This window comes from Poromitra crassiceps (genome assembly GCF_964638095.1).
Source record: "Poromitra crassiceps genome assembly, chromosome: 5".
NCBI lineage: Eukaryota > Metazoa > Chordata > Actinopteri > Beryciformes > Melamphaidae > Poromitra > Poromitra crassiceps.
In genome coordinates this window covers 27,108,209-27,179,093 of record NC_139642.1, presented here as the reverse complement: position 1 = coordinate 27,179,093, position 70,885 = coordinate 27,108,209, and the positions used below count along the sequence as shown (strand labels likewise).

General features: G+C 42.9%; 6 protein-coding genes and 1 long non-coding RNA gene across 8 annotated transcripts in view; 4 read left to right on the top strand and 3 right to left on the bottom strand.

Moving 5' to 3' along the window:
• LOC310777541 (BICD family-like cargo adapter 1) overlaps positions 1-9,322 on the bottom strand; it is a 25,195-nt gene extending 15,873 nt beyond the window's left edge. Inside the window, exons 1-2 of the mRNA XM_083637903.1 lie at positions 9,033-9,322; positions 6,911-7,126 (exon numbers count right to left, since the gene is read on the bottom strand). Of these exons, the coding sequence (XP_083494029.1) occupies positions 6,911-7,126; positions 9,033-9,278 (462 nt within the window). The 5' untranslated portion in view covers positions 9,279-9,322. The remainder of the gene's footprint in view (positions 1-6,910; positions 7,127-9,032) is intronic.
• Positions 9,323-13,907: 4,585 nt separating this feature from the next.
• On the top strand, positions 13,908-16,697 carry LOC310777212 (uncharacterized protein). Its single transcript, XM_083637493.1, has 8 exons — positions 13,908-14,049; positions 14,259-14,365; positions 14,458-14,577; positions 14,771-15,027; positions 15,115-15,195; positions 15,492-15,608; positions 15,974-16,120; positions 16,215-16,697. Exons 1-8 carry the CDS (start codon positions 14,000-14,002, stop codon positions 16,365-16,367), a joined length of 1,032 nt encoding a protein of 343 aa, XP_083493619.1. The 5' UTR covers positions 13,908-13,999; the 3' UTR covers positions 16,368-16,697.
• A 16,591-nt stretch (positions 16,698-33,288) lies between these two features.
• On the top strand, positions 33,289-37,289 carry chchd2 (coiled-coil-helix-coiled-coil-helix domain containing 2). Its single transcript, XM_083637280.1, has 4 exons — positions 33,289-33,425; positions 34,157-34,406; positions 35,963-36,158; positions 36,818-37,289. Exons 1-4 carry the CDS (start codon positions 33,376-33,378, stop codon positions 36,826-36,828), a joined length of 507 nt encoding a protein of 168 aa, XP_083493406.1. The 5' UTR covers positions 33,289-33,375; the 3' UTR covers positions 36,829-37,289.
• A 1,712-nt stretch (positions 37,290-39,001) lies between these two features.
• LOC310776874 (phosphorylase b kinase gamma catalytic chain, skeletal muscle/heart isoform-like) lies at positions 39,002-46,626 on the top strand (the record flags this gene model as incomplete). The annotated part of the gene is made up of 9 exons (XM_083637075.1): positions 39,002-39,084; positions 40,950-41,128; positions 41,341-41,395; positions 41,585-41,650; positions 41,821-41,984; positions 44,283-44,373; positions 44,796-44,949; positions 45,764-45,889; positions 46,360-46,626. 9 exons carry the CDS (start codon positions 39,002-39,004, stop codon positions 46,624-46,626), a joined length of 1,185 nt encoding a protein of 394 aa, XP_083493201.1.
• A 1,480-nt stretch (positions 46,627-48,106) lies between these two features.
• Positions 48,107-50,302, bottom strand: LOC310777167. 2 transcript variants are annotated; one of them, XR_014552730.1, is made up of 5 exons: positions 50,140-50,302; positions 49,587-49,728; positions 48,947-49,104; positions 48,366-48,436; positions 48,107-48,272 (listed from the first exon to the last, which is right to left on the bottom strand). It is a non-coding gene; the product is annotated as an uncharacterized lncRNA (long non-coding RNA). The 2 variants fall into 2 exon arrangements; XR_014552731.1 differs by having other exon boundaries at positions 50,200-50,300.
• A 676-nt stretch (positions 50,303-50,978) lies between these two features.
• Positions 50,979-54,835, top strand: psph (phosphoserine phosphatase). The gene is made up of 6 exons (XM_083637172.1): positions 50,979-51,098; positions 51,717-51,860; positions 52,013-52,147; positions 52,368-52,518; positions 54,003-54,146; positions 54,381-54,835. The coding sequence occupies exons 2-6, from the start codon at positions 51,721-51,723 to the stop codon at positions 54,489-54,491; spliced, it is 681 nt and encodes a 226-aa protein (XP_083493298.1). The 5' UTR covers positions 50,979-51,098; positions 51,717-51,720; the 3' UTR covers positions 54,492-54,835.
• Positions 54,836-54,846: 11 nt separating this feature from the next.
• LOC310776948 (protein NipSnap homolog 2-like) lies at positions 54,847-63,966 on the bottom strand. The gene is made up of 10 exons (XM_083637171.1): positions 63,866-63,966; positions 63,041-63,180; positions 62,911-62,956; positions 61,533-61,627; positions 60,500-60,570; positions 60,211-60,351; positions 58,245-58,276; positions 56,720-56,814; positions 56,491-56,574; positions 54,847-56,248 (listed from the first exon to the last, which is right to left on the bottom strand). Exons 1-10 carry the CDS (start codon positions 63,955-63,957, stop codon positions 56,184-56,186), a joined length of 861 nt encoding a protein of 286 aa, XP_083493297.1. The 5' UTR covers positions 63,958-63,966; the 3' UTR covers positions 54,847-56,183.
• Positions 63,967-70,885: the final 6,919 nt, after the last annotated feature.

Sequence of the window (70,885 nt, the reverse complement as noted above, 5' to 3'; positions counted from 1 at the left end):
TGAATGTGGACATGAGGAGGGCCAGTAGAGGGGCAGAGTCGTGTGTAGGGGAGTGTGTGTGGTGAAATGAGGGGGGCGTGTGTGTGTGTGTGTGTACTAGGCGAGCACCATTGGACAAAAACAAAACACAGCATGTAGTGGGGCCGACGGCGTCGATGACACGCGCTTACATCCATTAACCGCTGAGAAACAACCGTTAATATAATACATCCATGGAATCAACAGTCAGGAGTGGAAGTTAGCATCATGCTGGTTCCCTCGTCTGGAAGCCAATGGGATTTTTAACAAAAGTTGCGATCTTTGTGTTCAGCAAGATAACCTTCACAAATGAACAACCCTTGTGTGGTTTTTGAAGCGTAAATGTGATTTTTTTAAACTGCGATTTTCAGAAAACGCTTCAAAAATCACAAAAATGGTGTTCATTTGTCAATGAACACTTGCTGAACACAAAGATCGCAGGTATAAACTTTTGTTAACCACAGACGTTTTAGGACTCAGTCCTGCGGCACTTTATTTGGTGAGGGTGAAACTCCTCACATGGTCCCGTCCTCCCCGGGCCGTCTCCAGTCAAAACGCTGAGGTACCTGCCGGCTGACTCCCTCAGTTGCGGTGGAGTCCCTCAGGAAGCGCCGCGAGGGTGTGACCAAACGCGACACTCCCGTGGGATTGGATCATGACATCAAAGGAGAGGATGAAAGATTTATATCTGACTGAAGCATATTATTGTCTTTTCCCTTTTTGTCTGTGAGCTGCGTGGCGCTGTTGGGAGGGGGCAAAGGTCACGGGGGCGTCGCCTCCATTTGGGCGTCTCCTTTTACAATAACGGAAATCCAGCATGAGCGATTTGACAGGTGTCACCGTCACGCCGGTCGACTTCATGCTGGGATCCACAGCCATGGAGAGTGATTGTGTAACACTGGGTTAAAAGCAGGCGTTCACAAGTGTAATGTGTTTTTCATCTGTTAACCAGATACAGAAAAGATGAAGTCGCTCAACATTTTGTTTACATACACTTTTCCATCGACAACCATGTAACACTGGCTATGCTACCACACCATTATTCTTTCACTGCTGTATTGTTTTGTTGAAGCACTCTGATTGAATATTGAATGTAGCTAAGCTTGTTGCTGAAGTAAACATGCGTCACAGGGATGAAACGATGATAACGTGATAAAATTCCTTACCGTTTCAAATTTTCATTATCATTAAAACCGTGGTAGCCTACTGTGATTACCGTGATTACAGTGCTTTGAAGAACATGGTAAAGCTGTCCATCATCAACCAAAGTTAGCAACCGTCTCCCAGATGCAGACATGCAGCCTTGGAGAAATGATTTCAGTGAGTGTATCAATCCTTTTTGGGTCTGAGCTTTCAATATAAAACTTGGCGAAATGATTTCTGTGAGTGTGCTTTCATTTCATTTGTGTTACATTTTCAGCACATTTTAACAAACCGTGATAATACTGATAACCATGATAATTTTTTGGTCACTATAACTTGTGATATGAAATTTCTAGTCACAATGACAAATGCTATAAAATGTAAATGACTGATTGCTCACTGGCCAGGTTACAGAGATGGATCCAAATTTCCTCAGCTTACCGTAAACCTCTGACTTCCTTATAGTTGATGATTTCTTAGGACATCTATTACTGTAAATGACCTTGCCCAGTAAATGAACTGTTGCTGTATGATGTGAAAAAAACAAAACCAAATGTTTGGGAAATTTCTAGCTTATCAAATTTACAGCTGTACTCCCTTTAAAGGCAAGCATTCCTTCTCCAATAAGCCTATCTGTTAACTTCTCAATTCCCAGCAAATATTATGTTCAACTGCAAATCCTTTTCCTACAATAGAGTGGAAATGTTCTTCAAAATGTGTTAACCCCAGTTTTTCCTTGCCATCTTAAGAGTGTAAATAAATAAATAAATAATCACATAACCTTCTAGCACCGCATAGTTTTCATGTTTTTCCTCACAATTTAATTGACACATTTTGGACGTGCCAGGAAAGTCCCTCAATAAAGCTGAATGCTGCATCAACACAAAACAAGGTGGTTAATGCACAACGTGAGCTTTCTCACACTGGTTATCAGCCACATTGCTACGATTACATATGTAATGTCATGACAGAATTTAAGAAAACCACCACCAGATGGGTTAAATAAATACGTGGGGCCGGTTGCACAAAGCACCTTCAGTTAAGATTTTCCTTAGAGTCCAAGTTAAGGTGTCTTAAATATTGTGCTTACGTTTTCCTTAAAATGTTTAACTTTAAGGAGAAGATTTAAGGGTGTTTTGTGCAACCGATTTTATTTTATGGACACCGACACCTTAACTCGGACTCTAAGGAAAATCTTAACTTAAGGTGCTTTGTGCAACCGGCCTCACGTTTCCAATATCATCTACTGTTTGAACAACAGTCAGTGCCAACCATAGACTGTATTATATACAGTCAATAGTGCTAACTCGTGTGATTATCTGGTACACGTCAACATTGTTTTTACGCAGCCATTTCCTTTACAGCACCAGGATGGAGAGTTACAACAATATCCGTGGACTCCAGGGAGATGCGTTAACCCAAAAAATCTTTTCTTTTCACATAGGAGCGGTTATCTTGCCATTGCTGGTAAATGTGATGCATTCTTACTCTCAAGTTTCTGTGGTAAACGTAACTAACTCACTCCCCCAGATTCCTGCCTTGCTCTGGTTACACTCTCACACAGTGAGGATCTAGTATGATAAAGCCCTCAGGCCCTGGTTACAGCACAGCTACTTCAACAGGTAACGTTACACAATCCATACAGAATTCATCCACATTGAGACTACGGTATACGACTTTTGAGTATTTCTTCACCATGTGAGAGTTTTTTTTGTGTGTCCTTTGACAGAGACTATACAGACTTGACCCTGCATTAATAACATAACATAATAGTCTTTGACAGAGACTATACAGACTTGACCCTGCATTAATAACATAACATAATAGTCTTTGACAGAGACTATACAGACTTGACCCTGCATTAATAACATAACATAATAGTCTTTGACAGAGACTATACAGACTTGACCCTGCATTAATAACATAACATAATAGACTTTGACAGAGACTATACAGACTTGATCCTGCATCAATAACATGATAACATAATAGTCTTTGACAGAGACTATACAGACTTGACCCTGCATTAATAACATGATAACATAATAGTCTTTGACAGAGACTATACAGACTTGACCCTGCATTAATAACATAACATAATAGTCTTTGACAGAGACTATACAGACTTGACCCTGCATCAATAACGTAACATAATAGTCTTTGACAGAGACTATACAGACTTGACCCTGCATTAATAACATAACATAATAGTCTTTGACAGAGACTATACAGACTTGACCCTGCATTAATAACATAACATAATAGTCTTTGACAGAGACTATACAGACTTGACCCTGCATTAATAACATAACATAATAGCCTTTGACAGAGACTATTACAGACTTTACCCTGCATTAATAACATAACATAATAGTCTTTGGCAGAGACTATTACAGACTTGACCCTGCATTAATAACATAACATAATAGTCTTTGACAGAGGCTATTACAGACTTGACCCTGCATTAATAACACGATAACATAATAGTATCTGACAGAGACTATTACAGACTTGACCCTGCATCAATAACATAACATAATAGTCTTTGACAGAGACTATACAGACTTGACCCTGCATCAATAACATAACATAATAGTCTTTGACAGAGACTATACAGACTTGACCCTGCATTAATAACATAACATAATAGCCTTTGACAGAGACTATTACAGACTTTACCCTGCATTAATAACATAACATAATAGTCTTTGACAGAGGCTATTACAGACTTGACCCTGCATTAATAACATGATAACATAATAGTATTTGACAGAGACTATTACAGACTTGACCCTGCATCAATAACATAACATAATAGTCTTTGACAGAGACTATACAGACTTGACCCTGCATCAACAACATAACATAATAGTCTTTGACAGAGACTATACAGACTTGACCCTGCATCAACAACATAACATAATAGTCTTTGACAGAGACTATACAGACTTGACCCTGCATTAATAACATAACATAATAGTCTTTGACAGAGACTATTTCAGACTTGACCCTGCATTAATAACATGATAACATAATAGTCTTTGACAGAGACTATACAGACTTGACCCTGCATTAATAACATGATAACATAATAGTCTTGTCAAACGGGCCAATTATCACTTCTACCTCACAGACACGAGTCCAACCCACAAAGCCCCTCCAAAAGCTACACTGAAGTCCCAGCAAGACACCCAGCGCAGAATCCACCTAATCACGATCGGGTGGGCACCACACACTCACGCATGCACACACACACACACACGCACACACACACTCTCTCTCTCTCTCACACTGTACCAGGCACACACACAAACACTCTCACCGTACCAGGCAGCAGTGCACACCACTGCCATTCACCATGTCTGGTAGAGAGATGTCGGAGATGGAACCAAGACGCACCCTCTTCATAGCCTTCTTCCCTTTCTCTCTGCTCAACAGACTCTCTCACACTCGGTTCTGATTCTGTTCTGTTCTGTTCTGTTCCTCTGCTCAACACATTCTCTCACACTCTGTTCGGGGACTTTTACTGCTACAGAGAGTGCAGAGTCACCCATGGTTGATGATGCCAGCCGGACAAATAAAACAACTTCTCCACTTCCGCCTCCTTCAAGTTCCCAGAGAGAGACATGTCACCTTTGATCTTAAAGGAACAGTTTACCCAAAAATGAAAATTCTGTCATCATCTACCCACCCTCATGCCGGGTGAAACACAGGTGAGGTTTGTCCATATAACACACAGGTACGTTGGCAGCACAACTCAAGCGAAAGTCACTGGTGGTGACTGGTTTTCTCTCCAGTTGTGCTGGCCACCTCCCTGTGTGTTACTGTATATATGGACAAACGTCTCCAGACAGAATTTTCATTTTTGGGTTAACCGTTCCTTTAAGTTGACGTTTTCCTGAACTTCTGAGGGGACTAACGCATCTCCTTCAGCCTGGACACAGAGGGGGAACAACACCCACAGTTCCTCAGTCTGAGGACCTTCACCTTGTGTCTTTTCTGGTCTCATTTTGAAGTTTCGCGAGCTCAGCTTTGCTGTTCAGCGTGAACATTGACACAAGGGCCTGAGCTACGAATGGTCGCTCATGTGTTACGCCACACGTCATTGGCTGTAAAACAAGCCCCTCCTCTCTGCGGCCTGGAAAACTACTTGTGGGGCCATGGGCTACTCAAGGTTGTCTAGCTCCTCCTGGTTAACTGGTAACTAAAGAGACCATAAATGATGTCACTGCTTTTGACGACACTCTACATTGTTTCCTTGGGATCAATCAATGAAGATCATGAATGAATAATCATTTAATCCGTCTGTATATTAGCGGTGTTTTTGTCCCATCAAGTCTGTGTCATTTCTTAGTACTGTGTTGGAAGTTTATAAAATTGACTAAATATAAACGGTATGCGATGTAATGCAATGTGCCTGCATTTTAAATTATTTGCCAACAAATGAACAAATACATACAGTGCAAAACCTTCTGCATTGAGTGAAAGCAGAACCTATGCCTACCTCCCTCTGTCCTAGATTCAAATTTAAATCAAGTTATGGCACACATTCTCACTCCCTTCTTGTTTGCATAACATTTCCATCCTGTCGCAGTCTAGGTCTGGATCATTTGCCTGAGGCCGACGACAACTCCACACTTTGTTTCCTAACCAACGAGTGACCATGCAACTCCACCCCCAGTCTGTCTGTCACGCTCAGATGTTACATCTCAATCTCAGGTAAACGCCTTTTTATCTACAGTTTATTGCTTGTGTTTGTACACTTAAGTACAGCTTGCTCCAGCCTATAATACACAGCCAGTCTCTCTGGCCTTGCTCGAGAATAGATTAGACTACATGAGACTGATACCTCGGGTAAGAGACATTGTGTTTCACGGTGCGGATTGGGTAACGTCTTATCAAGTTTGACCCAGGCCTTTAGCATTTGAGCCACAGCGTGGTTGTTTGTTTCACCGAGGCTCAGTTACCTGGGATTTCTTTGCATCTCGCTTCAGTCAAGTCCCATCGTCATTTCATTTGATGTGGACAGATTACTGTGCTACTGTCCACATCAAATGAAATGAAGTCATCTGGGCTGCAGTGGCTGCACTGTTTGTATTCCTCAACCAAATGTCACCAAACACCAGTTACAGTACACTATAACACACACACACACACACACACACACACACACACACACACACACACACACACACACACACACACACACACACACACACACACACACACACACACACACACACACACACACACACACACACACACACACAATACAAAACACACAGGTGGATCCGCCCCCCAATTTGCACTTCGATAATTCCCCCTGTCAAGTTGTCCCCCCTCTGCCGATCAGGGGAGAGCTGTAGACTAGCACAAGCTTCCTCCGATACATGTGCAGTCCCCAGGCACTTCTTTTTACCTCAAAGTGAGGAGTTTCACCGGCAGGACGTAGCACTGGGGAGTTCCCCTTCCCCCGAACAAGCACCCCGACCGACCGGAGGAGGCGTTAAGTGCAGCGACCAGGACACATAGCCTTAATCCGGCTTCCCACAGACAGTTACGGCCAATTGTGCCTATATAGATAGGGGCTCGAACCTGTGAGCCTTGTGTTGGGGTATGGCAGGGAATCATACTGGTGGATGGATTTGCTCCAAGTTGGTAGTGAGACTTCCCTTTATCAAATCAAAACCCTCTCTCATATCTGTTTCTATTGCTTTGCCTCCACTGTGGTGTGTGTATGGGGACTCACAGTGCTGAGCTGCTCGCGGAGGCGCTGGCTGTGCTCCCCGTGCTCCAGCTGGGCTCGGCTCTTGTCCCGCTCAGCCTGGCCCAGGGCCTGGGTGAGCCGCTCCACCTGGGCCCTCAGCTCCCTCACATCCCGCTCCAGATCCCCCACCTGGCTCTCCCACTCAGACTGGCAGCCCTCCAGCTTCAGCCGCAGCTCGTGTCGGCCCTGCTCCAGCTCCTGCACAGGGGGGAGAGACTGGGGGTCAATGGGAATCAGTCAATATTATACAGTCTGGTGGTCAGTCATGGAAACGGCTAATTCACCATGCTTATAATGTGGGAACACCGTTTTTGAAGTGCTTCTTCTTCGCTCCAAAATGCTGTGTAAGGTATATCCATTTTGGACAAATTTAGCTACCTGAAAGTCATCAGGCAATAGCATATTATGGAAAAATATAAATGCATCTGTCCACACACAAAAACACACTCTTGTATAAATGAATGTCTTAAGATGACTCATAACTTCAATACTAACCCATAATGCGCTTAACTTTCATGCCAGCAGCCTTTTATAATCATATATCTCTCATTTAGAAACTATTCATTTGTTTATTGTTCCGGGAGGAATGAGTGACACAAACTTTAAGCATGCCCTCATGTGGTGCTGCAGCAGATCCAGGTTGAGGGACAATGGGAATCTCTCAGTGACTGGCAATAGGGTATTTGAGGTTATACACTGAGGTTATACAAGTGTCTCGTGCATGTCTCGTTCTGCTACAGAGAACTCATGTATCAGATTGTATGATTATATTAATAGATACTAAAATAATTAAATAATAGCATTAGCTAATATCTGGTTTACATATCTACACGGCCTATACAGGAAGTTTCTTGATAGTGCTCGCCATGTGTTTAAATCTCTTTGTAAACTAAAGTTGTATCATGAGAGTGCACTCAGACCGGGTTTGACCTGGCTGTGATGCCAAGATTTAAGATGTAGGATCTGACATAGCCTGCAGTGCACATCAGCATTCACCCTGATAACAGAACAGTAATAAGGCCATTGTCATATAGCCACTCAGGTGTGTGATATCTATGCTCAAAATATAGGAAACAGGTTCACAGCACACAGATGTAAATCTCAGTCAGTTTGCCGGCAACTTTATTCCACCTGCCATCTCTTTACTTTATGTCTCTTGCTTCATGGCCGTTAGGTTGGATGTCTCTGTGGCTGTGTGAACATTTATTGCATTTTAGAGACTCACACAATGTGTTTTCACAGGCCTTGGTGTGCAAAGTGGGAGCTGTAAATCTGTGTGCCTTCGTCACACAGTCACGTCAGTTCTCTGCATAATAGCTGTGTAAATCAACTGCTGACGTCCCAATGAGAGGAGAGAGTCACAAGTCTATTATTCTAGCTATTCATGAATTATGACCCAAGGTAGTTACAGTGGAGATGCAGCAATCATGATGTCACATTGAAAATGTATCCCCCCCCCCCAACAAGGGGGTTTGTCTGCGGTAGACTACATCAGTTTAAGTCCCTCCAGTCCAGTGTGATGTGGAGAAAGCTATAGGGATGCGTTTGTAGTTGCTGTACAAAAGGTCTTTTCAGAGAGAAAAGAATGAGTGCATTGTGCACAGGAGAGGAGATACCTGGTCATCAGGAGAGCGTTAATGAAACAGTGACGTCACTTAGTTATACTGACCCTAGAGAGGAAACTTTTAGCCTACTGCCTACTCTTTACATTGTAGAATGTGACAGGGAGACAGACGCTTAGGTGATGATGGTTTAATTATTTAGCATCATTATAAAATATTGTAAATGATCACTTCTCAAAAAGCAGAGTTTACATGCCAATTTTAATAAAAGCAATGCTAGGCAATGCAAGATGCAAAGCAGTTTACAATTGAACTGCCAAATTATCACATAACCAGTGATTCCCCTTGAAGCCTGATTTATACTTGACTGAAACTGATCTGATGTTTGATCGGTCTAAATATTAGCAGGAACTACGCGTCGTCTTAATTATTTTGAAACTGCAACAGATAGCTCCACAATTTCATCAAATATATATTCTTTTTTCGTAGGCTATTTGAGGACGGAGGGAGAAACCATGCACCTTCAAAAAGCGTTCTCTTACCTCCAGCTTGTCCGCGTATTTCTCATGAAGTTTGTCGCTCTGCTCTTTCAACTGACGGTTTTCCAGGAGCAACGCGTTTCCCAGCTGGGCTGCCAAAATAACCTCTTCCTCCTTTTGTTTCAGAGCAGCCAAAAGTTCATTGGGGTCTTGATAATCTGTTATTTCCTCCGCTCCGTAGTCGAAATAGAAGTCGTCCTCCAGATCTATTTTCTTCGACTTAAAGCCCCACTCGTCGAGTCGATCCATAACTTAGTGTCAAACAAACCCCTCGAATAAATAATATTAGTTTAGAGTAAATATTTAGATAAAGGCTGAAATGCTGCCAATCAGTCGGTGAGCTATCATCACGTTACACCTGACCTGAGCTCCTGCTCCCACCTCGCTTCTGTGTGAATGAATGAACCTGTCTGCCTCTCTCTCTCTCCCCCCCCCCCCCTCTCTCTCTCCCTCTCCTCCTCTCTCCCTCTCCTCCTCTCTCTCTCTCTCTCTCTCCCCCCCCCCCTCCTCTCTCTCTGCCACTATAGGCCTACAGTGAAAGTAGGTTGGTCCTTTGTCAGCAGCAGATGATGCCTGTCGGCTGTCGCCCTGGCTGTCGCCCAGGGGAGTTTGCTTCATTAAAACCTGCATGAGGTCGCTGAGCAACAGTTGCCCTGCTCCTGTCTGCGTCTGGTGACTGCTGAGCAAGCCAGGGGACACCACACCTGTGTTAAACAGATGAGCCTGATTGAATCAACTTGTTACTGGTACCCCCAAATATATTTTGGTCACTCAGAATATCACACACACACACACACACACACAAACACACACACACACACACACGCACGCACGCACGCACGCACGCACGCACAGTAGGCCTACTGTACATACATACACATAGGCTACATGCATACGGATACATACATACATATACATAGGCTAGTATAATTTATATATCTGCTTAAGTAGACCTACTGTATAATGTGAAATGTATGTTTCCTGTATAGATCTGTCTCTTCTCTCTCAGTCCCAGTCAATCTCTTTCACACAAGTGCTCAACAAGTGCACCTTGCAGGATCAGGGCCCCCCGAGTCACCAGGGGTGACGTGTCTGGCCGCCTTTGTCTCGGGGCGCTTGCCAGAGGTCAAAGGTCGGGCCCCTCAAGGGTTTCATGGAGCAGGGGGAATAAAGGACGCGGCATCCTGACGCATGGCGAGGCCTTTGTTTTCAGAGGAGCCGGAGCTTGTGTACATATGGCGGTGCGGGGAGCAAGCCAACGTGGCAACACTGTACATCACGGCTCGGCACGCCTCGCCGCCATTGTCTTCTTTGTCCCAGTTCAATTTATAGGCAGCTGATTGAAGCGATGACGCTGAAAGTGATGAGGCGCGTCACGTTCCCCCCTGCTGTGAAGTTCCTCAGGGCCTCATAGAGACAAGTAGAGGAGGGGAGACCATTACTACTGAGGAACGGAGGACTTGGAAACAAAGCTGTGTGTGTGTGTGTGTGTGTGTGTGTGTGTGTGTGTGTGTGTGTGTGTGTGTGTGTGTGTGTGTGTGTGTGTGTGTGTGTGCGCGCGCATGTGTGTGTGTGTGTGCGTGTGTGTGTGTGTGTGTGCGTGCGTGTGTGTGTATGTGTGTGTGTGTGTGTGTGTGCGTGCGTGCATAGGCGGATTATGACATGACGGGCCCCTTGGCCTGGATGCATAAAGGCCCCCCTCACAGTGCACATATGCACAATTAAGGCCAGAATAATAACTAAGACATACACTCACCTGCATCTCAACAGGATTTACAGCACAGCCACCTGAACACTCAAAGCCAACAGCACAATAACACGAAATAAGCTCACTTGTATATAACACAGGATTTACAGTGCAGGTACGCTCAATTAAAGCCAAAAGCACAATAACCCTCTAATTGCCCATAAACTTGTGGAACATTTTGTCAAAAACATAGAGATGGGGGAGCTCTAAATACTGTAACATCCCCACACATCCCCCCACCAGTTGAAAAAACTGGTGCTGGACTAAAAGAGACTCAAAGTAAAGAAAGGAATGTCCGTCCGCATCAGTACATTGAATAACTAAGTAGCCTCTTTAGTGTTTCGTAGCGTACAGTAAAGTGTTCCCGACAAATTTGTTCCTCAGTAGTAAGGCACTAGTGAGAAATACACCAATGAGTGAAAAGTGTGACCACATGCCCTGCTCTCACCTACATAAAGCAATCTTATTTAACTATTCGACTTCCCATGCTGTGTCACACTGTATGACGCAGTCAGACAGTTTCTGGGTTGATTTGTCTTACTGCCTGGTTGTGTGCCAGGGTGAGACCTAGCCAACTGAAACTACGATATGGAGACTCTTGAGACTGTGTGTGTGTGTGTGTGTGTGTGTGTGTGTGTGTGTGTGTGTGTGTATGTCCATGTGCTATTTGTGGGCGCAGGCAGGCAGTGTGTGTCATAATATCCTGAGGATGATGAGAAGCAGATAGAGGAAGGAGAAGAGGCCACAAAGTGTCATAACTCATTTATCAAACAATCTCCTTTCTTTGTTACTTCTTCTCATCCACCGTTCCTCTTTTTAAATTCAACTCTTCTGCTTGAAACTCTCCCCCGTCCGTTCATACTTGCTTTTGCTACCACCCTCTCCTTCCTATACCTCCTCCCACCTTTTCTTTTGCACCAGAGGTTTCAAAAATGTATTAAACATGGGTAATTTACAGCAGGGCGATGTGGGAATTTAGGACTTTAATCATGAGAGAGATAACGAGGAAAAGAGTGGAAGAAAGATACAAAGTATGGAGACAAGATAGGTGGGTTTTTAATCCTCATCTAGACTTGGACAACTATTTTGAATAACATATACTGTAACTTGTGAGGGATCAGTTCGTCCCAGGCCTGGGCAAGAGATGCAGTGGCCCTTTAAAGAGGCTCTGAGCCTGGTAGCCCCATTCGGGAATACACCCCTGTGTGTGTGTGTGTGTGTGTGTGTGTGTGTGTGTGTGTGTGTGTGTGTGTTCAGATGCCAGAAGAAGGGAGATAGGCTAATGTAAATATCTGCCATATGCACAGAAATGTGAATAAATAAAGTGCACTGTGCAGTCAGTAATGAATAAGGTTGTGCATGTGTTTGCATTACTGCAATGTATTTTGTGGTGGAAAAAATACTAGATCCATTTGATCAATCCATTCCCTCCATCTTTATTCAACTCTGTGTTCTTATCCATTTAACACATTAGTTGTCCCTTAAAGCCCCTTAGTGGACATTTAATTATCTGCAGACATCCCATACTAATCAGTCAGGAAACCACAATAGTATACAATGCAAATCTCATAGTGTATATCCACAACATCTTGATTATTTCTTGTTTGTTTTCACTTGAACTGACTACAGCCTACATGGAGGCATAGTCCTGTTAGTGAATGGCAACATGAAGTGCATGACAGGAGCAATAACAGGTCACCAGAACAGTTGCAATTCATCCTGGAAAATACTCAACAAATACATAAAACAACAAAGTCCATAATTTGGCATTTTGTGGATGGTGATTGAAAAGTGTCAAGCAGCACTCGACCATTCAGTTTGGTTAAGAGCTGCTGCTGGGACAGCCATGCCATAAAGTTCATAATGGTCATTTGTGTGTGTGTGTGTGTGTGTGTGTGTGTGTGTGTGTGTGTGTGTGTGTGTGTGTGTGTGTGTGTGTGTGTGTGTGTGTGTGTGTGCACCCGCATGTGTGTGTGTGCACATGTGTGCGCATGCATGTGCGTGTGTGCGTATCATAGTGTTCATTTCATTCAGTCAACACTCAATTCACTGATGTCCTACAAGAGACCAGTTACATCAGGAGGGAAATTCCTCACCTATTAGGATAAAGGTAGGCTATGTATGGAGCTTTTCTTGCGCCACTGTAGTAATTTTGATGCATTTATTTACAAAACAATTTAACCTATAGTGTGCAATTAAATCGACATATACATTAATTAATAAAACAGTTGAATAGCTGGGGATGAAAGATGCAATACTCATAGCACAAAAATACCATATACAGTATCTACAGAGGTTTGATATGGTTGCTGATCAACACCAATAACTAAAGGATTACTTTGCCAGGACAGTGCAGAGATTTCTGGCTTAAAAAAATAAAAATAAAAACTTCTGGACCAGACTCTTGTTTTGGAACAAAAACTCCCCAGCTACTGGAATTTCAAAACACTCCCAATCTCATCTCCTAGGAGATTTCCTATGAAATTGAAATCATTCCTATGAAATTCCTATGTTCCTATCTATGAAATTCCTATGAAATCATTCCTATGATTTTTTTTCCCCCTATGAATATGATTTCCTATGAAAAGGCAACTATGGAGGATCATGTTACATGCGAGCCACTGGTATCGCTAGAAGTTATGTTCTAAAGCCCCCCAAAAAGCAAACAACAAAACAGCATTAACAGCAGTTTTGTGAATGTATTAGTAAAAAAGCAGAGATTAATGTTTTTCTGAATGGATTTTTGTTAATGGTACTCGAGGTCACAGTTAAACCACCTTTCTATTTCCCACTAGGTAGGCCTACATTACTGGATGAAGCAGACTAGCCTGTGACTTGGTGTTACTTCGCCCTCTAATGGTCCCTCTGAGTCAATCTCCATTGGGAAAGAAAAAAATATATTTTATATGATGCCTCATGTGTCTCTTTTACCTGTAGTAGACTTGCACTATTACTAAAGCAACCAGTTGAAAATCAAACATTTTTACTGTATCAATTTAGAAAAAGTTAAAGACTCACATCTTACCGACAGTAAATCACGGTAGTACACACTCCGCTACAGTAGGTAGCGATATTCACATACTACACCGGTTTGCCATCCGCCATAAAACGAGAGAAGAAGACGAACAGTTGTAAACAATCTGCATGCAACTTCCTCTTTGCAGATGAAGTGTGAGGAGTGAAATACTCTTATATATATAGCGGTCGAAATTGTCCTATCATAATGACATTGGAGAGGAGTGCAGGGACAATTTCGGCGATAAAGGCTCTAGGGTAGGTAGCAACACGTTTTTTTTTTTTGCATAATCAGCTAAAGCCAAGAAGCCTAAACGTTAGCTTTGTTGTTAGCTAGCAATTCAAGAGATTTGACTTGTTTATCAAGACAGTTAAAGTACATCATCTATTCCTATATATTATGATGGGTCTGTTTTTTCCTCTCTAAACAGCTTGAGTCAACCTGTCGTCCTCTTTTCTCTCTCTAGATACCCAAACAGATCTTGTGTCAGAGAATGTAAATGCGATGAGCTTCCTTGTCCGCTGCTCACCTGGCTGGCAGCAGAGCTGTGGCACATCTGTCCAGAGCTACTGGGTGAGAGACAGCTGATCAGATTTGCCCCACTATATTTGTTGTGCAATTAAGTCCCCATGGTGTTTGTAATTCATCCTTTTTCTCCATTTCAGACAGGAAAAGTGATATCTTGCTGGTGGGAGAACTGAGACATTTACTTGCAAACATGCTATCCCCCCTCACTGGGCTGACCTCAGATCTGCTGGGGCCGTCACTCCTCAACAAAGTCACTGGTGAGAAATAATACAGGAATAGTGGGTGCCAGCCAGGTCAGGCGGGTGCTGTTGTAGAGCTATGTATTGAAGGTAATAACTATGTAGCATTTTCGTGTAGTGCTATAAATGGCCTTTGTATTATTTCACTGTGCTAGATTCATATTCTGTACATTACATATTTAAATGAATGGTGTATTTTCTTATCTTTTAGAGTTCCTTGTGTCAGAGTTGCAAGCGGCACGCATACTCAAGTATAAGGAATCGCATCCTGAGGATAAGACCATCGGAGGGGAATCTGAAGAAGAGCAAAGAGTGATAGATCATATTCCTGAACACGATGAGTTTTACGAGGAAGAGAGTGAGACGGTGTCTGAAAAGAGGAAGGCGGAGACGCAGGAAGAGTTAACATTAGTGTTTCAAGCCCTTGATATGGATGCTTCCTCTCAATTTCCAGATGTGTTGAATGAGGTGAGGCCGATATGAGAAAGCGCCTTAGTTATGCAAAAATTATGGTTAAAAATGGTGAATAAGTAAAAGACCCGTGTTTTAACGCAGGTGGAATCAAGACTTGCTCTCCTACCATGTGGAAATATGACCGAGCCGCTTCTAAAGACCAGTCTCAACTCAGAGCAGTGGGTATGTTACCATGGGTTACGTCATGTAGTTTGTCCTACATCTAACATGCATATTTCAACGACTTTACTGTGACTTAACTTTATTAGCGAACAACACATTTCAGAAACATGTTGTAAGCTAATAAAGTTAGTCACAGTAAAGTCAATCCAGTGTACAGTAGTTAATTTTGCTCTTCACTCGTCATGTTCCTGCAATCGACCAAAACCTGATTGTTAATACTGGCTGTGTGTGGGGAATGCTCTTCACTATGCGTATTGACCATATTTCACTCTTTTCCCCCCCCATCCATTCCTTAGAGGCAAGTCGAAAAGATGAATGAAGTTCTGGTAAATGATTATCAGTGTCGGCGGCAAATGATGGTGAAACGCTTTCAAGTTACACTCATCTCCTTTGCATGGGGAGAGAAAGAAAAGGTAGGCATGTTAGTGTTAGATCAATGTGTGGTAATTAAAAATTACTCACTTTTGAAACATTCTCAAAGAATCATTAATCTCTCAAAATGACTCACTTTTGAAACATTATTCTCAAAGGATCATTCTTCTCAAAATGATTCACTTTTGAAACATTCTTCTCAAACTGACTCACACAATTCTGCTGTCTAAATCCAAAATTTGCCATATCATCATGGTATGATTCCACTGAAAGCCGATAAACAATAATATTGAGTTATCGCCCAGACTTACAGGAAGTGAACCCACCAGAGACAGGCCTGTGTCCCATTCTAAACGGAGCATTTAGGCCTGCTGTATTTAATGAGACATGTTCATGTTTACCACAGGAGCACAGTGAAGTTTTGGCCTCTGTGCCTCCTCTCGCTTCCCTGACCCGATCCTCCCAAGTGTCGGTGTCACTTCTGCTCGCTGCGAGAGAGGATCTGTCTTACATTCTGCCAGTCAGAGCTGGACCGACCACTCCAGTCTACAAGGTAAAAAAACAAAACAGTCATGAAATGTGTCTTTGTGGAGATGTCTGAAGCTCAGAATGAAGATGGTTGGTTTCTGATTCCCTGGTGTCACCAGGTGTTGATGGGCAGTGTGCCGGACAGAGGAGGACGTCCGGGGGAAATCGAGCCTCCGATGCCGTGCTGGCAAGGTCGAAGAGAGAAGGGGAAACGGTCAGGGCAAGGAGGTGGACACCAGCAGCGACGGAAGAGGAAGGGGAAAAAAGAGTAGAATGTCTTATTCTGGCTTTATTGATTAATCGGGGAATCAATTATATTCTGTTTTGTATTATTTTATTTAAATCCCAATTTGAAATGGGGATGTGGTATGAAATGCCACAGACTGAGGCTATGATTTTTTTTATGTATAATTCTTAGTTAAGAACTAGGTGTATACTTGAATGTGCATTTTTTTTAATAGATGGGACAATAATTTTTTTTGTTAACATGAGGGAACAGATTATAAATTGAAATTATTTAATTTGTGAAGCATATTCTCATTTCTTGATAAAGGAAAGCTAGAGGTTTATTCTCGACTAAATAAAGCTATTAAACATGGACATTGGTATTTATTTGTGCTCTTTATTTTGTCATCAGTAATTAACCAAATCTGCAAATGTTTTTGTGCTATGTGATAATACAGGAAACTTTTTTAACCATTCCATACAGGCAGCAGGCTTCTTTTAGCTAGTGCATCACCTTAACAGTTAGCCCCGCAAAATCCACGCCATAATGTGCATATTAGCCGAACAGAACTTGCCTTTTTACTGTAAATTAATGACGTTAAGGAACATATAGCTGTGGGCTTCAACTTGGATTCACGCGAGATCTCACGCCGCGATGTTTTGATTTCGTCTGTTGCATGCCGGGATTGCCTACCGGAGCGATCGCGGATTGGCTGATGTGTGGGCGTTTGAAATTCTGCCTCTTTGATCTGATTGGCTTGTTCTCTAACGGCAGGGTATATTAGCAGGGTATGTTTTTCTGGAACTCGTAGTCGGAGTCGGATAGTGAAGTAGCTAGCTACATAGCGATTGTACTGCAGTGCTTATCGTGTTTTTAGTTCATCTGCTCGATTTCTACGTTGCATTTCCGAGGGTCGTTGCCATCTTTTTGATTGTGAGAGAGTTTTGTGAGTGCAAACATGCTGTCACGACTGCGCGGTGTGTTAAAACCCAGAGCTTCTGCAGCGGGGAAGGAGAACCTTAGCGTTACCCCGAAAGCAACCAACAGAACCGTGCTGGGAGCCCTGCAGCAGAACAACCAGCACAGCCAACCCCAGACGAACCAGCGCGCCTCCAAAAAGGTTTGTTTGCTAGCATAGCTCTTTGAGTTAGCGTTAGCTTGAAAATGGTTAACTTTATTCAAACAGAACGGGGCAAAAGCTAATGTTGTTATCGAATGCATTAAGATGGGCGGCCACCGGTGGCCATGGTAGCCCACAAGCAGAACCAGGTGAGCGAGGCGGCGTGCAGCGCCAGCGTGTCGGGGGGCGGCTGGAGCTAAGCTCTCCCACCCCTCACACCTAAACCTAACCTCTCCCAGACCCTAAACCTAACCTCTTCCACCCGCCACGCCTAAACCTATGGTCGGCATAGCGGGTGGACACCGTGGCGGTATCTCGGGGCAGAAGCGTCATGCCCCTCGGATTGTTTTGTTTTGCAAAATTCATGGCATGGCGGTCATTATTAGTAGTAGCTAGTTTGTATTAACGCTAGTTGGCTACAATCATGTTGACATGTCCCAGCGAGCACAAAACGTTTTTTCAACGTTGAATTTTAGTTGAGATCTGGGTGATATTGGGTTTGAACGTCTAAGACCTAATTTCACGCTCTTTTCAACAATGTGGTTACAACGTCAACGTGTCAAAAAACACAATTTGGTTAATCATATTGTTAAAACGTTTGTTGTAGCTTGAAATAGAGACAATATTGATAGTGTGTGAATTGGCATTTGTCCAATTTATTGTGTAACTGAGAGTTGAAATCTGGTCTACACGAAAACTACATTTCAACGCATTTTACGTCACATGAAATATCATAAATATGGGACTATAAATATGGGACTATATATAGGCTATGTGGTGCCAGCAAAAAGCTTCCAGGACACATATGGTTAATAGTTTAGCGCAATACTATAAAATAATGAATTTAGTTCCTGCAGCAACTCATGCACAAGTAGCTATACTAGCTGTGACTGACTAGACCAAAGCAAGTCTGCACCAAGTGCAGATGAGGTGGTCTGGGCACGCTATGTTATTGTAACAGACTGTATACGAGGTGTGTACCCCCTGAGTTTCTGGTGTTAAATGAAGTTAACCTCTGAAGCCTACAGACTATAGATGCACACACACACACAACATAATTTTAGTCTGTTACATAATATTATAGTCTTGCACACATCACATAAAATAACCTGTCCTCCCGATCGTTGAGCCTACAATCGTGTAGTCTACAAGTTGTGTGCGAGATAGAGTATATATGTGCCCGGCTCCCCATGTAATACACGAAAAAGTATAACTCATTCTGTAGAGCATTCTGTCGTTCAGACAAATAAATGAAAGCTGCTCATTAAATACCCCTCCTTAAATGTCAAATCTACTGAGGTTATAGGCGGCTATTTCTGCTGAAACGATGTTGACAGTAGGCTAAATTAATGGACATAATAAGAAGCTTTACAACCTGTCAGAGGCCCTCGCTGTCGCTGCTTTTCTCACAATACGCCCACAGCAGCTTCTTCACTGATAAGCGCTCGGCTGCATGTGCAAAGCTGAAGCCAACTTGTGATTCTTATCATCCCAACTTTTCCTCGCTGAGGCTGCTTCTCATGGCTGTTTGGATCTTGTTATGGACCATTGTTACATAAAAAGAACTGGCCGAGGGATGTCTGCGTTGACATTTCGGACGGTGTCTTGTGTCAAGCCAAAGCACTGTCAGCAGTGGGATGCTGCAGGTGCGGCTTTTGCATGGTGCGTTACAGTTAAAGAGCATCTGCTGTATTTTTTCCCCTTTTCACCAAACACTCAACATAACAGCGGGGCGAAAATATATAATATATTTAAGTCTATATTTAAGTTGTAGCTTATAGTAACATCACTGGCTATAGGTCACACAATATTAGGATATTTTATGTAAGGAATTTTTTAGCTCATGCTAGTGAAAACTAATCGCATATATTTTTTTTTGCAGAAACCCTCATCACAGGTTTCCTCGACGCCACCCACCTTCCGGATCCATGTGGACAGGCCTGATGGAGCCTGTGCAACGAAGCAAGTGGCCCCCAAAGCTGAGTCTCCCCTGACCATCGACAATGCTGTGGCCCGGCCCCGACGGTGCATCTTTCTGGAGCTGCAAACTGTGGCTACTCCCTCAAGGTATCATTCTGGAATTGCATTGATCTTGCTTGACACCTCGTTTGTCTGATTTATCAAATGTCTTCAAATGGTGTAAGGTTAGCATTTGAATACAGAGGCAAACTCCCACTATTTCGGACAAGCCTAGTTGGAACAATATTTTGCATTACAATTTAATACTTTAATTTGCCTTTATTCCTGTTGCAGTTCTCCAGACATCATCAGCACACCTCAGCTAGAGATGATGAAGATGGAAAGGCAGATGGTGGAGGCCAAAGGCAGAATAAACGAGCTTCAGAAGGAGCTTGATCTGAAAATGGATACGGTCGTAACCAAGACTGCCATAATCAAACAGAAAGGTAGAGTATGAAAAAGCACACTTATCCCTTAGTTTGTGGTTGGGTAAAGTAACGATGAGGTTCATAACAGAAATTGGTAAAAAACCTCCCTGTATTTTTTAAATACGTAATATTTAATCAATTGAATTAGTTTCCTCAAACTGTTAACTCCACCTACCTTCCCTCCTACTGTACATTTACTTTGTTTCTCATCTCACTCTGTAAACGTCTATCTATCTATCTATTTAACTATCTATTGATCTTCTTTACAGATGACCATATCCTCCAATTAGAGCAAATTGTTGATAAGATGAAGGGACAGCGGGAGGACCGGGAGGAGGTGACCAGTGGAGAAACACTTGAGCTGGAGACCAAGAACAGCAGGTAAGCACCAACATACATGGTGGTACTTGTGGTGTGTCAATATCTCCTTTTTTCTTTTTCTTTTTTCATGAGTGCTGGTTATACGACGAGACTATTTCTCAGATTGTTAGGTTTTCTTTTATATCAGACACAGGTTTTTGTTCCTACCTGACATGTTTCGACGGTAATACTTCCGTCTTCTTCAGAGGTGTCACTAGATGGTGTGTGACGTGTCTTTAACAGCTGATGTTGTTTACAGAGGCGTGATCGTCCTGTCAGATTTGACAGGACGACCACGCCCCCCGCTGTCATTTCGCCGTTTGAGAACGCTGCTCCAGGTGGTGGAAAGCATGTAAGCCCCCTCGTCCCGGTTCATCGTCGTTTGCACCCGGGACGAGGGGGCTTACATGCTTTCCACCACCTGAAGCAGCGTTCTCAAACGGCGAAATGACAGCGGGGGGTCGTGGTCGTCCTGTCAAATCTGACAGGACGATCAGGCCTCTGTAAACAACATCAGCTGTTAAAGACACGTCACACACCATCTAGTGACACCTGAAGAAGACGGAAGTATTACTGTCGAAACATGTCAGGTAGGAACAAAAACCTCAAACTATAGTGAGTATGAAAAAACTACTAACACAAATTGTGGCAAACCATCCAGTTATACGAGGGATCAGCCGAGCAGCATTTTGCATCAAACAAACCGCGTCACTGGGTGGCAACGGCAATGGAACCCTATGCAGCCCAAGTGGCGTGAGGGTTGAGTGTCTGACTCTAGCCGACTAACTCTGTTTACATTTTAAAAACTGCGACAGTTCACACAACTTTAACACAACGTGCATATATTATACATCAAACTCTTGAGCTAATTCTGCTCTCGCTCAGAATGTCAAAATATAAGCGATGTGATGTATAGTTTTTGTTTGTTTGGCACAACTCATACTATTAACTGCCGCCAGGGTTCCGCATTTCTGGGTGGCAAGTGACGTCACGCTGATTTGTCCTATAGAAAGTAAGAACCATACTGCTGCTACTGAGCAAAAGAAGAAGAGAGCTTGGGCTGCAATTTGCAGTGAATTCAATGCCTCAAAGTGATCACAACTTAGAGAGAACTGGGTACAGGCCTTCCTCTTTGAGACAGAGAGGAAAGTCTAGGCTCAAGCAAAGTAATGATCTCCAATGCATTTTCTTTGTACATACGAAAGCGGTCTCGGAAAGTTATTTCATCAAACCGATTCAATGGATTACTCCTATCCACAAGTAATCATCTGGCTGGCCCCTGTAGTGCATATTAGTCTTCATTTAGATATTCCAAATAGTCCATGCTCCCAAACAGTCCATGCTCCCTTTCACAAACAGTACTAAGCAGAAGTTAAACCTGCCGCTTTGGAGGATTAATTTAAGCTTCAATTTAGTCCCAGAGTAGCTTTGATCCACCCTCTTCCAATCGGCTTTGTTTAATCCAGAACAGGCTAAATCTACGACTGTTTTAAGATAAGGCTGTGCAAGTGACTTAGAGTTAAGCCAGCTCAAACAGCATTTTAGTCTGGGACTAGCTTTAAGCCTTGTCTGCGAAACCGCCCCTAAAAGTTTTAGTATTTTAGTCTAGTTTTAGTCAACGGAAACTGTTCACATTTTAGTCTAGTTTTAGTCAATGAAAACTGTTGAATCTGCTGATGTGCTTGCACTAGTAATGGTAATTTGAAGCAGTTTTAGCAACTCTTTCCCAGGGAAAGTAGCTAATGCTGACTCTGCCCACCTGGGCCAGTGTCGGCGTATGCCTCATACACATACCCTTCGCTAAGACTGGGCAGGTTCTGTTGTAACTACTACTGTAAATGTTTTTAAGACAGCTTAATGTCAGCTACATCTATGATGCCGCAGCACAGGAACCTGAACTGCTGCATTGAGGAGGGGAAACAGTCTATAATTAGTGTTAATTTTGTCATCTATTTTTAAATTTAGTCGTAGTCTTAGTCCTGTGTCAAATGTCCTTGTTAGTTTTTATCATATTTAGTCAACCCCATCCTCTTTTTGTTTAGTCAAGTTTTAGTCGACTAAAAGTCTGAACATTTTAGGCTAGTCTTAGTCTTGGGGAAAAAGGTAGTCGACTAACATTTTTCGTCATTTCGTAGACGAAATTAACACTACTCCTCACCTGTCTCTTCTAGGTTACAAACGCGACTGGATGAGGTGATGCAGCAAAACCAAGACCTCAGGAGGGACTCTAAACATCTGGAGCATGAACTGGATGCAAAGACAAAAGAGAATGAAGTTCTCTTTCTCCAGGTAATGAAATAATGACAACTGAAATAATAGTGATCTTGTTAATGGAAAAAGTTCCAGTGAAGAGTTTTCCAGTGAAACAAAGTTATAGCATTCTCCTAAACCAGGCATTCCCCTGGTTTGGAACCCCTGGTTCCCCAGGGAATGCCACGGCCCACTTTGAAATCTGTTGGCAGACCACTCATGGCCCACCTGCAGTACCCCCACGGCCCACTAGTAGGCCGCGGCCTACACTTTAGGAATCTGTTAAACAATTGGACTGAATGGTGACCAACTTTCAAACGTAAAAAAATAAGAGGGGGAAAAAGCCTCCATGCAGCTTGTCTGGTGTAATCCAAGTGTCCAGATTAAGCTCCAACGACATGCCATGATGTCATTTACACCCTGTTTTTAGCTGAAATCTTCACAGTATCTGTGAGCTGAATGTCCCATTTTCACTTTGACTTTAAAGAGTGTGGTGCAGGTAAAACATTTTTCTTTACACTAAGTTAACTTAGGACTCAAGATTCTTATGAAAATACACCCCAAAAAAACAAAAACAAAATTAAAACAAAAAGGTGACATTATAATGCACATGTAAAAAAAAAGCCATCTGTGCAGATAACACCTGTGACGGCACTCGGGCTACTGTACTTACTGTAATAATAATAATATAGAGTCAATGTGTACAGCAGAAAACTTTCCAAAACACCAGACTTACGATAATTATCGTATTTGTACTAGGGCTGTGAATCTTCAGTGGCCTCACGATTCGATTCGATTCGATTACGATTCATCCGTCTTCGATTCGATTCCACGATGCATCTCAATACAGCTCAAAGTATTGCAGCTCCAAGTATCAAATCCTCAATTTTCTATATTATTACTGCACATGGCTACTTTTTCATCAATTAATACAAGCAGTCAGATAAATATCGTCAAGTCCCCTTTTTTTTTTACGTAGAAAGTGCTTTAAAATCTGAATGTCAACAGAAATTTAAACGTAAATATTCATCTGTCAACGATTCGATCCGATTCGATTCACACGTCCGCATCACGATGCATCGATTATACGATTCATTTTGACACCCCTAATTTGTACGATAATTTACCTCCAACATTGATCATTTTGACCATCTGGTACGATAATTCAACACTGCCCATGCATGTCAGCACTGAAGCAGCTGCAGCAGAGAAAACTCTGTGCCGTCATGTTTTCCCCGGAAGGCCACTATTTAGTTTGTTTGTCTGGGCTCTATGGTTAATTAGTTTCAGTAGTCAAACGTAACTAGTAGTAAAACTAGTTCTAGTTAGAAGGTTTTTGTGGATTTTGGTTTGCAGGGACTTTAAACTCACCGCTACAGGGAAAATTTTATCTAAAAACAGGATGTAAATCTTCTCATGTCTTTTCAAGGTTTGAAGTTGGTCACCATTCACTTTGCATGTTTAGGAGAATGCTGCAATTGTGTTTCCCTGGAAACCCGACCCTCCACCAGCAATGGGGGGGGTCGGGCAGTAGATAATGACTGAATTTTCAGTTTGGGGTTAATTTATCCTTTAAGCTGGGCCTATTCTACTTTTTGTTTTTGTTAATTTGCTTAGGATATAAGACAAAATCCCAAGTATTAATGCTTCCTTTTTATTTGTGTCAGATCAAAAGAGTGTCTACACAGCTGGCCACCTCCAAGGCTGAGGTTAAGACGTGGACCAGCACTCTGGAATCTGCTCAGGTGGAATGGAGAAGTCTACAGTATAAACTCGGCCATACTACAACTCAGAAGGTCAGATTAAAGCCTTACATCTGAATTTTGCCCATTAGGACATGATGCAGCATTTGCATGTTTAAAGGGGCCCTATTAATGCTTTTCCATGTTTTGTCATATACCGGTATACTGTTACAATGTTGGATGTATATATTAAAAATGGCCAAAGTTTAAAATAATCAAGTAAACATGATAACGTGAATGTTATCCTCATTAGGAGGGGACAAAACTTGCAGGATTTCGACTGCGCTGAACGAGAGGTTACGAGATTTGAATGGGAACACAGGGTCTATCTAGTGGCTCATTTCCACCACATGGTACCATAAAGTTTAGTACTACTAGTACAGTACTACAAGTAGTAGTACTAGTTTCCACCGCAAATAGTACCCACTCAAATGTGCCCACCCCCCGCAACTGGTTGTCATAGCAATGCCACAATGCTGCATGAAACTGCTGAGCTGCCTCTAAAAGTGTGTGTGTGTGTGTGTGTGTGTGTGTGTGTGTGTGTGTGTGTGTGTGTGTGTGTGTGTGTGTGTGTGTGTGTGTGTGTGTGTGTGTGTGTGTGTGTGTGTGTGTGTGTGTGTAAAATTTACAACAATATATGGCAAGTCAAGACATACAATAAGTAATAGATCTCTGGTAAACTGGGGGAGAGAAGGGATTTTGGATTCTATCGAACGTCACACCCTCTTCCACAGAACCAAGGGATTTCATCCGCCATTCATTTTCCCATCTACATTTCGTAAAATGCTTACAAAAATAATTATACTTGGTCAAACCAAGCAATTCAACTGTATTTCACTCTGACCAAAATGAAACTGTGATTTTTCCTATAATCATACCATCAAAATCTATAACCGTTGCATCCCTACTGTGGACAGATTTTGTGAACGTGATAGTGTCAAAACCGTGCAAGATGCAGTCACAAAACTTTACAGGGGTGTAGTTGAAATCAACATGAAGGTAGAGTTCGAAAATGGGCATTATCCGACCAAGGGGGCTGCCCCCACATTGCCCCCCCCCCCCACACCCTTACACATTCCGTTTTAAGTCGCAGGCGCCGTGGCTGGTGTGATCCTAACGTATGATGGTCTCTACTGAAGTTTACTAATATCATCTAATGTCTTTTTTTCCTCAGGAGCTCCTGGATGAGAAAAATCGGATCCTACAGGGCAGGATTGCCAAGTTGGAAGATGAATTGAGCAGAGTCACAAAGGAGGAGATTGGCGAGAACATGGGCCCCGTAATGGAGGTAAAGTGTATACATATCTGTAATAGGGCAAAATCTAGCCTAAAAAAAAGTTGTTGTCAATGGGCCTTAAGTTTAGTTTTAGCTTTTGGAGAAAATATTTGAAAATGGATTGACTGGTCAAGATATAATTTGTATGAATGAAATTGAAAAAGTATATGAACTATCTTATTTTTCCTTTTACGTAAATCTGATTTTTAACCACTGCACAACTCCTCTTTCCCCAAACTGAACAGATAGAAAAGGACAATGCAATCCTCAGTTTGAGGAAGGAAGTAGAAAAAATCAGTGACTCTCTGAAAAAGGCAGAGGAGCAAGTTGGGTCTCAGGCAGCGATGCTCGTCAGACACCAGCAGGAGAGTGCTGATCAGGAAGAAGATCTGCGGCAACAAGTGGCTGCCTCTCAGGCTAAGGTACAGTGAGTGTGATCTCACACAGTCCCCACTACACTGTTTGCAATTTATCTCTTGTGCATATTTCTAACTTAATTGTTGAATGTCAATAATATAGTTGGATGTTTGGATAGTTGGATGACCAGTCTGTTAGTGTTCACTCGCCATGTGATCTTCCTACATGTGCTGTATTAGCACTAAGCTATGTTGTTTATTCTATATCACAGTACAAGGAGGCAGTGAGTTGCTACAACAGCAACAAACAGCTCCTCCAGCATGAGATCCAAGATCTGAAAATGCGGATGGGAAGCATGTCTGGCTGCCTGAAGAACGCGGAGGAGGCGGGTCTGTCTAAAGACCAGCTGTTGACTCATAATCAGCAGGAGCATGCTCAACAGATAGAGGAGCACAGAGCAAAGGTGAGTGTTATCTCACACAGTACCCACTGCACTGTTTGCAATTTATCTCTTGTGCATATTTCTAACTTGTTGAATGTCAATAATATAGTTGGATGTTTACTGACCAGTCTGTTAGTGTTCATTCTCGCCATGTTATCTTCCTACATGTGCTGTATTAGCACTAAGCTATGTTGTTTATTCTATATCACAGTACAAGGAGGCAGTGAGTTGCTACAACAGCAAGAAACAGCTCCTCCAGCATGAGATCAAAGATCTGAAAATGCGATTGGAAAGCATGTCTGGCTGCCTGAAGAAGGCGGAGGAGGCGGGTCTGGCTAAAGACCAACTGTTGATTGATAATCAGCAGGAGCATGCTCAACAGATAGAGGAGCACAGAGCAAAGGTGAGTGTGATCTCACACAGTACCCACTACACTGTTTGCAATTTATCTCTTGTGCATATTTCTAACTTGTTGAATGTCAATAATATAGTTGGATGTTTACTGACCAGTCTATTAGTGTTCACTTGCCATGTTATCTTCCTACATGTGCTGTATTAGCACTAAGCTATGTTGTTTATTCTATATCACAGTACAAGGAGGCAGTGAGTTGCTACAACAGCAACAAACAGCTCCTCCAGCATGAGATCAAAGATCTGAAAATGCAGATGGAAAGCATGTCTGGCTGCCTGAAGAACGCGGAGGAGGCGGGTCTGTCTAAAGACCAGCTGTTGACTCATAATCAGCAGGAGCATGCTCAACAGATAGAGGAGCACAGAGCAAAGGTGAGTGTGAGCTCACACAGTACCCACTACACTGTTTGCAATTTATCTCTTGTGCATATTTCTAACTTGTTGAATGTCAATAATATAGTTGGATGTTTACTGACCAGTCTGTTAGTGTTCATTCTCGCCATGTTATCTTCCTACATGTGCTGTATTAGCACTAAGCTATGTTGTTTATTCTATATCACAGTACAAGGAGGCAGTGAGTTGCTACAACAGCAAGAAACAGCTCCTCCAGCATGAGATCAAAGATCTGAAAATGCGATTGGAAAGCATGTCTGGCTGCCTGAAGAAGGCGGAGGAGGCGGGTCTGGCTAAAGACCAACTGTTGATTGATAATCAGCAGGAGCATGCTCAACAGATAGAGGAGCACAGAGCAAAGGTGAGTGTGATCTCACACAGTGCCCACTACACTGTTTGCAATTTATCTCTTGTGCATATTTCTAACTTGTTGAATGTCAATAATATAGTTGGATGTTTACTGACCAGTCTGTTAGTGTTCACTTGCCATGTTATCTTCCTACATGTGCTGTATTAGCACTAAGCTATGTTGTTTATTCTATATCACAGTACAAGGAGGCAGTGAGTTGCTACAACAGCAAGAAACAGCTCCTCCAGCATGAGATCAAAGATCTGAAAATGCGATTGGAAAGCATGTCTGGCTGCCTGAAGAAGGCGGAGGAGGCGGGTCTGGCTAAAGGCAAACTGTTGATTGATAATCAGCAGGAGCATGCTCAACAGATAGAGGAGCACAGAGCAAAGGTGAGTGTGATCTCACACAGTGCCCACTACACTGTTTGCAATTTATCTCTTGTGCATATTTCTAACTTGTTGAATGTCAATAATATAGTTGGATGTTTACTGACCAGTCTGTTAGTGTTCACTTGCCATGTGATCTTCCTACATGTGCTGTATTAGCACTAAGCTATGTTGTTTATTCTATATCACAGTACAAGGAGGCAGTGAGTTGCTACAACAGCAACAAACGGCTCCTCCAGCATGAGATCAAAGATCTGAAAATGCGATTGGAAAGCATGTCAGGCTGCCTGAACAAGGCGGAGGAGGCGGGTCTGGCTAAAGACCAAGTGTTGACTCATAATCAGCAGGAGCATGCTCAACAGATAGAGGAGCACAGAGCAAAGGTGAGTGTGATCTCACACAGTACCCACTACACTGTTTGCAATTTATCTTTTGTGCATATTTCTAACTTGTTGAATGTCAATAATATAGTTGGATGTTTACTGACCAGTCTGTTAGTGTTCACTTGCCATGTTATCTTCCTACATGTGCTGTATTAGCACTAAGCTATGTTGTTTATTCTATATCACAGTACAAGGAGGCAGTGAGTTGCTACAACAGCAAGAAACAGCTCCTCCAGCATGAGATCAAAGATCTGAAAATGCGATTGGAAAGCATGTCTGGCTGCCTGAAGAAGGCGGAGGAGGCGGGTCTGGCTAAAGGCAAACTGTTGATTGATAATCAGCAGGAGCATGCTCAACAGATAGAGGAGCACAGAGCAAAGGTGAGTGTGATCTCACACAGTGCCCACTACACTGTTTGCAATTTATCTCTTGTGCATATTTCTAACTTGTTGAATGTCAATAATATAGTTGGATGTTTACTGACCAGTCTGTTAGTGTTCACTTGCCATGTGATCTTCCTACATGTGCTGTATTAGCACTAAGCTATGTTGTTTATTCTATATCACAGTACAAGGAGGCAGTGAGTTGCTACAACAGCAACAAACGGCTCCTCCAGCATGAGATCACTGATCTGAAAATGCGATTGGAAAGCATGTCAGGCTGCCTGAACAAGGCGGAGGAGGCGGGTCTGGCTAAAGACCAAGTGTTGACTCATAATCAGCAGGAGCATGCTCAACAGATAGAGGAGCACAGAGCAAAGGTGAGTGTGATCTCACACAGTACCCACTACACTGTTTGCAATTTATCTTTTGTGCATATTTCTAACTTGTTGAATGTCAATAATATAGTTGGATGTTTACTGACCAGTCTGTTAGTGTTCACTTGCCATGTTATCTTCCTACATGTGCTGTATTAGCACTAAGCTATGTTGTTTATTCTATATCACAGTACAAGGAGGCAGTGAGTTGCTACCACAGCAAGAAACAGCTCCTCCAGCATGAGATCAAAGATCTGAAAATGCGATTGGAAAGCATGTCTGGCTGCCTGAAGAAGGCGGAGGAGGCGGGTCTGGCTAAAGGCAAACTGTTGATTGATAATCAGCAGGAGCATGCTCAACAGATAGAGGAGCACAGAGCAAAGGTGAGTGTGATCTCACACAGTGCCCACTACACTGTTTGCAATTTATCTCTTGTGCATATTTCTAACTTGTTGAATGTCAATAATATAGTTGGATGTTTACTGACCAGTCTGTTAGTGTTCACTTGCCATGTGATCTTCCTACATGTGCTGTATTAGCACTAAGCTATGTTGTTTATTCTATATCACAGTACAAGGAGGCAGTGAGTTGCTACAACAGCAACAAACGGCTCCTCCAGCTAAGCCAGGAGCGGGTGGCTGCACTACAGCGCACCTTCGAAGTTGAGGAACTCGAAGTCGCAAACGTCACGAAAAGGAACAAGCAGCTGGAGGACGATCTATCTGACACAGAAAGTGAGGTGCAATACCTCTTGAGGCGTTTGGAAAAACAGGTTGGTACTGGTACACACACATACTGTACGTTGTCTTGAATACGGCCCTGCATATAATGGCTCTCATGATTGCACTGTGATTCTTTCAGGCTGCACGAGGGGAGACCACAGTGACAGCCCGGGCCTCTGTCTCTTTTGACCCTCAGCGTTCTCAATTCGAGGTCTCATCGGGTGTGAAAATTCAAACCCGACCACGACGCCGACCCCACTAAGTTGAAGCCTGGGCCGGCGAGCGCAGCAAGAGAGACTGCCTCCTCCTGAAACACCACAAGCCAGCTGTCTCACCGAGCCTGAGGCCACGCCCCGCCAACCAGGAAGTATCTTGGGACTATGGAAAGTTGGCCTTTCGCAAAGTTGGATATTTATGACCTTAGGGTCAAACAAATGTTGAGTGAGGATGCAGCCTCCTGGGAAGATGGCTGCCATGTGTTCATGTCGTCTACAGGGGAAACACAAATCTGCCATGCTCTGAGTGACTGTGGCGACCATGTTGTCGCAATGAACAGAAGACGCATCGCCTTCTCTGCGAACAAAATTGGCAGCAGAAGGTCTACTCATCACACACAGGGTATCCAGGTGGATTCAAACAGGTCACAGCTCCCCCTAAAGGACCCAAAAGCTATAGTGAAGTTAGCGGTTTACGGCATGCTGCCCAGGAACCTGCTCAGACGCACCGTGTTGCAGCGGGCTGCACAGACGAGCTACCAGAGGACATCCTGGCCACACCTTATTTATACAACTATCATTACAAGCTGTGTAGCACTCTCCTGAGAAATGAAAGCATTGCTGCTGCTGATAATGATTAACACTATTTGAAAAACTGTCATAAGCATGTTTTATTGAGAACTTCGTTATATCTATTACATGCAACATTTAATATTTTGGATTTGCACCGAGACTCGAGTGACAAAACAGGTGTCAGATCCCTGCGGTATCCGTGCTCTGTAAGTCTTCTAAGAGCTGCTTATAAATAGGAATGTTTTCTGGGACGATACTATTATATAGAATGTGGTCTCTACGGTTGCAGAAGAGCAGGCAGTGGCCAGTGGATGAAAACACATTACAGAGAGGTTTGTTTGTTTTCATGATCCAAGTGCTTTATTTGTTACCCTATGCTTGTTACAAGCAAACTGTAATTTCACAGGAATGGGAGGCTTGACTAAGAAATGTGTTCTCATACCACAACTAATGCTTTAAAACTACTCTGCCCTGTGGCCACACTGGGTACTGCATCGCTGTCTGTCTCCCAACTGCTTGGAGTCGATGCAGGGTGCCAAATCACCTGGCTGTGACGTCTGGATCATGACTAAACACTTCTGCAGAGCCTTATTTGCTGGTGTTAACTCTGTGTTAACTCAAGGATGGAGAAGAGTAAATGAAAATAGTAGACCGAGATTTTAGAGAACAAAATTATTCGTGAGAGATTAAATTTGAGCATCTCATTCTAGGCATATGAGCACTAGTAAAGACTCAATTTACATCCTACGAATCATCAGTGAATAAAAGGGAGCTCGGGCTCTGTTTCTCTGTCTGTCCCACTGATGTCATAAATTCACTCACACACACACAAGGCTATAGTTCAGTGATGTCACTGATGACAGAACTGAAAAGGTACAAGATTTCATTGAAAAATTGTCAGTCAGACAAATGGCCAGACATGTCATGTTTCCAGTGCTACATAAAGGACGAGGATTTTTTTTTATTTGATTTTCCCTGTTCACATGTCATGATTTTTTTTTTTAACTCAAGCCTGTAACATGTATTAATCATTATTTATTTATTTTATGGCCAGGTCTTTTCTGTCTTGTGTGTAGTATATATTGTAAATAAACAAATTAATAACTTGGTGGATACTCCTGTGGATTTCTTAACCCTGCATGGTTCTAGCTGTGAACTTTAACAATGTCTTTTCACTTTGACTGTTTCTCGTGTGCTGGAATTTTATGATTTCTATAGCCTGGCTATGATTTATATGAATCAGACAGACAAAACATCAACAGAGCAATCCTCCACTGACCATGTGGTACCCAGCCCAAAATATCAACCAATCACATCTTTTGCAGGAGCAATGGATTTACAGAGAGACAGTTTTCCTTTATTCTGATTACCATCAAATAAAGCAGCACTATATTGCGCACACACACACACACACACCACATTTAGATGGGGGTCAAATTAACTTGAGTTCAGTTCCATTTAGTTACATATTGTCTATGCACAGATATAGAGAGTGGAATGCAGAAGGAAAAACAATCAAAGAACTTTGAAGACAAGTGTATTGCAAAAGGTTACTCAAATATCCCCAGGTGCATCCATCATATCTGCCACATCTGTCCTCTAGATAACAAATGACATTATAGCACTTTACAGAAAAATAACCAAAAGAGCAGAAATTGAAGACATTTTGCTATAATGCACAGTTCACAGCTCATCATACAAAATACTATTTTGAAAACTTCAGAGCAGGGGCTTGGGGGAAAACCCAATCAGTTTATACAATATAATGAGGGGAACACTTTCTTTGAACCTCCCGAATGTTTCATTGGTTGAGATTACTCGGAAGCATTATTCGTAATGTAATGTAATTAATTAAAAATGATTAAATATATATAGCTATAAAATTTAGCTTGAGTTCAAACGGTATGATCAGAGACAATATTTACACATGTTTAAACTACAGCAAAGAGCACCAGCAGTCAAAGGCAATCATTTGTAGTGACTCGGTGGCAGCGTTATCTCGTATTAAAACTGGAGCAGGGAAAAATCATCAAGATTTTTGTATGAACTGTTTGTTAATTCAAGGTTAGATAGGCAGGGGAAAACTATAAAGTTCATGTGGGTGCCAGCACATAGGAATCTCAGGTAATGAGAAAGCAGACAAGGCAGCAAAGGAGGCGATCAGGAGAGAACAGGTGGACATTGACATCAAACTTTCAAAATCAGAGGGGAAGAGCATAGTATGGAGGGAAATAGTTAAACAGTGGCAACAGCAGTGGGATAGGGCAATAAAAGGGAGACATCTGCATGTTATACAAAATAAAGTGGGAGTGGTGGGGAATAGTGGGGCTAATAGGAGTGAATAGAGAGTCATAAGTAGATTGAGAATTGGTCACAGCAATTTAAATGGAACACTTAGTATAATAGGGAAGCATCCAACTGGGCATTTGTAGTCAGTGTCAGTGTCAAGTAAGGGAGACGGTGGAGCATGTAGGCTACTGATCTCATGCAGGAGATATGAAGCAGAGAGGGTGACAATGATGACTGGACTGCAGAGACTGGGACAAATAGAGGGCAGTGTGAAGGGTATAATGGAATGTGTGGGAGTAGTGGAGGGGAAGAAACTAGTTGTCAGTTTTTTTGAGAGGAACTGGACTGATAAAAAGACTAAAGGATTAGGGGAACATTGGGTGGATTAGTCCAGAAGGAGGCGGTAATGCAACATGTTGGATGCCAACCGCCGTAAAACCAAACCGAAGAAGAAGCAGTCAAAGGCGGTCAAAGGTCAAATTGGTCAAATGACGTTCTGTTCGTGCTCATACCGGAAGTTACCCGTGAAACAAATGATGTAACACAGAAAGTTCCGGATTAACCAAAGGTCGACCGATTACTGTTGCAGTTTTCTTGCGGGACATTATCTTGAGTCTTTTAAAACGTTCACATTTAAAAATGCCAAGGGGAAGCAGAAGCCGTACATCTAGGATGGCCCCTCCAGCCAGGTAATAATGTTTAAAGTCGAAGCTGGGCAGTTGCGTCGTTGAGAGACAATTGACCACTGGGCTCAAAGTTAGCGAACATGCTAACATGCTTTTCGGAGATCACGCAGGACGAATGTGTTGAGCAGCCAATGTCATGTAATGATTAGCGTTAGCTGTATATAGTTAAATACCTTGTCAATAACGTTGCATTTGAAATCTACGTTAATGATGGAAAGAAATCTAATTTAATCTCCATTCAGCTAGCCCTGACGCACAACTAGAAAGGAGGTTTCCTAGTAGTTGTGCGTCACGGCTACCATTCACCTACTGTATCTTACGGCACTACTAGGGCCAGAAGATTCACCCAATTAATGCCAGAAACATGAATTATCATCAACTTCCATTAGTTTACCTTGGACGTAATTACAATAAGAAATCCAGATGTTTAGAATTGCTATTTTATCTGACAAACTATCAGTATAGCGCATATAGCGCGCGAGATCCCTAGTTCTAAAAAGGCTAATATGATATACAATACAACACCAGGCACATAGCCTACGTTTACACTATTTACATAGTTTAGCTCACTAGCTAACTAGCTAGCTAGCTAATTTGAGCAGTTAACAGACCTGAGTCCAAGTGAATTGGCAGTGAGGAAGCCAGCATGTTAACTGGAGGTTGTTCTCAAGTACTGACAGCACATACATGTATTTAGTATCATGGGATTTAACATTTAAACTGTCTCTCTACAGCCGGGCACCACCACCTCCTATGGCCCGGGCGGCACCCCCTCCCTCCTATGCCCCAGCACCAACCCATGCCCCTCCATCCGCCATGGCTGCTCCAGCCACAGCTCCCAGGCAGCCTGGTATGTTTGCCCAGATTGCCACTACAGCTGCTGGGGTGGCAGTGGGCTCTGTAGTAGGACAGGGCATTGGCCACGCCATGTTCGGCGGGGGTGGAGGAAGTTCAGAGGCTGCCAGTCCTGACGTCACCTACCAGGTAAACAAACAGGGGCTTAGACAGTCATGGGATTGGAATAGTATCAGGGCAAACTCCATTTGGCTGGCTGGCACTTACAACATAACAAACCACAATTACACGAGAAATCCATCTTGCCATGCTGCCAGATATGCGTTTGACTCAACTCCACCAGTGGTGCCGTCCAATCAACGTCCGAGGAAGGAGGAGGCGGTCCTAAGTGGTTGAAGTTAGCCGGTGATAGATAGATCGTTCATCCAATCACCTGCCAAGTATTTTTTTTGAAAGTGCCTGCCTTTTTCCAAACAGTTTCCAAGGACAAGTTCCCTGATGGTTCTGTGTAACGGCACAGACACACTGGAAATGGAAGTGCGTCACGGGAACATCGAGCAGGAGCCTGGACATTCAAACCAGAAGCACTCCGTTTTGCTCCGCAGTCCGCACCGGTCACAACTTTCATGCCTGGCTGTGCGCCTGGTGTGATCGGTCTAGTCTGTTAACAAGGACACTGAAATTAAACTGGCTGCGGATCGGTTTCCAGTGTGTCTGCGCTGTTACAAACCATATGTCAGATTACTTAGTAGGTAGGTCATCACCAGCAACATAAAATATACTGTGTGTGTGTGTGTGTGTGTGTGTGTGGGGGGGGGGGGGGGGGGGGGGGGGGGTCAAGCAATGACAAGAGAAAGATTGAGCCTGTATAATTCATGAATCCATTATGCATACCTCCCATGCCAGGCTTCAATCAAAGATGGAAGATGTCTTAAAGGAGGACTTTGTCGCTTTTCAACAAGCTTTGTATCATTACAATGTCGGTAGTATAATATGTGGATGCGCGCATTTAAAAAAAAATCTGTAGTTGGAACAACAGCCAACACAGCCCTCAAGCAGAACATCTGTTCACTTCACCTCACTGAAGTGCCTCTGAATGAACTAGGAGCTCAGCCGTGTACGTTAGATGGAGGGACGTTGGACATTGCTCATTTGCACATAATACCAACATTGTAATGATACAAAGCTGGTTGAAAATCTGCAAACCCCTCCTTTAAACGAACACATTACAAGCCTAATGCATAGTCGTAGGCCCTGTCTCATAGGTCTTTTTTTTGGGTGTGAATAGTCTTCTTCAAATATTTTGAAAGTTGTGTGATATCTGATATGTTATGTTATTTGGCATTTTCATAATTTTAGAGACAAAAAATTCAGCACGCTCCTTTCTACCGTCCCTCACTGGCTTGCCCGCCGAACTGGCAGTGCTCATTTCTGCCGCGTCTCGTTGGTTTGCCCTCGATGTCTCGCTGCTTATTGGGCTCACAGACGTGTGTGCCAGTTGAGCCATTGTGCGCCGCGCCTATATTAGCAAGATAGGTGTGAAAAATGTTCTGTTTGTTTTGAAATGACACAAAGAGTGCCACTCTTCATCTTCATGTTACAAGTTGCCTGTGAAACAGATTGTAGTTTAACACAAAGATCTCAACCAGCTGAAGTTTTACTAACCAATATTACACTTTGTTACATCTACACACACATTTGTAGATGTGTGAGTGATGCTGGCGTCTGCCTTGTGTGTCTCTCAGGAGCCGCAGAGTCAGCCGGCGTACCAGCAGCCGGCGTACCAGCAGCAGCCTCAGTCCTTTTACCAGCAGGAGGCTCCGCAGCAGCAGGGTTGCTCCTATGAGCTGAAGCAGTTTATTGAGTGTGCGCAGAACCAGAGCGACCTGAATCTCTGCGAGGGCTTCAGTCAGGTGCTCAAACAGTGCAAGTTTGCTAATGGTAAGTGAAAAAGTGTGTGAGTGATGTAGCACTGGAAACATGACATGTCTGGCCATTTGTCTGACTGACAATTTCTCAATTAAATCTTGTACCTTTTCAGTTAGTTTGACACTGATGACATCATCAGTGATGTCATCAGTGACGTCATCACTGAACTATAACCTTGTGTGTGTGCGTGAATTTATGACATCAGTGGGACAGACAGAGAAACAGAGCCCGAGCTCCCTTTTATACACTGATGATGATGATGATGATTCGTAGGATGTAAATTCAGTCTTTACTAGTGCTCATATGCCTAGAATGAGATGCTCAAATTTAATCTCTCACGAATAATTTTGTTCTCTAAAATCTTGGTCTACTATTTTGATTTACTCTTCTCCATCCTTGAGTTAACACCGAGTTAACACCAGCAAATAAGACTCTGCAGAAGTGTTTAGTCATGATCCAGACGTCACAGCCAGGTGATTTGGCACCCTGCATTGACTCCAAGCAGTTGGGAGACAGAAAGTGATGCAGTACCCAGTGTGGCCACAGGGCGGAGTAGTTTTAAAGCTCTTTTAAGAGTTGTGCAAGTGTAATCTGGAGTGAATGTTAATACACTAGAGCAGCATAATGTAAATATTATAACTTCTCTAATAAAACCGTTGTTCCCTCCACAGGAATGTCATGAGATGGAGACAAAAACCTGCAGAAGGATGAACGCTGAACGCACACAAACTCTAATATGAAAGTATATTGGATATTATAAAGGTGTAAATCAAGTTCTCAATAAAACATGCTTATGACAGTTTTTCAAATAGTGTTAATCATTATCATCAGCAGCAATGCTTTAATTTATCAGGAGAGTGCTACACAGCTTGTAATGATAGTTGTATAAATAATGTTTATATATTTTGATGTGTTGCATGTTTTTATTTGACTTGAGTTCATGTTTGTTCTTCATCAGCTTACAGTGGTTTGAGTTCTCAGCTGGACTATTGTATTTAAACTCATTTTCTCCCATTTACACCACACAAGGTGAACTGCATTAGTTGTGGTATGAGAACAAGTTTCTTAGTCAAGCCTCCCATTCCTGTGAAATTACAGTTTGCTTGTAACAAGCATAGGGTAACAAATAAAGCACTTGGATCATGAAAACAAACAAACCTCTCTGTAATGTGTTTTCATCCACTGGCCACTGCCTGCTCTTCTGCAACCGTAGAGACCACAATCTATACAATAGTATCGTCCCACAAAACATTCCTATTTATAAGCAGCTCTTAAGACTTACAAGCACGGATACCGCAGGGATCTGACACCTGTCTTGTCACTCGAGTCTCGGTGCAAATCCAAAATATTAAATGTTGCATGTAATAGATATAACGAATCGAGGAGCCACGGATAATCTTGCAAATGAAATAATGAAAGTCGGAGTGTATGTCACGATGGGGAACTCGAGCCGCAGTGTCTTCATGAATGTGAATATGATGTGGACACGCGTCGACAGTTCTGCTGCTGTGGAAGCACAGCACCTATTTATTTTTGGCATCTGACATTAGAGAGCTCGCCCTTTGCAATGGCAGCAGCCCACTAGCCGCGCTGATAACGTGGCTTGACAAAATAGTGTGTGCTGATTTTCACAAAAAGACCCGAGTCGCGATGGATAACCTTCCTCACAGGGAGTGACCCACGCACGGATAGGGTGAGTCGGTCGCGGACGTGCATGTGTGTTTGTTTTGTTTTGACTTGTTGACTTGGCTCTTGTTTTTGCATGGCAGGCAGCCGGCAAAAGGTCGCATAGTGATCCATAGAGAGGGAGGGCCAATACTGTCTACTTGTCTGGTTCACACACACTAGCGTGGCGCAGTGCGTCGCCTGATCTGAGGATAATAGGCTAATTTCACAGCAACCTTTTGAGGTGGTAAAGCAGGAGGTAACGCAGGTGTAATCATTAGCATTAATAAGGGCACCGGGTACTGGAACACATAAACAGAATGGAAGCATAATTAATGGTACAGCTGCTTTACTTCCTGCTTTTACCACCTCAAAACGGTTGCTGTGAAATGGGTCCATATATGGTAGCCTCTAGATAGGCTACCAAAACAGTGTTCATGTAGCCTAGATGTTTAGTTAAAAGCAGCATCATGTTATTCGAGCTTAATAGTAACTTTTTTCAGATTGTATTTCGTATTATTTCTTTTGTTAATTTTACAATAGATGTGTCTATGAAAATGCCATTAGTTTCTATCTATCTAGGCCTATCTATCATTGTGTTTATTTTTATTCTGCTTTTATTTATTTTTATGTGACCATTATCTATCTATCTATCTTGATCAGTTTATAGCTGGAAGGGAGGAGCCTGGAAATGTCAGTCAGACTGTCAAGCAGCATCATAGATATACTATTGATGGGTCACCGCAGGCTCTGCCAATTCTAACAAATGGCAGCAAGTCTCCTAAATTGTCACGTGAATAGACTCAGACCTGCCGAAAGTTAGGCCGTCTTGCTTGAAATCCCATTGTCTTTGGCAGCATCTCTGCCAGCCATCTGACATGTCTTCTTGGAAATAGGAACTGAAGCAGATTCCTATTTCCTAATAGGTTTAAGCAGTTTAAGCACAACAAATAACAGGGGAGTTCATTTTAGGCTGCAGCTGTTTTCTGAGAAAATAGTCTATTTCAAAATGTCCTTGGGGGTGAGGGAAAGCCAGTATAGCAAACGCTCTGAATTGGTTGCAATAAACCTAATGTATTATCACATCTAAAGACACAATTGCCATTGAAAAGTGTGAGATGTTTATCTTCTCAGCCTGTCAGCAGTAGAGGAGAGCAGCTCTCCAGCCTTGGAGAACCCGACACACCAGCATGACCAAAGAGGACGAGATCCCCGACTGGGTGGGAGCCCAGGAGTTCCACGACAAATATGACCCCAAGGACATCCTGGGAAGGTATGTCCAGGAAACCTCAAGCCAAGGCACATAAAATCTGCACGCACCATGGGGACCACAATGGAAATAAGCCTTCGGGCTTTATTGTGTTTTTATCCTCGGTGATATGTTGTCTTATGTTGTTTTTATCACCAAATAAAGTCAATCAATCAATCAAACCTCCCAAAAATACACCTGTCTTATAACAAATACAAGTTTTGTGTTTTATTAGTTCCTGGAGTGTTGTTTGACAGCCACACATGAATAGATTGCAAACAGTCTCTGCAGCATTTAGAGTAATAGTATACATTTTTAGCCATTTATATTAGAGGAATTGTCACTTTAAAAAGTTTCAATCACTTACAGTATGTCTTAAGTAAACAAATTAAATGATGGAGACTTCAAATTGAGCACCCCTGGACAGTGTTAAGTCAGTGGAATGGTTTTAAGTTTCCTCGAAGTCCCTGAGAAATGTCAGCAGTGGCAGCGCCGGCTCATTGTTATTCCCAACCATTTGTCAGAGGGTGGTGCTGTTACGTAAGCCACAGTACCCAGTGTCGGGGCAGGCTGCAGTCATTCAAGTTCAGCAGTTTTTTGGACAAAGGCTTAGTGTTGGGCGGCCGCCCGTGATTGGCCAGCCTGACGATAGATTATATAATCCCATAGTCCCGTGCCAACATGCGGGTCATGAGGTCACAGGATGTGGCCACTATGTTCCCCCTTTTAGTATTCCTCGTGTGGCCACAGGTGGCTTCACAATCCGGGGAGGAGGAAAAGTCAGCTCAGTTTGTCTTTGTTGGGTCACCTATTTCTACAATACAAGCACATCCCCTGAATCATCATCTGAATTTAATCTAATGAGAAACTAGAGACAATCGTTTGATGGGTTCACACACCAGCCATGACTCCGAGTCGATGTGGGACAGGGGCGTAAAGTGGGGGGCCCAATGGCCCCTTCCCTACTGGCCCCCCCTAGACAAGACATATAGCCGGCGGTGTGTATGAATAAGTGAGCTATTACCAGGATGACACACTCTTCTACTGTTCATAGTCTGTCAGTTCAGAGGCACGCCATACAAACAACAAGGCAGTGAAAAACAAACATGACCAACTCCAGCATTATCCAAAGCACCATAGCCGAGGATACTCTTCAGTAGTTTAAGAGTAAGTACTATATTTGTTTTTGCTTCTGATGCAAAAAAAGAGCAGTAGTGCAGTAGGATATAGGATGTATAAGGAAAACATAGGACACGGAACATATTAGTCTATTGAGGGGAAATGTATCATTAGAGTACTGCTTCCATGATCTTAACCATTCAACAAGAAAGTTGTTGAATAAAAATGACACTCCATGAGTTGTTATACATTTGATCAAAGCTTCAGTAACACTACATTAGGGAAAACGTATTAACTATTAACTATGGGGTTTTTCCTCTCAATATGTGATGTGATACGAGCACCTTATAACTTATAAGCCCCATACTGAGCAAAGCATACTAAGCGTCCATTCATGTTCATGTGCAACAACGCTAACAACGAAGTAGTGCTTATAGCAGTCAGATACTGACTGCTTACTGACTGCTATAAGCACTAATAGGAGGCTATTGAGGGAAAACCCATCATTTAATACTTGTACATTAGAAAAGAAGAGTGGAGAATAAGCTGCTTGTAAGTGGTTTGTAATGACTAATAATGAACCAAAACACTACAAATATGCACGTTAATAAGCAACTTATTAATAGTTACTCTGTCCCGAATATCGTGTTAACACAGCAGTTCTGAGTTGACTCTTGACTCTTGAGTCCAGCTGCACAAACACAAACTTGTGGAGTAAGTAAAACTAACCAGTCTTAGATAAAAAGGCTGATGTGTTTTCTGTCCCTCAGGGGAGTGAGCAGTGTGGTGCGTCGCTGTGTCGACAAACGCACATCTCAGGAGTACGCGGTGAAGATCATCGACATCACTCCTTCAGAAAAGATGACAGCGGAGGAGATGGAGGAGATCAGACAGGCGACGGTGAAGGAGATTGACATCCTCAAGAAAGTCTGCGGACAAGAAAACATCAGTAAGCACAAAGATACACTTCACGAGTTTCACCGGAAATGGTGAAATGCAAATCTTATGGGAAAAGCTGTAGAACAGTAGAATAATCTCATAAAACGTAGATAGCATATTTTAATCCTATTTGTTGTACTTGTAGAGATGCTACTGACTAAAAAGTTGAAAAATTCCCTGAATATGGAATGTTCCTCAAAGCTCTCTCTCCTCTCTTTCTAGTTCAACTCAAAGACTGCTATGAGTCCAAAGCCTTCTTCTTCCTGGTTTTTGACCTGTAAGTGTCGGTTTTTCATGTCTTAAACTTATCTGTGAGATCTATGCCTCAATGCTCAAACTATAGAGGAATGTGGTTACACTAATTGTATTGAGGACAAATACCAGTGATCAGATTTGGGATGCTGCTTCAGGATTGTTCAAAAGCTTAATATAATAAAAATATAATAAAAATTCATGTTTCTCCCAGGATGAAGAGGGGCGAGCTTTTTGACTACCTCACAGAAAAAGTTACTCTGAGTGAGAAGGAAACCAGGTGAGAGGGCACATTACTTTACCTTTTTTTTTACTATCTTCCAAGTCAATGCCTAGACAATGCTAGAATTGGGTAGTCCTAAATTAAAGGTTCTTCTTTGTATTGTAATATCCTTTTTGTGCATGAGACGGTTTGAGGTCACGAGTGCTGTGTGTTGTTGTTGGTTGCAGGAACATAATGCGCGCTCTGCTGGAGGTCGTCCAGTTCCTCCACTCCCAGAACATCGTCCACCGGGACCTGAAGCCTGAGAACATCCTTTTGGATGACCAGATGAAGATCAAACTCACCGACTTTGGTTTCTCTGTGCAGATCCAGCCGGGAGAGACGCTCAACGGTCAGTGAAAATTTGCGATTTTTCTGAATGGTTGTTTCAAATGTAAGGCAAATAAATGTAAGGCCCATGAACAGTTTTGCCCGGCAATCTGCATGTATGTGAAGTGTATAAATGTGTAAAAAGCACACCCATGCACAGAGGCAACAAAGAAGGTTGACTGTCACCAAAACATGAATCTAGCAGAAATGCCTCTCACAGGATGTAATGTTAAGGAATTAGTATTCTGCCCATTTGCAAAAATGCCCACAGAAAGTTATTCTTTTTACAACCTACAGTCAAGTTATCCCACATGTTAAAACTGTAGCTGACAGTGGTCATCACAGTATCTGGGCCTTGAAAGTCAAGATGGCCTGCATCTGGTTGCACGACATGCTCCCTTCTCTCTCAGCCGGTCTGACAAAGGTTAAGATGCAACAGGACACTTGCTGATCTATTTGCTGCACTCTCACTTACTTGGTGTACACTGACCTTTCAGAGAGAGGCACTGCCACTTCTCAGGATGTCCCAGACATATATATATATATATATATATATATATATATATATATATATATATATATATATATATATATATATATATATATATATATATATATATATATATACATTTTCCGGGTTAGAGCTCCCAGCCGTCACAGCGCTCAACAGCGCCACTCTGGTCGAAAGCTCGGTAAAAAATAATGTCACCAGCACAGAATTCGGATAAAAAGAGGCATTTATGAGCAGCATCGAGCTTTCAAACCCCTCCGTCGAGAAGCAATGAACCCTTCTGCTCTAGTAGGTGGCTTTGAAATGTTTCTGTGACACTTGTAAATACGTGCGTATCGCTGATTTAGACAGCTTGAGAGCGAGAGTCGCAGGGAAGTCTATGTATGGATAAGGAACTGTTATACGGCAGATGACGAAATCATATGTGGACAAACAGTTACGAAAGGAGCTACCTCTTTCCCTGCAATTACATGCATGCAAGACCAGCTTCTCCACAGTGCGGATGGCGTGACTGCAGTTAATAGCTTAACCCGAGTGGACAATTCTGATATAGGCTATTGAAATAGGCTTAAATTCTCTCACATCCCTACCCTATTAAAGAAACAAATGTTTTTTACATGTGTATGTTATAGCCTATATGAACGAAACATCTAATTACAGTACAGCGAAGCGGGGCAACACGGCCACAATTAGCACTGCGCGCGGCGCTGCTCTGGTGCAAAACGGGCGCTAACGCAAAATGACTGCCTTTGCGACGATAGAGCCCAATGAGTTTTGGCATTCCAGGGGAGGGGGCGGCTGCAGCAAGGCCCTGTTAGAGGTCCCCCCTGTCACAGCTTTAGCTTTAGTGATGCTTGTCAAAGTGGATATAACTTTTATGATCATATCCAGCCAGACAGTTACATGGAGATTTACAATGGTAAGCAAAAAAAAGGGGGGGGGGGCGGGGGCTGGCCCCCCTCTATTAACTCCGCCCATGCCTCAAAAATAACATGATATATAGTTGACGAGAAAGGCAACAATTTGCTTCCTCTCTGTGTGCAAGTACGTAACCTATATACTGTAGAAGGAAGAGACATCACTCTCATCACAGCGTTTGAATTTTGCATTAGGGCTAGACTTTGGGGACAGTTCTATTGAAGTGAATGGGGCAGGCATGGAAAGTCCCACTATAAACTAGCCTAGGTAAACCCAGCCCCCACGTGACCTGCTCTCTCAGTTCCTAGTGACTGAGAGCAGGTCTGAGAGCAGGTCACGTGGGGGCTGGGTTTACCCAGGCTAACTATAAACCATCATACAGTATCTGTGTTGTTTCACCTTTGATTGAAAAATGCTTCCACGGATTGCAAAATTCGAATGCTGTGATGTGAGTGATGTCTTTTCCTAGTTTTTCAGCATTCATCTCAAATTGCTAGAAATTTGTGTATTTACTTGTTGGAAGAAACTAAAATATCCCAGGGCGGCGTGCCACAGCGCTCTCTACATTGAGCTATTAATTACAGTACATAGTAAGTTGGAAAATATACATGCACTTCCTCAAATGTACTGAAATGATTTGATAGTATAGGATAGTATAATAATACACTTAAACCACCAGACCAATTTGTGCCATGAGTCTCTATTATATTATATGAACATTTTGACAATTTCTCCCAGCTAAAATCTTGTAATTCTCACAGCTCTTGGAGGTTTGGCTTTGACGGTTCACAGAATGTCGATGCAAGTGTGAATAGTTTTGAATCTAACCAAGAAATCCACCCTACCACCCCCTCCCCCCAATCAACCTTTTCTATATTGTCTTTTATCTAGAGGTGTGTGGGACCCCTGGTTACCTGGCTCCTGAGATCATTGAGTGCTCCATGGACCCACACCACAAAGGATATAGCACTGCTGTGGACATGTGAGTGTCCAAAGAACACACAACCTACTGGATAGCAGCAGATACAAAACACACAACACAATAGAAAGTCACTTATTGGATTTGAACCTCAGTTATCTGAAGTAACCAATTTAAATATCTAGCAATAGCAATGGATACAATTACAAATAGTAAGAATTAATGAACAGTAACAATGGACACATTCTGTAGCAATGTGAAAATATATAGGATTCATTGCACACTATTTTTGGGATGTCCTCCAATCTTGGAGGGTTACAATTAGCGAGTTTCTGCTTTCCCACTTGCTTATTATGCACAATTTGAAAACTCACGTTATATATGTGCCAGGAAAGCTTGTTTTCCAAGTTATTGGATGAATAACGATGTGCACTTTGTTAACGTCCTTGTAAGCTTGACCTGCGGCTGGCTGTGCTTGCTTGCAGATGGAGCTCAGGAGTCATCATGTACACCCTGCTGGCAGGCTCTCCTCCCTTCTGGCACAGGAAACAGATGCTAATGCTGAGGATGATCCTGGCAGGGAAATATGACTTCTCCCTGCCAGAGTGGGATGACCGCTCAGACACCGTTAAAGACTTGGTAAGATATTTTGACTCCATCTATTCTTGTGTCTGTTCAAACATTGTTTCCAAAATGCTGGGTTTTGTTGTTATTAATCAATGGATAAAAGACAGTTTTCCCCCCTCTGATTGAATTGACCGGGTCATATTCATATTACCGGCTTCATAATACCGGCTTCATATTGCTTAATATATGTTTCCATCTATTGTGAGGCTGCACAAAGGTTTTATTTACACCAGAATCCATGTGAATATGTCTAACTCACTCCTCCATGACATCAACACCAGCCTCATCAACAGACTCCAACTGGTACAGAAAGCAGACGCCCGATTTCTCACCCACACCAAATCCTGGCACACTGGCTTCCCATCTCCTATCGGATCAACTACAAAATCCTGGTCATCCCATACAAAGCCTTTCACCAACTGACCCCCCCATATCTCACTGATCTCCTCTCCCCCTACCAACCCTCCCGGTCCCTCAGATCCACCTCAGCCGGCCTTCTCTCACCCCCAAGTCCAACCTTCACAGTTTTGGTGACAGGCTCTGGAACTCCCTCCCCCTGACATCAGACTCAGAGTCCCTCACAGTTTTTCAATCCCGCCTCAAGACCCCATCTTTTCTCCTCCGCCTTCTCTTAAATCCCCCCCACCTATCCCTGTGTGCCTGTGTCATGTTTGTCCATTGTCTGTTGCACTATTGTCGGCGCCTTAGTGTTTAGTGTAAAGCATCTTTGAGTCCTTGAAAAGCGCCATATAAGTCCCATATTATTAATTTTTAATTACGAAAGTTAAGTTTGTACTTTGAAGCAACTCTATGTTGTGCCCCTCAGATCTCTCGGATGCTGGTGGTGGATCCTAAGCAGCGCTACACCGCCAGTGATGCTCTCAACCACCCATTCTTTTCGCAGTATGTGGTGGCTGAAGTACGAAAATTCAGTCCGTACAGGCGGTTCAAGGTAAGATTGTAATGAATTTGGGGATACTTATTGTTTAAAGAAAAGCTATTGGGGTATTCTCAATGTCAGACAGGGATTAAGAAAAACATTTTAGAATCAGAATCACTTTTATTGCCACAGTATGCAAGTTACATACAAGGAATTTGTCTTAGTGTCTGTATGCAGCGTAGCGGTCAGGTCAATAAAGAAGTAGGAAGATAACTAACAGACAAACACAACGTTGCAAGTGCAATCAAATCAAATTAAATCAATCAGAGTGTGTGTGTGTGGGGGGGGGGGGTCAGCTTGCGTTCAGGAGGAGGTAGCGGGGTTTGTGGGTGGTGTTGGTGAGGTCCTTGGTGGAAGGGGTTTCCAGGCCTAGTACGCTAAAAACTCTCAGGGGCACGATAAGAGGATTTGCTTTCTCTCTATAGTCTGTTGCACTCTGTAGTCTGAAAAACCACTGACCCCTACTCGACTTGTGCCACCAGGTCATCTGCATGACGGTGCTCGCCACCATGCGCATCTACTGCAACTACCGCCGCGCCAAGCCCGTCACCAAGGAGGTGATCAAGAGTGACCCGTACGCCGTCAAGCCCATCCGCAAGATGATCGACGCCTGTGCCTTCAAGATCTACGGCCACTGGGTGAAGAAGGGCCAAACGCAGAACAGAGCAGCACTTTTCGAGAACACTCCCAAGGCCATCTTGCTGTCAATCGCTGCAGAGGCGGACGAGTCGACGCTCCACACCTGGTAACTCCCACGTGCTCCTCAGGACGGGCCTGGAGGAGGGCACAGGGGGATGTGACCCCAATCTGCACTGTTGTACTCAAGTGTGGATTTTCCTACCTTTCTCCATTATTTATTTAAAAGGAATGGACTGGTAGAACAAGACTCCCTCTAGACCAGGGGTTTTCAAAGTCTGAGACTGTGGGCCTCCCCCCCAGACACTCACTGAGTCTCCCCTGAAACTGCTTGAAGCCCCCCTGGCCTGCCTCCCACTTTGAAAACGTCTGCTCTAGACTATGTTTGATAATACGTTTGTTAATGTGGAGTACACACTTCAGGGAAAGGATATGGAATTGGAATGTAGCATTGGTTTCTCTTTTTTTTGCAGATTTGGCAAAAGTAAGCTGTTTGTTTCAAGGAAACTACAGCCTGATTGTTTTTACTCAGTCTAAAATTTGGAAGATGTGTTGTTGTTGCAGTTGAACAGTTCACTTGCTTTCTACTGGTCATATTATAAAAGAAATGTGTGGACTGATTTCAAATTAATCCACTCTAAATCTGCTGTATAACCTCAAGACCTGTGGGGTCATTTCTTTTCAGTATTGAATGCCTGGGTAGAACAAATACACATACGTTATAAATTACCCTATCATTCATTTTTAAGGAACCGAACTGCAGCAATGTTCTTATCTCACAAGGTGCAAAGTCTGTGAACCATTTTATCTTTTAGTGATGTTCAAGCCTCATTGATAAAAAAAATACTTGAATACCACAGTAAGACAAACGTTGTGCTAACAGTTTATCTTGATGGGCTGTGGGTGACATCCACCTCCTTCCAACATTTGTTATATCAAATCTAATGTCAAGGCATGCAAGATGAATATCTAAACTAATTTCAAGATATTATTTAAGATGAGATTTTTTATTTATTATATCCATCAAATGTGTAATTTGATTAATGAGGCCCCTGTAAAATAAGGTTATTCTTTCCTGATAAGCGTTTAGCTTTTCAGAACTGTGAAGCATTGGCGTAATAGTCAAAGCAAAACTTACTGCATTTACATTAATTAGCGGAGTGGAAAATGTCATAAGCTTATTCTGTTCATTCTTCAATGTGTTTCTTATTGAGCTTCTCTCTTATCTAAAGCTTATGGTATGTTAATTATGCAGGATGTACTGTACTGTTTATACACACTGTACTGCAAACAGCGTCACAGGGTGTGAGCCAATGCTTTAAGATGAGTGGTGATAGCACTTTAAAAATGTATACCAAGGTACTCATGGATTTATTTATTAAAAACTACTTTTCATTTGAAATTCCAACTGGCTAACTAATGTATCATTAACTTCAGTTCATGTCATTTTGTAATGTTTTTGAATTTTAAGTTCTCCAGACCAGACAGTATGGTTTCCTGGTGGCAGTTTCCCCCCCAAAACTTTAAACTCAATTTACAAATCAGTTCCAAAATCAGTTAAGTTTATTATGAACAAACAGTGATGTACAGGTTCTTGGTTTGTGGATAAAATGACACCAAGAGAAATACAGGCAGTCCATTTTTTCCATATTGCATCTGTTGGTTCTTGCTGATGTCCATAACTCATCTGATCTTCAGCCTTCAAGGATAAACCCCATGATCTCCACCAACAAGATGCAAGTTGCTTGCCATTACAGTGCTGTGGGTGCAGAGAGAGAAATCAGATTTTCAGTTAAAAGGGTTCTAGGTTTTTAATAATGAATGTGACCGTGGTTCATTTTCATGTTCTTACCAACTGTGGTCCACTCCAACTAGCTGGCTGCTCTTTCAACTCTGGGGTTTGACTGTGTTCTGGGCCAGAGCCTAGGCAAAATAAGACATTAGAGAAGCGCAATGTAAATACCATTTTCATGTTGAGAATATGTTGGTATCCGTTACTAGCACAGTGCTAGGCTCTTCAGGTGGTTTATGTTACAAGCTCTGCTCAAGTCAGCTTGACACATTGTGCTGATGGCAGAGCAGCATCAGGAAGTTTTTTTTAAGTGTATCACAGTTGTACTCATTCCTACAAAACGTAAATGAAGCACTGAGCAGCATTCATCCAGTCAAAAGTAGAATTGAGAGGAGGCTCTTGCATGGTGTCTGGACTGTATCCACCACAGACCAGGCAGAACAGAATTCTGCCATGCCCCAACATGAGCTTGAATGCTGTTAACAGTTAATAGTCACATGTCAGTTGTGTTCCATTTGTTAAAAATTGAGCAAAAGTTTAAAAATATGAATGGCCAGCAGAGTTTCCATATTCTATCGCAGACAGATGTTCATGGTCTACACAGCAACAAAACTAAGCAAGCTCCCCTAAATGTTGTGTACCTTCTAGTTTAGGAGCAAAAATTAATAAACAATCTTGGGAGTTGTCAGCACAATGACAAGGCGTTCTTCGGCTGGATGGTTTTCTTCACTCGCTCCTGAATCAACTCTCACCATCCACCAGCTTCTTCCTCTGCTCAGCGCTCTTGCATTTCACCTCGCTGAAATAGAGACATTACATGTAATTACTAAACATTCATTCTCTCATCAGACATCAGTGAAAATGTCATCATTCAAGAACAAAAGTGAGGTTCTTCCTAATGATTACACTGAATACCATCATTAGATCATTATTTGCTACAGCTTATTTTCACATACATGACACAGATGAGGGACTTGACACCACTCATCCATAGTATGAGGTGAATTGTTGCTTTGGCATGGTGTCTGACTGTGTACACTACTGGCAAAGTAACACAGAATTCGGCCATGCTGTCATTTGTGTAAAATCCAAAAATAAGATGAGAACCCTTTACACCTGTGAAGCTCTTAAAGGCAGTTTGGAATCGGCATGCCTATATTTTCTCATACTCTAGACTAGAGATTTACTGCATGTGATAATACAGACAGAAGATGATCATCCACCCGTTTCTTCATGCCCAGATGTTGAGAACTATGGTCCATCACTAGTACACACACCTACCACTGTGAGCAGCTTGGCCATGAGGGAAGTGCAGGCTGCGTGGATGAGAGTCCCTCTTTGTATGTCTGTTCACCTTCAGTGGCCCAGTGCCTCTGAGTCTGCAGCCTTGTCCTAAGCCGCCTCAAAGCCCTTCACTATCATTCTGGGAAAGAGACAGAGAGGGACACGTGTGTTCAGGTTAATTAATTTCTGAAAGCATCTGAGACTCTGAAATACTATTAATTTTCCTGACTTGACAGGGAATATACACCCAATGTTTCACATGTAGCTTCCTGGCCTGCCCAATCCAGGTCAACCACGAGCCACGAGGCAGTGCAAGGTAGATTAACGTAACATTACAGTATAGCCAACTGTAACGCTAGAAAACGGCTACGTTACATTGTCATATTTGTAGACAAACTGGGTAACGTTCGTTGGCTGCTTGACTTTCAACAGGCGTCTATGATTTGCGTTGTTGTTGCCCATCACCAGACTGAGGCTAACGTTAAGCTAACTAAAGAACTTCGAAGCTAACGCTAGCTAGTTAGCGTACAGACCAATGGTACAGACTCACATTTCCATTTAGCCCCTTCCAGAAGAAGGAAGGGGCTAATTTTCATTGATCCTCACGGACCCAGGTAACTTCCAGCACATCCGGAGCAGCCTGGACTCAGGCAACCACCACCTTCTGGTCCAAAAGCCTTGACAACCCTCTTCATTTTGCACAGGTACTGGTACTCCACCACCACCACGTGTAACCAGCAGCACAGCTTCTTCTTCTGTCGTTTTAAGGCGGTTGCTTCGACAGATTCTTCTTCTTCTTCTTTTACTGCGGTTGGCCTCCAGCTCATGGGTGCATTACCGCCACCTTCTGGTCCGGACCAAAACAAAGTAAGCCTGGTGACGCGAGGTTATAGTGGTGCACAGCTTCCAACGTCTTCTGATGTTGCACCCTGCGGCAGCAACAAAAATATGGAGAGAACAGCTGAAGCAACAGATACAAAAGTCAACGCTTTTCACTTTCGGCTCCAACGGTGACTCTCCGACTGTCAAGTTAGTCGTTGGAGGGAGGAGGGTGGAGGGGGGAGGGTGACTCCCCAGCACGAAATACATTACACATTTATTTCGTGGGAACCTACTTATTTATAACCCCGAGTCCTCAGCCCTATAATATAAAGACAATACAGAGGTGTGTTGTTTGGCCCGGGCCGTGTCGTGCCATCATGGCTCCGGGCCAGTCAGTGAGTGAGTTGTGGGCGGGCTGACACCGGCTTCCCTCTGATTCGCTCAGCATCCAGCGTTTCTCTTCCTCCTCGGTGAACCCTTTCAATGTATTGGATGGGTCGGTCAATGCTAAAACGGCTGTTTGTGCAACATCAACGCCGTGCTTGCCAGCAAGTAGCCGAGAGTAATTGCACATTTCGGGTTAATTTTACTTGAAGAAAGCAGCCTAACCCTATAGCGTGAGCCGTTTCCCTGTTTTGACAGTCGAAAGGGGGCTGTACACAACGACAAGAGAAGTGGATTGGACAGGTATTGGAACATCTTCATTGGCTAGCGCTTAGCATTATTAATATTCAATGTCATTCGCTTGCAGTGGTGTACCGTTGTTTGCCAAGTCTTACCAACTGCAGAAAGGGGTCTTTTGACCAAATATGGCATCATCTTCTCGTTTCTTTGGGGTCTTGCATGCCAGCCTGCTCCCTATAGGGTGCACGGGGTGATGCAACACTGGCAGATGATGTCCAGCATATCGGCCCATCATCTAGTTAGCACACACGTTTATTTGATCAAAGCTATGTCGATGCAGAAACACATGACGTTAGTGTTTTCAGTCAATGCATGTATTTACTGCTGCACTGGTTATAACACATTCGTTACTCTGTATGGAAAGGCAAGTGCAGGTCATAAATCACAGACCTGTCACGTGAAAACACGTTTTCAGCTCGTGATAAGCTGCAGCCTGATGAACATTAGATTTTCCCTGATACAGTAATGTCTCCCTAACGTCTACTCTAGTAGTGACATGCAGCCTGCCTACTTGATCCTAAAAGGCTAGGCAGACATAACTAACTGTGTAGGCCCAGAGTTTGAATACTGTTTTTGTGTGTGGCTCATACTGTGTCTCTATTTCCCCATGTCTTTTCCCAGCATAATGACCACTCTATCACAGACAAAGGAACTCTTCCGGAGAGCACAGGCTGTCTGTTTCGACGTGGACAGCACAGTTATCAAAGAGGAGGGTATTGACGAGCTTGCCAAATTCTGTGGTGTGGGGGATGCAGTCACTGAAATGTATGTGACGTGGTGTTTTCACTGTGCTGGTGTTTTGTCATATTTATCCACATTGCTCTGCAGGAACATTTTCATTCTGTTTTGTGTCACTCACACTACTGGGTTTATTCTGAATAGTGTGCCTCCTGTGCTGCTACTCTTTCCAATTTCAGGACTCGCAAGGCCATGGGCGGGTCAGTGACGTTCAAAACGGCCCTGACTGAGCGTCTGTCCATCATCCGATGCTCTAGAGAACAAGTCAACAAATTGATAACAGACCACCCGCCTCAGTTGACTGCAGGTATTAAGTAAGTGTGTGCAGATTCCCGTTTGTTATTCTTATCTTTGAATGAGTCAAGTCGGTCATTGAGCCAACCGTGTCTTCTACGCTATGGGTACCGGGGAAACAAAATCTAGACTGGATGACATGTGATTACTATACAAAAGTAGTGGAACAAAAGCAAGCAGCAACTGTACCTAATTGATTTGATCACTGGTCAAATAAACACATCTGCCTTCTTTGTATAGGGAGCTGGTGGACAGTCTGCACCAACGCAACGTAAAGGTGTTCCTCATATCGGGTGGCTTCCGCTGCATTGTGGAGCATGTGGCTGCCCAGCTCAACATCCCTCTGGATCACGTCTACGCCAACCGCCTCAAGTTCTACTTCAACGGTGAGGTCAGAGAGCGGTGGAGCGCCAGAGCCACAGATTGGTTGGTTTCTAAGACCATCAGTGTATAAGAACTGAGATTGTATCTAAAGCCCTTTTCACACATGCAGTGAACTCCTGAAAGTGACAGACAGACGTTACTCAGATGGGCTGTATGTATGGACACAATTGTCTGTTGTGAGCGCGCCCCCGTGCACGCGGATCTTAACCACCCAAGCCCCTACAGTAGTACTATGTCCATGTGGCTCGCAGAACGGCTCATGTTTTAATACTACAGTTTAATGTCCAGAGCGAGTGCTTATGCACGTGGGCGTATGCTTACATGCAAAGGATTTGTTGTACTTGTGACAATGAGCATTGTCAGCATCGACTCTAGTGAAGTAGGTATAACCAAAGATATGTAATGTTTCATTCTTTGCCATCTCTCCCTCTGAAACTGACTGGATGACTGTGTATGTGTGCGTCTGTATGCTGCAGTTTACTGGCCTGAAGCGAGCCAGACGGATATGGATTGGAAATAGCACGGGGGGGGGGGGGGGGGTGTGTATATATATATATATACGGTATATATATAAATATATTGAGGCAAGTTTTTGTCTAGACCAGGGTTCGAATCCGACCCGAGGTCCTTTGCCGCATGTCATCCCCTCTCTCCCCACATTTCCTGTCTGCCTACTGTCCTATCAAAATAAAGACAACAATGCAGAAAAAAATTATTATTATTTAAAAAAAAAACACTGTCTACACTCCTCTGAGCTAGCGGGAGTACTATTGTATGTAGGGATGCACTGCATTGCTGATTTGTGGTGCTAAATCCCAAACTTCAAAACATGTTCAGAAGACTTAGCACTTGCAGCACAGACAATTCTCAATTTCACCCATTTCTTTTGGTCATGTTGTCACAATTTTTTTTAATGTGTTTCAGCTCTCATATTTAAGCAATGTCACATGAGAGGTTGTGCTGTTCTGCTGTATATCAGCACCACTGTGATTCGAAGATAATCACAGCGGTGCCGATATACAACAGCACAACCTCGAGTGTGATATTGCTTTTATACAACCGTTGTGAAAGCTATTCATCAAGTAATAATAGCATTTAAGTCATTTGAGGCAACACGAGATTTTTTTGTCTGTTAATTTGTCTCCGCCAACAAAAACAGTTCCCTCAGGATTGCACTACCAAGTGTTGCCAAGCAACCGGTAAAGCGCAGGCGGAGTGATATACATACAGTGAAGCGTCCTGTGCTGTTGTACTGAATATCAGCACTCATGGAATGCCTCAATCAAATCACTCAACCAGAACTAACTGTTGTATAAATCCCATTATTACTTATTTAAACAATGCAAACATTAACTTTCACTTTTAAACCCTATGTAGGCTAGCAAATTTTAGCCTTTTAAGTGGCTAAACATCAAATTACTTTTCACTTGACTGTCCTAAGAAGACAGCCTTCTACTTGACTAAATCAAACTTGTGTTTTTTTCAGGTGAGTATGCTGGTTTTGACGAGTCTCAGCCCACAGCAGAGAGCGGTGGGAAAGGAAAGGTCATCAGCATGCTGAAGGAACAACACGGCTTCAAGACTGTGGTGATGATCGGAGATGGAGCCACTGACCTAGAGGCCTGTCCTCCTGCTGTAAGTCTGCACTGCCACAGACTGTGACATGCACTGCCCTCTACAGTCTATCTGCACTGCCACAGACTGTGACATGCACTGCCCTCTACAGTCTCTATATGCTGCTTATGTGTAGTTACTTGTTTCCACCGTTCCAAATGTGACGCACACATTCATGTTTGAGGGGCAATTAAGAGTCTTAAGGTTTCTCTGGAAATGAGTGGGTTATTATTATGTTGTAATATTATCTTTCAGAGTGCCTTCATTGGATTTGGTGGGAACGTCACCAGGCTGCAGGTGAAGGAGAAGTGTTCGTGGTACGTCACAAGTTTCGGAGAGCTGCTAAAGGAACTGGAGAAGATCTAAAGAGGGACAAATGTACTGACACTAATTTTAACACTCCTCTTGATGGTTTGATCCAGAGCACTTTTTTTTAGAACATCAATAGATTTTTATAATGAATGAAATGTTTACAATAGTGAGACAATTTATATCTTCACGGGGTTGTTGCCCTCTGATTTTTATACTAGATAATAATACTAAAAAAAATAATGATAACCAAACACTATTTGGAGGTGTTTGTTTTTTTTCTCCCCACTTTCTGCATTTAAGCTATTAGGTAAGTTAGTACGAGTAGTGCATTATTACAGTATGTGCAATAGAAATGTTTTAATTCTGTATGGATACTAAGACCTATAAAAGACATGTCAACATGTGTGGTGACTTCAGTCCTTTATAGAACATGTGCATTACTGTACACAGAAACAACATGGCGTCAGTAGTTTGAACTACTGTACTACTTTCATTTGTTTGACATTCTTGCCCTTCCCTGTATTTTGATCCCCGTTAATTACAGGAGGAACAGAAGAGGCGGGAAAAAACCTGCCTATGTTCACAATGAACTCTGAGAATAGAATAGGCAGGAGCACGAACGCCCACTTCGGTTCACTCAGTCATTGATTGACAGATAACGGTGCCATCACGTCACCATAGCTGATTGCTACACCCGAGTAAAACAAGTTGGATAAGAAATATTTCTAAAAACCAGACATGCAATCTTCACAAGAAAAAAGTACAAGCCAGAGTCACCAACACAGCACCAGAAAACATCAAGCTTATTGCAGATCATGACAGTTATATCATGACAGCCAAACCCACGGAAGAATGAACACAAAATGCAACAGACAGGAGTACTTTGCAATAAAAATAAGATGGTGGGGAAAAAAAGGACTTTGGGCTTTATAATTAGACTTCAATGAAATTCCGAAGCTTCGATTTTCCAACACGTCGGACTTGATCATCTTCAATATTGTGCCGAGATAAAATGGTTGACCTTGTAAGTAACAGAAACACAGTATTTCACCAGGAGAATATACAGAGGTTTCATCTCATGCGATTTTACTCCGCAATGGCATCGCTTACATCGGTTCTTTCAGAAAGTGACACTTTGCAGCACACCTTACGATAGACGATGCGATACATTTCTGTATTTACATTAAATAAATAAATAGCCACTGCATTTGTAACAGTGGTTAAGGTTAAGTAGTACTATTTGTCAGATCTGTCATTGCCCTCACACACCGTACAGCTGCAGCTCTTCTTTCCAAGTAACACTTTGGTACGTTCTAAAACTAGAGCCAACGCTCTCAGGCTCGTCAGTGATCAGTTCGGATGTGGCACACAGCATGTGGAACACGGAACAAGGGTCTTCTTGACCCAACGACTATCAGGAGGTTTCAATCGGCCGAATTTGCCCTCCCTGCCCCCAAAAAACATACAAAATAGGCTATTTGATTCCTTTTTCCATATCATCGAATTAGCATTTTAACTAGAAACATTGTGGGCAGGGCTTTTCTTTAACTCCTGTATCTTAGTGAGACATTTTGAAGTAATAACAATGCAATGTCTGAAAAAGAAGAAGACAAATAAATCAAAGAGAGGGAGGAGTGTTGGTTGGCAACACTGACCAGGGGTTGAAACCATGGCAGTGAAGTTGTGGATGGATGTAACATTTGAAAAGTTGCCATTTTTTCTTCAGCTAGCCGGCCGCTTCTCACTCTACTGCAGCGGGGACGCCTTCATTGGGATCATGATCCTGGAGTCCATGTGCTGAATAAGAGGAACTGGAGGAAAAGTGCAACACAAAGGATTTAGGATTGATTTGAGTGTGTCCACATGGTTAAGTCCATTTGATAAGGGGGGGGGCAAGTCTCAGTAAGGTCAAAAGGCTCAATACCCTGTTATTACTCAAGACAAATAAGGAGCTGAGACAAAGGAAATATCCTTTGACAAGTGTTCAAGCCTAACTCAATAGTATCGTTAAGAGTTCAGTGCTTGGTTGCGACGGGACATTGTCTTAGCTCACCTGTGTAATACACCACCTCGTCCCAACCCTCATGCTGCCAGGCGGCGTTCCTGGTGTCTTCTCGGGACTGGAGGTCTTTGTAAGCTGTAATGAACACCAGATCATCACACAGGATGGAGTCATTGAGGTTAAAGCTGGTCCAGATTAGTGCAAATAGCCTCGCTGTCTCCTGCGATTGTCTGGACGTGAAACATTGTCAACATGGAATCCTGACATCACCCTTACTTACCCCAGAGGTGATGCACCATGTACAGGTTGCCAATCTGCGAGAAGAAGCCTCCCACAGCTTCTCTGTTGTGCTGCCGGTAGCCGATGGCTCTGGCCCTGTGGAACACGGCAACTGCAGTCACAACACCGGCCAGAAATACTGAGACGTGCACCGCGAAAGCCCGGGGCTGCAACATAGCTGGCTGGGGTGTTATTGACCAGTGTCCAAAAACAGGGATTTCAACATCATCTACAAATTTACTTTGGACTGTTTTACATTTAGCCTATTGTGTTTTTTGTATTAATGTCAGCTAAAGGACTATGGTCTTGCATAACCAGGATTATCCGTCCCTACTGAAACCATAAGATGTGACCGAATGACTCAGTGTTGGTCCTGAGCCTCTTTGATACTGGCCCAACGCATGCACAGCAGACAGCTTGATATGTGGATGGAATGTTTTAAATCAATGATGTTTCCCCCCCAAATCAAACATGTGCTTATTCAAATCATAATCACTGTCTGGACACACGCATATAAAGCCCCAGTATTTCATGTTGTTCTATCACTGCAGTAGGAGTTTAAGCCTACAACTGCCCAAATTACGTAGATTGAAATAGACCCAAATTGCTTTACTGGCAAAAATGTGCACAGCATTTCATATACATACATATATATTACATACACATACACATACACATATATATATATATATATATATAACCCCCCCATTCATTCATATACGTCTGCTTTACTAGGTTGTGTCCAATGGAAAGAGACATGGAAAACAGGTGAGAGATGGGTTGCAACGTCCCCATTATTCAAGGTATATAAACTATATTTTTATATAAAAAGAAGCATATAGCAGTAAGGAATGACTAAAAATACCACCAAATATCTATCAACTGAGAAAAGACAGAGCAGAGTCTAATGCCTACCAAGGCAAAAGTGACATGTAACGCATACTCTATCTCAGAAACACTGGTATCTTAAAGTCACCACCTCAATGATTTCAACACCATTGACAGAGTCAAACATCGATCCCAATGTAAAACAAGGTCAAAGTTCAAAGTTGGCAACTGAATAAAGAAATACAGGTTGAACAAGTACAAAGTACACAGACTCAGCACAGCACTTTCAAAACAGAAAAGGGAAGTTGGCAAAGGAACACTAAGAGATGTGCAGAAGAGAGGCGGTTGCATTGCTGGTTCATTTGTGACTGAGAAAACTATTTGTTTTTCCCCGTTACAATACTTTGACCTATATTGCAGTGTTATCTCAGACCATTTCATCAGCTGCACAGGGCTAACTGATAATGGTCAACGCCTGGGCTCCCTGTGTCCCACTAGTGGATCTTTCCAGGCTCATAATACTGAAATAACATTATAGTCAAATGAGACAGATTCCACTCGAGTCTGGATCTGGTGCACTCGGGCCTCTCTGTGGAATAGCTCTTATTAATGACAGTGTGATGAGGGTGGGAGGTGGAGGTTTCATGTAGTGCAACTGGTCTGTAACTACAGTTCGCTGTGGAATCAGGCTGCCTTACCAGTAATTACCCCACTCGATCATGGTTCCTGGCTGCGGAAAAGAAAACAGGAATTCCATATTACAATACAGCACATATAATTCAAGGCTTTGCAAAAATGGAGATGGATATTGTACTTTCTTCTTCTTTCCAGACCAAACCCATTAATACAAATGAATTGAATAAATGTGAGACAGGTAGTTTCTCTTTTTTTTTTTCCTGCGAAGATAAGGCTTTAACGCTGTGTTACGTAAGCCTGCCCCAATCACTCTCGGCTGCTTAGAACGAGAAGCGGCCCCTCCCCTCCGCTTCGTAATCTCAGTCTGATTAGGGCTAATCGCCCACATTCATCAGGCGTCTCAGGGAGAGAAAGTTCTGTCTTTGGGATTCTAATGCATGAGTTAATCCACAGGATTTGCCCTGGTGATGATTATCAAGCATCAAGGACTGATGATATAAAACCAGTTTTGGGAATAAAACCTCAAACCAGTTTAAGTGTTGATCTACCTGTTGAGCTACTCTGGACCCCAACGCCGCACAGTGGTTTTGTGGGTAAACTAGAAGCCAGAGAAGCAAGCTCCCTGCACTGGCTTGGAAAATAACAGTAATGCAGTAAAAAAAAAAAAAAAAAAAAAGTAAAATTCAAACAATAAAGTGAAAGAGTAATGCTCTCGCCTCCTGTAACAACTACTGTTGAGTTGCCGGCAGTTGCATGCGAGTGAGCCGAGTTGACCCCGTTTCAGTAAAACAGTCGGAAAACCAGCCAGGGTTAGCTCTAGCCAGGCTAGCCATCGTAATATAACAGTTGATAACTATGCATTACGTGGTATCTTGTGCATACCAACACCGGAGCAACATGTGCACAGGTAGAAGTTAGACAGCACTGTGTGTATGACTGATTTAAATAGACACAAATGAGACAGAAGGGCTAATAAACAGTGTATTACTATGGCTTTCGCTACTGTTGATGCGGGAGCTGCCATCTTGGATTTTGAGGTAAGCATGGGTGTGCTTCCGCTGACTTTCAAAGCAGGAAATCCCAGTTTAGGTGACGTCTGTGAACTGGGAAATGACCAGATCCCAGTGCAAATGGAACGTGGTATTAGAGGGCTCAACCCCCAGCTGCTCCAGAAGACTGTTTGGACTGGGCAGCAGCACCCTGGGGTGAATGTGAAGCAAGGAGTTGATGGGGGAACGCCAAATATGACGAGTTGGATAAAAAAAGAAAGAAAAGAAATGTGCTGATTGAGAATTGGCGTATTCTTTCAGATCATACTGGATAAGTTGGTTCTACATGAAACACTTGACTCTGTGCCGGGACCCTGGCATTGCAGGTTTGGCACAGGCCTGGTCATGCTCTAACCGTTTCATGATTCCCTTGTGTTCAGCTGGGCCGGGTCCCAGACAGTTGTCCAGACTTGGGTCACCCCAACAGACTTCCCCCGTCTAAAATAACGTTGCCGTGCAGTAAACACTGTGTAAACAGAGTAATAATAAGCAAAATGTGAACTGAGAAATCTGTTAGATGCCTATACGGATTTTCGGGTAGGAAAAAATAATAATCTCAGAGTAGTTCTTTCTGACCAAGTTTGGGCAGATAACTCAGTACTGAAGTATTCGTGTTGGGCCAGGCTTGCATTTCTCAAATCTCTGTCTCCACTCCTCATGCCTAGATACGCTCCAGCCCCTGGTTCTTACCCTGAGCTGGTAGGACCTGAGCTCCAGCCCCTGGTTCTCTTACCCTGAGCTGGTAGGACCTGAGCTCCAGCCCCTGGTTCTTACCCTGAGCTGGTAGGACCTGAGCTCCAGCCCCTGGTTCTTACCCTGAGCTGGTAGGACCTGAGCTCCAGCCCCTGGTTCTTACCCTGAGCTGGTAGGACCTGAGCTCCAGCCCCTGGTTCTTACCCTGAGCTGGTAAGACCTGAGCTCCAGCCCCTGGTTCTTACCCTGAGCTGGTAGGACCTGAGCTCCAGCCCCTGGTTCTTACCCTGAGCTGGTAGGACCTGAGCTCGTAGATGTTGGGCCCCTCTCTTGGGACGGGCTCGTTCCAGAAGCTGAATTCCAGGAGAAGCTGGTTCCTGCGAGACAGCAGCATCTCTCCCCGCGCCTTCCTGTACTCCATGAAGTCCTGGCAGGGAGAGAGTCAGCCATCAATAAGGCTTACTTTGACTGACAGCTGACTCTGACTGACAGCTGACTTTGACTGACAGCTGCACACTGCGCATCTGTTGTTAGTTACAGCATTAAACAGCGCTGAGATGTGACACTCTCTTTACCTTGTTCTGCCTGAGCTTGTTCATCACCTCAGTGAGCGCTGGGTAGCCTCCTCTATACCGCCACAAGTGAACTGGGAAAAAACACACATGACAGATGCAACATCACACAAACTGTCCAAAGCAGATTCAGTTGTTTTTAGGGAGGATTGTTTAATATATATTATGTTTAAGCATTTTATGCTTTATTCTATAGTGACAGTATGGGAGAGAGACAGGGGGGGACATGCAGCAAACGACCGCCGGCCGGATTCAAACCCGGGTCACTGAGGGAAGGACTGAACCTTATATGGTACGTGCTCTACTCGGTGAGCCACTGGGGCGCCCCCAGTAAAAAAAAAAAACGAATTTATCCAAAACCTCACACTTGTGATCTTTGACACATTTCTCCTCCCTGCATGAGGGGGTTGGAATAGCGGCGCATAAATTACTTTGCAAAGAGGATGGTATTTTAAAAAGCTAAATTGCTCAGTCGGATAACTAAAAAAATAATAATCACGAGATACATTCTGAGTTGTTCATGATGAAAGACCATTGTTAAGGCAGCAAGACATCCATAAGAGGCAACATCAGTTTATAAGTCTAGATAAGTTTAATTTGACAAATTATTCAAATCATGAGGAATTGCTTGTAATTACATTTCATGGATTCCTGGCTAAATGAGTAATCCTGCTTTCTGAAATGCCATGAAGGCATTACTTCAGCTCTCTGCACTGGACTGCTGAGGCAACAAGCAGTACGCAAAGTAATCTAGCTGTGAAATAAGATGAATGGGAAACACTGATCCTGGAAGACAGCTAGGCTCATAAACTAACACAGTAAAACAGGTTCTATACGTTTAACAAAACCTACATGCTCAATTTGTTCTGCTGTAATCTGACTCACTGATGATCTTACCTATTCACATTCTGAGTCACTGACAGTTTTCCTTGCTTGGGTGTGTACTTTATAACATGTCTGTTCCGTTGTTTTCTGTGCAGATTGTACAGTAGGCCTATCTGGGGATGGGTCTGTGTGTTGATGCTAGCAGTCCTACCAGCCTGGTCTTGCTCTCCATACCAGGTGTTCCAGGTGCCCACCAGCTCACAGGGGTAGTACTTATCAGCATGGATCTTTGGCAGAACGTCCTCACTGCGATACATGAGAAACAACTTCAGGGACCAAGCCAATAATAAATCAACATCTTGTTCTGTATACTACTGTGGCTCTCGTGGTTTCTGGCCAGTTCCATATTCTTTGTGAAGGCAACTCTGCTAAAGGTGAAACAAATTAAACAGCTAAATATCAATCTTTTATTTGTATTTTTAAAGGTCCCATTCCGTGCAAAAACTGTTTTTACTTGTAAATGCATATATACTGCTGTCATCCCTCCCTGTAATGAGTGGTCACAACCTCAGAACTGCCAGAGTTGGATTTGTCCCTATCCAGCTTCCCCCTGCAGTCTCCTTCAAGCCACAGCCCTTACACTCTGTTCCCCCAGACGGGTTAATGTTACGTCACGCGGGTCCTTAAACATACTGCGCGCGGTCTCTCTCACACAAGCTACCTGCACCATTTTGTCTATAGCCACAAAATTAACACTTCTAGCTGGAGCGACGCCAACTGTACGTGATCCAGCAACTGCGGAGGTGTATTCGGTAAGTCTAGGCATTTTGAGATGTCCTCTTTAGCGTAGCAACCGTTAAGTTAGCGATAGCTCGTTGCTAACGTTAGTTGTGGACACAACCTAGCATGCTGGTCCACGGACGCTAATCTGATTGGCCAATGGGAACTGTTAGTTCTGAATATATTATAGAAACAGACCATTCTTGGGAAGCGACGAGATGAGGAAGTGAGAACTCCGTCAGAACGAACGGGGTTGCTATATTTTCGACAAATTAATCCAGAATCATGTTTTATGGACCAGAGACACACGTTTTTAAGAGGTTACAGCTGCACGAATTGGGACCTTTAATAAAAAAAAGACGCAAGACACAACATAAAACATGCACCACCACAACAACAGCAACAAAAAGGGGGCACACTAACAATAAAAACCAAAGTAATAATGAAACACATTCCCACATAATGAAATACATTCCCAACCAAAAAGCAAACAGCAGTAGACTTGAAAAGAAAGAAAGAGGACATTAAGAACCCCCATAGCATACGATCATAATAACAATTCTGTTCGCGCTTCTTCCGTCCGTGTTGCAATTCCTAAATTAGACTACAAGCAGAAGGTCATCTTAGGTATGAATCTTTGAAGCACTGAAGCCATGCTGGCATGTCAGTCAACTCACAGGAATAGAACCACAGACATTTTACTGAACACTGCAGTCTGTCTGCCCAGGCCTAATACTACTACTATTACTGCTGCTAGACTACACGTTTATAACATAATCACTTAGACAAATAAACAAAATAACACTCACCAAATTTTGTTGTATGAATCCAGGCACTCTGGCTTGACATTATGGACTGCAAAGACAATTATGTGTGAGAACAGCCTCTTCCTTCAGATATGGAAGATTTCTATGTATTAATTTTGTGACGGCAACTTACACTGAATTTTGTACAAGTTGCTCTCCTCATTTTTGGTCAGCAGGTTGGCGTGTGCATCTTTCCTGGGGTCGACTTTCCTCACAAATAGAGATTTAAACCAGCTGTCTTCTCTGTTTCTGCTGCATGATGTCACCAACCCCCTGGAAACAAAGATGATGTGAACAATTTGATGAAGGAGGGAATCTCATAAAACATATACAGCCATCATACCACTAGGTGCCCTATCTCTCATGTTGAGCACATAATACCTGCTCATATTTTGCAAACACAGACACATTCTTTAACCTATATGGGTTTCTGTGTTGTCAGACCAAAATGGCAATATTTACTCCTGGTCCTGGCTCTGCTGCTTGTGATAAAGATGCATATGAATGACAACAGGGCAACGTATCTAACCATGCATGACATTCATCTGTCAGGATGACATGGTGAAACCTAATTCATTAGTTTCTTTCACATCTGCATAAAATAGGTAAAATACCAAATTATGACCTTGAGCATTTGAAATGCTCAAAACAATAAACTCTCGAGACTTGAATCTATTTACTATCGACTTGTATCAGTGCAATGGACATACGTAATATTTAAAATGACAGGATCAATATGTAAGGGGTTCACCAGAAACCCCAGCTTTATTGACCATGTCATAGTAAAGGCCAGTGAATCAGTGGCTAACGTGACTTGGGCTAGCTTGCTCAGGGTAATGCTAGCCAGTGCAGGAGGAGCAGGAAGCTAACGCCAGGTCGAGAGGACAACACGGGACAGGACAGCTTTCACACACGACACACGGAGAAAAGTCAACATGCAAACGGATGATTGTCTGACCTGCTCAACACGACAACCTGTCCTGCCGACTGGGCCCTGCTTTTAGCCCGATCCAAGCCACTGCTGACTCTCTGAAGGACTCGAGTCGCCATCTTCCACACTGTTAATGCATGTAGTGGAAGGAGGGCGCTGCCACGTCTGGCCGCCAGGTGGCGGTAGAGCACCGTGGTCCTGACCTGCTCACCTATGAACCGCTATGAACCCAGTGATCACGAAGGCCCAAGGCCGAGGTACTAAGCCGGAAGTCGGAAGAGTAAAATGAGGTAATGATAATCACAATTATCATCATCATCATCATCATCTCTCTCTCTCACACACACGCATGCACGCGCTCGTGGAGCACCTGGCTAGTGAAGATTTCGGCTAAAAACGGTGTAAATGGCGCCTTTTCAAACCAGGGCTTGTGAAGACAAACATTACGCCAGGTGAGCAGTATGGAAGTGTTGTTGTTGTTGTTGTTGTTGTTGTTTTAAAGTTGGTCACTACTTGAACTTGAGGAGAATTCTACAACGGTGTTTTGCTGTGAACTACTGTAAAACTGAATGTTTTGTGGAGTTAAAACGTCCACCTGCATGGAGGTGACGACGAGTAGATAGTTAACCTGCGAGGCATTTGTGCCCGTCTTTGTGCCCCAGAACATTTCAGGGTGGTGGGGCAGCGGTCAGGGACGTCTCCCTGCAGCAGCTGCATTTAGAACATGTGGTGGTTACACTCTGTTCCCCCATGGTTCCCCCCAGCTCTTGTAGCCTACCACTCAAGTCCACCAATTTGGTTTTGGGTGGTGATGTGTGTGTGTGTGTGTGTGTGTGTGTGTGTGTGTGTGTGTGTGTGTGTGTGTGTGTGTGTGTGTGTGTGTGTGTGAATCCCAGAATTGCCACATATTTCCTTTTAACATAAAATTTGCATACATATTTGATGAGGACAGTTGAATTCACTAAAGAGGCAAAATCAGATTTCAACTGGCCGCAAGAAAAAAAGGACAGGACAACCAATAGACTAGTTTGATATTGAGCTTAATTAAGATAAGATTCAGGGGGAACACATCACAGGTCAACATGCTATGTAGTGGCCAGTTGCACATGTAGCCTGTACTACGAAGCTAGTTTAATGCCTTATCCGAGTAAGTTTGAGTTTAAACCTGGTTTAGCCGTACTACAAAGCAAGTTAACTTTCAATCACCATGGCAACTGACGCTGCAAAGCTAACCTGGTCGCGACCAGGTTAGCTTCAGAGGATAAGATCAAAATCCATGACAGACCCATATAATCGGCTCTCTGGAGTCACTCACCGTTCATATAAGATCGCCATATGAAAAATAGATTGCAGTCAACTGAGAATATAACAAGAAAAACATTTGTGGCTCTGTAGGCTACATAATTAAATTAAGCCTACTTACCACTTTATGTCTTAACAGCTCAACGATGCGTGGAGAAATATGATCACTATTAATCACCGCGGCGCATATCATGAATGGACCCTCAAATGGAGTGAGGGTGATATTCTCCTACATGCCAGAAAAGCCTATACATATAATATAGATATGGGATAAATATGGATAGCCCCAATACTAAATATGCAGGCTATTCTTGCATCTTTCAGCTGGAACTGTGTCCTGTAGGCTGTATGCCAATATATGAGCAAAAATAGGCTAGTTTTTATCAATGATAATATGCCCGCATCGTCTCAATTCAGTTCAGCAGTTTTCTCTTTTATAGTAGGCTATTAGGCTTTATACTAGGCTATTTTATATATGAATTATTCGATCAGTGCAACCACACACATGAGTGATAGAGATCATTATTCATTGAGCATGCGTTTCTAAATCTATGGTCTAAATAGGCTTACAGATTGTGGAAATGTATAGACTGAGACTGCTGTATTAATGTATGCAGCTGTATCAGACAGAAATCGCTGATCAAAGTAGCCTAAATCAAATGACTGATGTGAATACAAGCTGCTGCTTTAGACAGCCCTTCAGCAGACTATCCAACGCGGATTTTCATTCTGACATTAAATCGCGGATACATTAAATATCCGCTAAAACTCCGATCATGCACTGCGCTTTCATGGAACGAGGAAATGGGTGTGGAAATGGGTGTGGGCGTGGATCAACTCAGCTGTTCATAATGTGATTGGCCAGCGCACCTCTTTCGCGTGGACGCGCGCCTGTGCACGAGCGAAAAACGTGCGCGTGCACAGGCAGATCCCAGGTCCACTTACCTAGGAAAAAAACCAGCGTCGTAGTATCAGTTAACTAGATAGCTTTGATCCTGTTCAGTCAAACCAGATCAAAGGGACTTATCGCGGATCTGTTAAACTAGTTTCGTAGTACAGGGCTCTGATCATGTAAGTTAAGTTATCCTTTATTTATCCCCATGGGGAAATTCATCCTCTGCATTTGACCCATCCTCTAGCTAGCTACTAGGAACCTTCCTAGAGCTAGGAGCAGTGGGCTTCCGCAGTGCAGCGCAGCGCCCGGGGACCAACTCCATTGCCTTGGTTAGGGGCACTGACTGTCTTAACATGTTTTGATGTTGGGAGGAAACCGGAACACCCGGAGAAAACCCACACGAACACGGGGAGAACATGCAAACTCCACACAGAAAGGACCTGGGACGGCCCAGGGTTCGAACCCGTGTTCGTGTGTCTTGCTGTGAGGCAACAGTGCTAACTAGTGCCACTGAGCCACCGTGCCATGTATGATTCAGATTTAATTCTTATTTGAATGGCTGACTATGGAGCTAACAGGGAGCATAGTGTTGAAGTCTACTTTACTTTAGATGGAAGAATTCTTACCACCCCTGGAATCCAGAAACGTGTTTTGGAGGGATTTGTCCAAAGTCCAAAGACATGAATCATAAGGGAGTCTTTCTCGATTAGACATTTTTTTGAATAATGCGTGACAAAATATGGATATGTCTGAGAATTCAAAGTATTACTGTATTCTTTGCAAGTTTGCCCTTTGAGTTAGGATACTTATCATTGTCAATGTTGGCTAGGAAACGTTCATCCCATGTTAATGTAGGATTTCAATAATAGCATTGCACTATTGCCCTATTTTATTTTATTTTATTTTATTTTAACAATCTAACCAGCTAGTCCAACTGAGATTAAGAATCATTAAGAGCCATCAGCGCACACACACATGCACACACACAAGCTCAAAAGGCTGTAGTAGTCTAGGTCCAAATTTTGGGATTTTATTGTCATATTTTTGCCGGTATTTACTACCCCAGCCTGTTGGTGTCTGGGTTAGCAAAGTTATGGTGTAGCTGAAGTGCATGAAACACGTCAGCAGGTATGCAGTTCAGTGCGTAGGGAGGGCGGCTGTCACCCAGAGGAGCAGCGCACGGAGCACCTGGGCCAGCGAGCAAAACGGAATCCTTAAAACATGCAGGAGCGCTGCTGTGTGGAGGCGGGCGAGTAAGGAGTCAATCTCCCCTTTGGGAGTCAGGAGTGCAGTAATGTCAGGATCAATCTGTAATTCTCTATAGCCTGATCTGCCTTTTTAAAGAGCTTACTTGGAATTGGCATTAATGCACAGAGGAGGAATATTTTATTAATGGAAGAAGTGAGATCAGCTTTTGACAGGGAACTGCACGTTTCACTGCACCAGCTGTTCATGTACTTGATTATTGGTATGCTAAAATAGAGCTGTTTTTTGTCTTATCAGACTGGAGTGTTTTAAAGGAACAGTTCACCCAAAAAAGACAATTGTGCCATCATCTCCTCACCCTCATGCCAGTTGAAACACAGGTGAATTTTGTCCATATAACTGTAGAGTATAATGAAGTCAAGGGTGACTGGTTTTCTCTCCGGTCGTGCTGCTGCTCACCTCCCAGTGTGTTACAGTATGGACAAACTTCACCTGTGTTTCCACTGGCAGGAGGGTGAGTAGATGATGGCAGAGTTTTCTTTTTTGGGTGAACTGTTCCTTTAACACACTACAGTCTGATAAGATGCACAATAGAAAAACAAGCTTGAATTCGCAATAGCTGCGACCATATAATATGCAAATCTCCGAAATGCAGGATGGTAGGGGCAACCCATCCTACTCTGCCTCTGCTACCCTGAATAACGAAATTAGCCCCCCACCGCCCCCTTATATACACCAAACTGATCTGTATTTTATTGTTAGCGTAGCATTTCTGAATCTGATAATAAACCCTATTATGGCCAGAAAATATCTTACTTATTATAGAACTTATTACTGTATCCGAAAAGCTGGTTTCCTATTCTTTGCAATTGGAGAAGTGCCAGACACTTTGTATCACACATTTCTTTAAACTGTCCAAAATGATAGGAATAACATGAATTTAAAAAAAATTGCTTATATTTTGTTTAATTGATATCCTGATGTTGACTTTTGCTGCAGTTTCAACAGCATAAGATATGTCACATGACACACTATGTCATAAAATATTACTCAAAGTTTTTATAAGGCTTTAGGTTTTTATCCAACCAATATTACTGTACAGTGCCATGACATGAGTGAGTGCATGTTATAATGCATGTTCTCAGTGGGGAATTCTCAGTTCTAGTCTTTTTAGATGCAAGTGCAACATTTGACATTAGTAGCTCATGCAGGTTTTGATTGAATTGAACTGACACTGTGGATTCCCACTGGACTCCCATATTCTCTGTCATAATAGGCAAGTCTTCACCTTCCTCAGCAGACATGATCTGTGGGGTCCCACATGGCTCGTTTCTAGGCCCTGTGCTTTATATGCTCCAGCTTGGCCACATCATTTAAACTAGAAATAACTGCCTCACGCTTTTATGCTGCCGCCAACAAGTCAAGTTGCCGTTTACAGCCAGTCTGTTATGTCCAGACTCTTATTATGTCGTGAATACTTTGAAGGAATTTAATAAAATGTATTAGGTGTGTTTTTTGGTGCACTGGAACTATATTGACATGTATATTCCAGTGAATAATTTCCAGTGAGAAACATGCTCTCTTGGGGCGTCTGGGTAGTTTAGGTGAAAGCACACGCTTACCACTGCGGAAACCCGGGCTCAATTCCCGGTATCTGTACTTCTGACTTGATCAGACGACACATTTGGCCATGTATCCAGGCAGGGTGGGAAGCGGTTGGAGTCCTGGTTGCTGCACTAGCGCCTCCTCTGGTCAGCCGGGGTGCCTGTTTGGGAGGGAGGCGGAACTGGGGGGGAATAGCGTGATCCTCCCACACGCTATGTCCTGCCGGTGAAACTCCTCACTGTCAGGTGAAAAGAAAGTGCCGATATATCGGAGGAAGCATGTGCTAGTCTACGGCTCTCCCCAGATCGGCAGAGGGGTTGGAGCAACGGCTGGGACAACCGGGGGAATTGGGTACAATTGGAGAGAAAATTATTTTTTCTCATCTTCTCAGCCTCAGTGGTAGGCAAAGCATTATGATGTCACACACAGTGACACAGTGAAGTTGACCTTTGAACTTTTGAATATAAAATGTCATCACTTGATCATTTTATCCTATTAGACATTTGTGTGAGATTTTGTCATAATTAGTGTATGAATTCTTGAGTTATGACCAAAAACAAACAAACTTTTGTGACCATGACCTTTGCCCACCAAATTGTAATAAATTCATCCTTGAGTCCAAGTGGACCTTTGTGCCAAATTTGAAGAAATTCCCTCAAGGCGTTCATGAGATATCACATTTAAATACGAGAATTGGACGAATTGACCAGATGGACAGATGGAGAAACGTCCAGTGTCTTTCCATTGCTATGCAGACTTTACCCACTTATAAATCCCATTAATACTTTAGTCTCCACCCAGCCTGGAAGTTAGGCTAGCCATTTTAGAATCATCTTTTAAGTCAAATTTTAAAGTGTTTTCACATGATATTTTTCATTTTGTCCACGTCTTAATTATCTATTAGCCTCTTCTCAAGTTGCACTAGTATGCAAAAGTCTTATTTTGTTTATTATGTTGATGTTTGAAGAAAAGTTAAGCTGAATAGTTATGAGAAATAAATACAGGGTGTGTTTGTTACGCAGGTGTCCTGCTTCTTTTTATTCAGTATCATTGCTGGTTGACAATACCAGCTTAGAGGTGTATTATCGCTATCAGGTGGACTGAAGTTGCACTACAGACAGTTATGGGCCACACTCGGGAGCCCTGCTTAAAAAAAAAAAAATTAATTAATTACAAAAAAAATCGGTATACCGGTTCGATCCGGTTTAGACGGCAATATCGAACCGGTTTTAAAATTTTCAAACCGACCCAGCCCTAATCTCCACCTTTCTTTTGAATGTGTTTTATATATTTTCTTTCCTTTGTCTTTCTTCTTCTTAGGAGTAGTAGTAGTAGCAGTAGTACGCAAGTATGTGTCCTCAATGTCGGTCCTGGTGGTTGTTTGCCTCCCTGCAGCGCAGCTCTAAAATCACAATAAATTCAGACTTCATCTTTTAGTACAATTAATTTCTCCAGGCCAAAGCTCTGGGGACAACAGCTGTGAAAACAGCTGATGATATACTGTAACTCTTTCACTAATGCGCGGGGAAACCATGAATACCATCTATCAAGGCGTTTAGAAATATAAAAAAAAAACCTGATCCCCAGTATTTAAAAAAACTGGACTTTTGCTTAAATCTCTTGAACCCACATGACTAAATCCCCTCACACAGTCACTCGTGTTCTGCATGTCCTGGGGGGGGGGGGGGGGATCTTCACCTAATTGAATATCTCCAAGCCAAATTATCAAACCGGTTTTTTAATTTCCCTCGATCTCCCTCTCCTCTCTTTTTGTTATCTTTGGCTTTATTATTTGCATGCTTTCCATTAACAGCTGTCCAAGAAAAGGCTGTCAGACTTGTGAGAAAATGCTTAGGAGGACATATTGTTTACAGTCCTGACTCCTTATCTTGTCCTGGCACTGCGCTGAGTAACTGCAGACATGGCTGCACACAGTGGCTCTGAAACATTCATCTTGCCTGGTGTGAGCTGATGGATGTGCTGGAACCAGGCTGTGTTTATGCACAGAAATATCATGTCATGAAATAAACGCATCATTG

Excerpts from the sequence above, each read along its gene's own strand:
- LOC310776948 (XM_083637171.1), bottom strand. The coding sequence starts at position 63,957 with ATGGCGACTCGAGTCCTTCAGAGAGTCAGCAGTGGCTTGGATCGGGCT. Across the intron at positions 62,957-63,040 it reads CAACTTGTACAAAATTCAGT|TCCATAATGTCAAGCCAGAG; the intron begins GTAAGTTGCCGT and ends TTGTCTTTGCAG. Across the intron at positions 60,571-61,532 it reads TGGAGAGCAAGACCAGGCTG|TTCACTTGTGGCGGTATAGA; the intron begins GTAGGACTGCTA and ends GTTTTTTCCCAG.
- LOC310777212 (XM_083637493.1), top strand. The coding sequence starts at position 14,000 with ATGACATTGGAGAGGAGTGCAGGGACAATTTCGGCGATAAAGGCTCTA. Across the intron at positions 14,050-14,258 it reads TCGGCGATAAAGGCTCTAGG|ATACCCAAACAGATCTTGTG; the intron begins GTAGGTAGCAAC and ends TTCTCTCTCTAG. Across the intron at positions 15,609-15,973 it reads CATGGGGAGAGAAAGAAAAG|GAGCACAGTGAAGTTTTGGC; the intron begins GTAGGCATGTTA and ends TGTTTACCACAG.
- psph (XM_083637172.1), top strand. The coding sequence starts at position 51,721 with ATGACCACTCTATCACAGACAAAGGAACTCTTCCGGAGAGCACAGGCT. Across the intron at positions 52,148-52,367 it reads CAGTTGACTGCAGGTATTAA|GGAGCTGGTGGACAGTCTGC; the intron begins GTAAGTGTGTGC and ends TTCTTTGTATAG. Across the intron at positions 52,519-54,002 it reads AGTTCTACTTCAACGGTGAG|TATGCTGGTTTTGACGAGTC; the intron begins GTCAGAGAGCGG and ends TTTTCAGGTGAG.
- chchd2 (XM_083637280.1), top strand. The coding sequence starts at position 33,376 with ATGCCAAGGGGAAGCAGAAGCCGTACATCTAGGATGGCCCCTCCAGCC. Across the intron at positions 33,426-34,156 it reads AGGATGGCCCCTCCAGCCAG|CCGGGCACCACCACCTCCTA; the intron begins GTAATAATGTTT and ends GTCTCTCTACAG. Across the intron at positions 34,407-35,962 it reads GTCCTGACGTCACCTACCAG|GAGCCGCAGAGTCAGCCGGC; the intron begins GTAAACAAACAG and ends TGTGTCTCTCAG.